Source organism: Zingiber officinale, chromosome 9B (assembly GCF_018446385.1).
Source record: "Zingiber officinale cultivar Zhangliang chromosome 9B, Zo_v1.1, whole genome shotgun sequence".
Lineage (NCBI taxonomy): Eukaryota > Viridiplantae > Streptophyta > Magnoliopsida > Zingiberales > Zingiberaceae > Zingiber > Zingiber officinale.
This window is the reverse complement of record NC_056003.1, coordinates 31,340,067-31,412,155: the sequence shown is the minus strand read 5'-3', so window position 1 is coordinate 31,412,155 and position 72,089 is coordinate 31,340,067. Positions and strand designations below refer to the sequence as shown.

At 37.9% G+C, this 72,089-nt stretch overlaps 1 protein-coding gene across 1 annotated transcript; it reads right to left on the bottom strand.

Moving 5' to 3' along the window:
• Nucleotides 1-46,283: 46,283 nt before the first annotated feature.
• On the bottom strand, nt 46,284-66,614 carry LOC122025583 (calcium-dependent protein kinase 18-like). The gene is made up of 12 exons (XM_042584414.1): nt 65,912-66,614; nt 63,425-63,555; nt 62,850-62,891; nt 62,505-62,616; nt 62,325-62,403; nt 62,053-62,222; nt 61,073-61,199; nt 60,550-60,665; nt 60,363-60,470; nt 49,070-49,132; nt 47,768-47,941; nt 46,284-46,814 (listed from the first exon to the last, which is right to left on the bottom strand). The coding sequence occupies exons 1-12, from the start codon at nt 66,236-66,238 to the stop codon at nt 46,653-46,655; spliced, it is 1,611 nt and encodes a 536-aa protein (XP_042440348.1). The 5' UTR covers nt 66,239-66,614; the 3' UTR covers nt 46,284-46,652.
• Between the last annotated feature and the right edge of the window lie 5,475 nt (nt 66,615-72,089).

The following is a 72,089-nucleotide window of genomic DNA, read 5'->3' as shown; positions in this document are numbered from 1 at the left end:
CTACAAGTTGGAATGTCCAAACCAGAAGCAAAGAAGAAGGAAGGCTTTGAAAGCAACATGGTCTGAATCCTCAGAAGACTCCGACGAAGAACATGAGTAAGCGAGCTTCCTAGCTCTAAAAGTACAAGCTTATGTTGTTGAAACCGAGTCTAAGTCCAGAACTAGAGCTGAATCAGAATTTGAATCTGACTCAGAAGATGATTCCACTGTAAGTTCATCAATAATTAGATTATAGAATTTAATTTCTTACTTGTCTAGAAAACTGGCAAAATCCAACATCCGGGTTAAGTCACTCCAAAAAGAGGTAATAGCCCTTAAGAAAGTAACTAACCCAAGCTCCTTGACTGAATCTGTTCAAGCTGGAACTTCAACTCAAGTTCAACAACTTGAGGAAGAAAAATTCAACTTCAAAAGTCAAGTCAAGGAACTTAGGAACTCGTTGGAAATGCTTCACTTTGGGTTCCAAGAATCCTGATTGATCCTTGAAAAACAAAGAGTCATATACAATCTATCCGAATTTGGATATAAGGCAAAAGACAAATTCAAATCATACTTATCCTTAGTGAATCGACCAAATAGAAAACTAGCCCAACCATGGATCCCTAAGTCTAACTTGATTAATCAAGTTAAACTTAATCAATATTAGATTCTCAAGGATCAAATTCATTACCTTGATAGACCTTATTGAGGCTGTGATCCAGGGGGAGCTAATAAAAAGACTATTTTTATTATTAAATAGACTTATTTGATGTTTACTTTACCTCTCTCCTTATACATGCTTAGATTAGGGTAGATAAGAACTTAGGCTTTATCGACACTTGACTAATTAGACCTAGGATTTTTAGAAATAAAATTAAATATTCAATTTCTTTAAAAGGCTTTATCTAGAAGTAGTTGTTTCTCCATTACCCAAGAAGGCCTAGTGCCTCGCCACAGCCTGGAAGCCAATTATTGAAATAGATGTTTAGTTGACTAATTGTTAAACCTTAGTCTAATTCAAATGTAAATCAATCCTTATATTTTAATCTAAATTAAAGATAAAATTAACCATCTCATAAAATAGATAAGGTTCCCTAATTGACAATCTAGAAAAATGGTGAGATAGATTTAGGTTTAAAATTAGTTAATTAAAGCTTAAACCTAACTTAATCTTTAAATCAAAACAAATATAATTCAAATTAATCAAACTTAACCTAAATATAATCAAACTTAACAAAACTTAAACCAAATCAAATTAGACTTAATTTAATCTTCAAAAATTAACATTCAAATCATAATTAATTTTCACATTTAAATTAATTTCAAAATCTTACTTATTTTAAAATGTTAATTAACTTTCAAATCATAATTAATTTTAAAATTTTAATAAATTTCAAAATCTAATTTATTTTCAAAATGCTAATTCAATTTTTAAATTTTAATTAATTTTAAAATCTTACTTATTTTCAAATGTTAATTAATTTTTAAATTTTAATATAATTTAAACTTAGATTTTTTAAAATTTAAACTTCAATATTCAAAAATTCAAACTTAAATTTTTTCTAAAATTTAGAGATAATATTCACAAAATTAAGATTAACTCCAACTCACACAAACTCATAAGTTTAACATGTTTGATAACTTAGAAAGGGTAAGATAGAATATCAAAAAAATATATAATAAATTTTATATTTTTTTAACCTATGTTTCTCATGCTTGGACTCTAGGACCCCTCAAACTTAAATAATTTACTTAAAAAAAATTTAAGCCATTAATCAATGGGGAGTGAAAGGAGTTAAGCTAAAAATTTTTTTAAAAGTTAAATATTTTTTCAAAGTTAAAGTTATTTTTTAAAATCTTAAAGTTAAAGTATTTTTTTAAATCTCAAAGTTAAAATATTTTTTAAAAAGAGAGTAAGTGTTTTTTAGAAAGTAAGTTTGTCACGCCCCAGAGGAGTCCCTGCCAGATGAAAATTCGACAGCATCTCCCCTGTACCTATGACAATCTGAATTTTGAAATACATAGCCCTCAGAGCCTCTCAATTCTCGACCAATACGGTCGAAACATATATGATAAAATAAGTAAACATTCCACGCAGTTTAATATAAAACCTACTTCACTACAGAGAGGTAAACACAACCCACAACCGAAAACCATCGCAGCGGAAAAGCATGGGCAGCATACCAAAAACTTGATATAAAATACATGAGTGCAAGAACTACACATTACAAGTCTGTAGATTACATAACAAGGAACCAAAGTCCAAAAATAGAAAATCATCTCGACACGGAGTGGGGACTAGCAACTGGAACCTCCTGATGGCTTCAACTTGAAATAGGAATAAATCAACGGAGTGAGTTTAAGAACTCAGCAGGTATCGATCAGATATGCATAATAAGATATAACTATCAGTAATAATCATGCAGTACAGTCTCCTAAACAATAACAGGTAATGCAAAATTGAACAATAGAAGAAACTGTACTCACCAGGACCTCCTATCTGAACATAAGGGTGTGAACCATACCAACAGGTGTAGGGTCATCAGACCAAATACATAATGTCTCATGTATGCATGTCATCATATGCAACCACCAAAATGCAGCATCCAAAATACAACAATCACAAGTAATAAATGTAATCCATGCATATGATGCAAATGACATGGTCACCCCTGACGCCAGTCAGCCACCTCACACGCGATGGTGAGGTCGAGTGGGTAGGGCTATGATAATTATGCACTCTATCATCACTACTCCTGAGTTACTGAGTGGATAGGATGTTGTCGGAATACACATATCCTCCTACCCCAACTAAATGGGGGAGCCGAAGCTCTCATCTCCCTGTGTCATAGCCAAGAGGAGGGATCCATGCCCGCTACCATGCTACGTCACCACTACCCATGAGCGGCCGAGCGGAGCCCTGACAGAGAAACTGCATACACCCTGCCTGATATACCACTAACCCATGAGTGGTTGTGTACGCAGATCATGTAACTGACGATATACTCAACTACAAAGGAGTCGATAATCACTCAGCATGTAATCATGCAAGATATTGCATGACACTAAAGCATGTAACACCTAGCAATATGCGCCTCCATATAATATGTACCAAAAAGAATAATGAAAATCATATCAATAAACTAGGTATCATAATGTCTAGGTACACATGCTAGGTATAACTAGTAGCTAGTCCTAAACCCAGTAATGCATTGTATGTCACTACTTCTATGAACATAAGTACACAGGGCAAGAATCAAGATGATATAGGCCTAAACACATATTAGTTAAAATAAAAGCATACCTCAAGTATCAAGTAGTGACATACCAAGACAGATATAAACATAACAATTACTACTAGCTATAACATACTATGCATATCATAATGACCATATCAAAAGAAGATAAGTCAAAGGTACTTGCCTTTATTTGTAGATCATGTCAGAATAAACCCCACATAAAAACGCTCATCTCGAATCAACATCTTGCAAATCACATGATATACGGTTTAGCTAATCACATATACAACAACTAGCTAAATCTAAAACTCAATCCTAATTCGATTAGGTAACCATGTTTAATTTCCACCTAATGATCCAAAACCAATTAGATGATAAATCCATCCTTAATCCACCGATAAATTCTTTAATTCTCACCAATCAATTATGGAAACCCCAATCAGTTAATAATTCCCCTTTTCACCATCATTTAATCCATGTATCAACTACAAAGCATCATAAACCCCATATATATAGTTCATCCACATGATTTGTTTATGTTTAATCAACCTCAACCAAATCATATCTATAATTAACCACATATGAAATAACGCATTCATTTACTTCACTACCTAAACTCCTCACAAATCAAACATACTGATCATAATCCCAATCAAGTGCTAACCAACCTAGAATTAGCATAATTCAAAGCACATCTTACCAAAGTTCAGAGTCCCAACCACTCGGTGAAGAACACGGATCAAGATGTGAGGAAGTGGAGCTCCCCCTTTCTCGATGGTCGATCATTGCTCTAACATCTACAAACGACGGAGAGCCAGCAGTAGAGGCACATCAGATGAAGCAATGACCGAAGAGGGCCATAATAACTGGAAGGTCGCACATCAAGCCTTCTGCTTGATTCAACGCCGAGAGAGGAAAGGGATCGGCTGGGTTGTGAGGTGTTGGCAGTGGCAGCGACGTCAAGCAATAAGATCGGGAGAGAAGCAAGGTAACGCACGAGGGAGAGCTTAGGACGAACCCACAGCGAGAAGGCCACAAGTCATCGACCTCACAGCAGTTGATGTGATGATGACGGGGGTGGACACGAATTAGCTCCGGCGACAATGGCATCAAGGCAATGGTTGGCGATGACGAATCAGAGCTAGGGCATAGAATATGTGAGATCAGGAGAAGGCTCGGGTTCTCCCCCTTTCAGTTGAGGATCTACTCGCTCAAGAGGTAGTGATCTGGGGAGAAGGATAGCTGAAAGGGCGCAGGCGATCAACAGAGAAGAAGGAAGGCTCGATGGTTGCACAGCGTCGACGAAATCAGGTTATCCATGGTGAAAACGCAAGGAAATAGGGAGAAATCGGGGAAGGAGAAGAAGGGAAGAATCAATTTTATATACTTAGGTTTTTATTAATCAACCCCTAGGTACACTCCTCAATCAACTCCCACTAAATGGTTATTCCAAATAGGCTTTTCCCAAGCCTATAAATTGATCCCCTCAAATTACGGCATACGAGCTCCAAAAAATTCTCAGAAAATTCTTAAAAATTTCTAAAAATTTTATTAAGGTTATTCGTCTATTAAACCTTATTATACTATTATTATTTTGTTATGGTATCTTACAAAGTTAAATTTTTTTTAAAGTATTTTTTTCAAAGTTAAGTTTTTTTAAAAGTTAAAGTATTTTTCAAAAAGAGAGTAAGTACTTTTCATAAAGTAAATTAAATTTTTTAAATAAAGTAGTTCTTTAAAGTTAAGCTTTTAAAAAAAAATCTTTTAAAGCTATGAATTTAGTTAAGTATTTTTACAAGGAAATTTCTTTTCAAAACTAAGTAAGAAATCTTTTTCAAAGCTAAATATTTAGCAAAGAAACTCTTTTTAAAGCTAAACTTTTTGAAAAGAAACTCCTTTAAAAGCTAAGTTTTTATTAAAAAAACTCTTTTTAAAGCTAAGTTTTTTAAAAAGAAAGTTAGAGTGATGATTTTAGTGGGAGCTTAAAGTTAAATTTTTGGAAAGAGATTAACAGTTAGTTTTTTTTATTACTATCATTACAAGTTAATTTTCTCTCTACTTAGTATTACTTTTGATTTATGTCAAAGGAGAGAGAAAGGTTAAAAGTTAAGTCAAACATAACTTAATAATTTTTTATAATTAAGGACTAAATTAAGGGAGAGTATCTTTAATTTATTAAATCACCAAATTGGTTTATTTATGCTTAATTTCTGTACTTATGTTACTTTTTTTGTTATATTTGACTTAACTTTGAATTGTATTATCATAATCAAAAAAAGAGAGATTGTTGGTACAGAAAGTACCGGATGATCGAACCTAAGTTTTAATTATGGCAAAGGGTTTAAAGTTAAGGTTTTTTGTTGTATAATAAGTTAAACTGAGTGTGCAGGAAAGTTTTAAGTGATCTTAGGCAAAGAAAAGTCCTTGTTAAAACTAGGCAGGTGGAAAGTACTAGCTATTAGATCGCTTGGTGGCCGGCTTGAGAGAGTGAATAGCCCTACAAAGAAAAACAACCTTCCTTGAACTTTTATAACTTAATTAACATTAACACTTACATAAAATATAAAAGATTGATTAAAAAGGAAGAGGCACGATGAATTAATTGGTTACAATCGAGGAAGTTGTTAATCCAAGGAAGTGGAAAGTGCACTAATGTCTCCTTCTGGCAGAGAAGCCTCTTACAGCAATTGAAGTACTCAAAATACAAAGTTAGACAAAAGAAATCATTTACATGTGTTCTCTCTCTCTTTTTCTTATTCTATTTAGCCTCTGGGAGCAAGGCTGCTTTTATAGCCCTGCTCGGGGTGCCTGGAATGGGTGAAAAGTTTATCCCCGATGCAGCGGGACGCGCCACGTCGCAAATAGCTAAGTTTTGGTTCCGGGCGTCCGGAAGGGTTCCGAGCGCCCAGACCACCCGAAGTCCGGGTCTTCCACTCCAATCCCGCTTGCATTGGCCAGGTTCTTCTGCTCCGGCTCCGCTCGCTTGGGTGATCTCGGTCATCCAAAATAGGGCACACCCGAACCCAACTTCCGGCCATCGAGCAATCTTTCGCTCCAACTTCTCGTCCCTCGGAAATGTCGTGCACCTCCTTCTCGTCCGCCCGCATACTCTTCCACAGCACCTCATCCCTCGAAGGCACCAAGCCCGTCGGTTCTCTCCCATGCCGTCCTTCTCGCTAGCTGCGTCTTTCGCTTGACTTTCTGTGCTCCTAAGTTCCTACACATTTAGACACAGGGTTAAAAACTAACAGGACCTAATCTAACTTGATTGATCACATCAAAACTACCTTGGGGTACTAACACTAGCTGTAGTTAAGCTTTAAATCCGGGGGACTAGGAAAAGTCTTGGCGGGTCGAGGACGTTGGATGAAATCCTAGAGTTGAGGATGCTAGGTGAAAATCCTGCAGGTCACTGACACTAGGTGGAAGGTTGAATGGGTTGGGAATCCGACATCCAACATGAAGTCCTGATGACTCGGATGCTAAGCAAAAGTCCAGACGGTCTAGACGACCGATCTCGCAAAAGGTAATATCTCTTGAGAGGAGTAGATGAGGATGTGTTCCCCAAAGAGGGAACTATAGGCATTGGTCCAACTTAGAGTTTCGGTGAAACTCAAAGTCAAGATCGGACAGTTCGGAGACTGTCAAAACTTATGCTTTACATATTATTTGCCTGGACTAACTTTATTTTGTAGGAAGAAGAGGTTGGCAAAAAAGTTGGCTCGAGCCCTCGGAAAGGATCCGGGCACCCGGACTCTGAGTGCCTGGTGTTGGTTCGGGCTTGTGAACAGGCTTCATCGTAGAGGAAGCCTTAAGTGGGTACCTAGATAGGTACCCTGGTGGTCCGGGCACCCGGAGGTGCTCCGAGCGCCCGGACATCTAGGTACCCTGGTGGTCCGGGCACCCGGAGGTGCTCCGAGCGCCCGGACAGCCAAAATTTGATTGACATACTCAGCTGGAGCGTGATGACTGGTCGACCCACGTTAGCGGTCCAAGTGCCCAGAGGGGGTCCGGACATCCGAACGTGGATAAACTTCAGGGATGAAGTTTCGACGAGAGCTCACCACGTCAGCACAGTCTAGGCACCTGAGAGGCGATCCAGGTGCCTGGACAAGACTATAAAAGGAGGCTTCAACTAGCAGCTTCAAAAAATCAACCCAAACAATTTCTGCTTTTGTGAACTACTCTGAAAAGACCTCTACGATGCCCCAAAGCTGCTCCGACGATGACTACACTACAAATATGATCTTTCAAGTCGTCGGTATCATTTTATTATTGTTAAAGTTACTTATTCAAATTGTAATCACTTGTAACTTTCTAGATTTATTAGTGATTGCCCACTGAAAACACTCTCACATGTAGGCCTTGGAGTAGAAGTCACAACAGGCTCCGAATCAAGTAAATCTTAGTCATGTTAGCATTGTCTTTTCCTTTCTTTCTTTATTCCACTGTTGCTTGTCTCTCCAAAGTTTTAAACTAACGTGAAAGTCATGAGCGCTATTTCTACCCTAGCGCAACAATCCTATACAAAATTACAAATATAACCTCCCCCTAGACTTAAGCTCTCATCTCTCATTTATAAGTATCTCGTGGTAATTTTAATGTGGTCAACCAAGTTAAGTCAGGTCTTGTTGTATTTAATCCTTGTATCTAAGTATGCAAGAGCTTAAGAACACAAAAAGTCGAGCAGAATACACAATTAGCGAGAAGGGTGGCACAGGAAAGGAGCGGACGGGCTAGGTGCATTTGAGTGACGAGATACTGCAGAAGAGTACACCGATGAATGAAAATGACATGAGCGACGTTAGAGGGATGAGAAGCCAAGAAGGAAGCCTGCTCGAGGAAAAAGTCGGAGTTGGGTTCGGGTGAGCTCAACTCCAGTTGGCTGAAGAATCACCCAAGTGAAGAGATCAGCTACTAAGGAGATGATATGCCACTTGGAAGGTGTCTTCCATAGCTGGAAGGAACCTTCGATGAACAGTACGAACGCGTCTTCCATCCTTTAAAGGTGCCTTCCGATAGTCGTTAGTGGAGATAAAGTTTTTATCTTCTCACGGATAAAACTTAACCGATTGAAAGTGCCTTGAACCCTCTTGAAGGTGCCTTTCACCTTCGGATAAGATTTTTCAAGAGCTATAAAAAGACCTCTGGAGCTAGAAAATAGACAACAACTATAACTACAACTCTTGTACTCTTTTCTAGTCTATTTCTTGAGCTGTCAATATCTATAAGAGGATTCTCGGCCTGCAACAAAGGAGATCTACTAGTACTTTTCACTGCCTTGGATTAACAACCATCTAGGTTGTAACCAAGTTAATTTCTGTCCTTCTTACATTTTTCTTTTAAGTTGTTTAGTTTATTTTTATTATTATTATTGTGCTACTAATCAAGTCCAAAGGACAAGAAGGGGTTAGATTTTATTTTATAGCTCCACTACGCCAACAAGTAGTATCAGAGCCAGAATATCTTAGAAGGACTAATCGCCGACTAAAGCACCAAGACAATGGTCGGATCGAGCATTATGGAAGTTCGAGGGAGAATTTGCGTTATGGAAGAAACGCATGGAGATATTTTTTAAAACTGATTTTGAAATTCTTTTGATAATTAAATATGATTTTATAGCCCCCAAAGACCAACAAGGATAAAAAAAAAATAAGAGTATATGTGGACCAAGAAGGAGAAAGCAGACTTTGTAGCAAATGGACGAACCGAATTCCATCGACTGAGCGTACTGCCTCTGCAAGAAGTCAGCAGAATCAATGCCTATGAATCAACAAAGGAACTTTGGTAGAAGTTCCTGGAGCTACACGAAGGTACGACCGAAGCCAAACTCACACAACGGGATCTGCTCCAGAGCTAACTGATCAACCTCCAGCTGAAAGAAGGAGAATTAGTAGCGCAACTGTACGCTAACCTGAAGGATCTGATCACCCGACTCACGAATCTCAGAAAAAATATAACAAACTAAGATTTTCTAAGGTATGCATTAAATATTTTTCTAAGGACACCCAAATGGTCCTCAATTGTCGACTCCTATTATATTTCTAAAGATCTAGAGGTAAGCACATTAAAAAAATTATTTTTCACTTTGAAACTTCACGAATCTAGATGTGCAGAATCAAAGGAGCCCATACAGAACATCATCCTGAAGGTAAGAACGGACGATCTAAACTCTGAAGCGTCAATTGATAAAGATGAAGTGGTCCTGATGCTAAGAAATTTAGTAAATTTATTAAATCTAATAAATTTACTAAGTCACATGTGAAAAAACACTTTTGGAGCAAAAAAAAGATTCGGTGCTATAATTGCCAAGTAGAAGGGCACATCAAGGACGACTACCCCAAACTGAAGAAGAAGGAGAAGGACAAGGGCAAAAGACCAACAAGATCAAAATATAAGAATCTAAAGGTCACATGGGATGAATCATTGTCCTCCGAATTCGAAGTTGAAGGATATGTCGGATTAGCCCTATTGGCAGGCCATCAAAGAGAAGAGGAAAGCAGCTCAGAAATGAGCATCGATGAAGGGGAGGATCCTCAGAAGAAAGCTGCGATGAAGGGGGAGCATCACAACACGAGATAAGTGAGGTACACGCACTATCTCCCAAGCAGTCTTTCAATTTTATTAAAATGATTTCAAAGAATATAGTACAACTAGAAAAAGAAAATACTAAAATAAAAATGACCTTAGTCAATTCATGCCCCTTAGAAATGTATGCTAATTTAAAAGTACAAAATGAAAAATTGAGAATAGAAATCGAAAAGTTGTAAAATGCCCATGCATGTTCAAATGATTTTTAAAAATTAAAATTTAGAAATTATGGTAGAATCAATTGATACATTAGAAATTACTAGGGGCAAATTAGAAAATTTCCTAAAAATTATGTACCTTCCAAATTTTTAGTAAATCCAGTAGGTATGAACTTATATTGGGCTCCAAAATCTTTATTAGATTAAACTCAAATTTTTTTTCTATGTAATCTGATAATTTAATCTACAAACATAAATTTTTCCAAATTTTGTTTACTGTTAAGTTATTTTTGATAAAAATCATACTTTAAAATTTAAATTTATTTTGCAGACTTAAATTTTAAAAATCTTATGTTTTTATAATAAAACATAATATTCTCTTGCCTTACAAATATTTTTAAATTTTTTTCGGATAATGTCTGATTTATTACAAATTATTTTTCAAAAAGATAATTGGTTAATATTAAAAATTTAAGAAAAATAGAAATTTTGAAAATTTTATTTTTCTACCGTTAAACAATCTATCACATATATCTAGGAAAAATAATAGAATTTTTAGAGTTGAAAAAATATTTTTAAAGATTTATTTTTAAAAATTAGTTTCTATAAGAAATAATTTACTTCTTTTCAAATATAAAGTATTTCTTCATGAAAGTTTTCATACTGCTCTAACTTATTCTACTGAGATTCGACAAATATTTTCAAGATTTTTTGAAATAGAAAATAATTCTTATATTATTTGTGTTAAAATAGAAGCTTAATTATTAAAAATAGAATATATTTGAAAATTATTTCTGAAAAATATTAGTCTACTAGTAATGTTTGAATATTTGATTTAACACTTTATTGTCTTTTTTCTCTATTTTTTTTTTGATCAAAAGGGGAGAAATAGGAACACGTTCAAAAGGAGTTTGGGAAGTTAGGATTTTATTTTTTTTTTTGGATTAAGAATTTTTACTTATATTGCAAGAAATTTATTATCTACTTTTATGTTATTGCATTTTTAATCCTAATTTGAACTTGAATTGATGCACATCAAAAATGGAGAGATTGTAAGTACCCCATAGTAGTTTTGATGTGGTCAACTAAGTTAAGTTAGGTCCTGTTATGTTTAATCCTTGTGTCTAACTGTGCAGGAGCTTTGGAGCACAAGAAGTCGAGCGAAAGGCACAGCTAGCGAGAAAGTTGGCATGGGAAAGGAGTCGATGGGCTTGATGCATCCGAGAAACGAGATGTTGCGGAAGAGTACACCGGTAGATAAGAAGGACGTGCATGACGTTCAAGAAAATAGAAGCTGAGGAGGAAGCTTGCTCGAAGAGAAGGTCAGAGTTGGGTTCGACTGACCTCAACTCCAGTTATCCAGAGAATCACCCAAGCGAAGAGATCAACTACAAAGGAGATGATCTCTTCGATTGGGTGAAGGAGATGATCTACCACTTGGAAGGCGCCTTCGATAAACAGTATGAAAGCACTTTTCGATAGCTGTTAGAGGAGATAAAATTTTATCGTCGCATGGATAAAACTTAACCAATTGAAAGCGTCTTCCACCTTCAGATAAGATTTTCCAGGAGCTATAAAAAGGCTCCTGGAGTTAGGAAACAAACAACAACTGTAACTACAACTCTTGTACTCTTTTTTAGACAATTCCTTGAACTGTCAATGTCTGTAAGAGGCTTTTCCGCCTGCAACAAAGGAAATCTACTATTACTTTTCACTGCCTTGGATTAACAATCATGTAGGTTATAACCAAGTTAATTTCTGGTCTTCTTACATTTTTCTTTTAAGTTGTTTAGTTCAGTTTTATTATTATTATGCTACTAATCAAATCCAAAGGACGAGAATGGATTAGATTTTATTTTGTAGTCAATTCAACCCCCCTCCCCCCCTCTCTTGTCGATCCCACTGCGCCAACATCATTCACCCCTTTTGATCCTATCAAAATAAAATTGGGATAAAAACATGAGAAACAAAGAAACAAAAATTTGAAAGTTTTCTGAGTAAGGGAGCTTGTACCAATGAGAAGAAATTTTTCCAAAAAGTATTCTTTCGAAAATCTGAATTTCTGAGATTAAAAACCATATTTATCCAAATTAATTTAAAAATTAGTTTAAAGCTTCAAAAAAAAATTCCTTAACTTTCAACAAAAGGATATGGATTAGAAATCCAAGTATTTTAATAGAGCTAATTTATTTTATACAAAGACATAGTTTTTTTAAAAAAATAAATGAAAAAATAGATTCTGATCCAAGAAAAATCTTTCAAATTTTTTAAGTATCAAAGACCGAATGAATAACAACACAAAAACTAATTTTTTTAAAAAAAAATCAAATTTCATGAATTTTTATACTTTAAAATTAGTTATTGGGTAAATAATCTATAGAAGTTTTATAAAAGATTGGAAAATTTCAAAAAAAAAATATTTGCTAGATAGAGAACCAATTTTTCTATTACCAAAAAAAATTGAATAAGAAATTTTAAAGGAAAACTTGCATGAAAAATATTTTAAGCAGATAACATTTATTTTTGAAAATGAGTATTTAAAAATAGTTTTTTTATTCTAAAAATCTGATTAATTTTTCTAATGGTTTAAAATGTAACGGTAGTTATATGAAAAATCATGTTTTTAAAAACCCATATTTTTATTGAAGAAAAATCACAACTAATTTTATATGAATAGATTATTTATTGTTACAATACAAAGAAAAATTTCAACAAAAAATATGGATAGTAAGTACACAAAATTAATTTTGTAAATAAAATTAAAATACATGCATAATCATTTATTTAAATTAAGCATGATTTTATGATCCAAAAGAAATTTTTATCTACTAGATTAATAAGGAATTTCTTTGAAATATATTTTCATGATAACTTTTTAATTTGACCCTTATGGAATTTAAAATACTAATTTAGGCCTCTATAATTTTTTAAAATATTTAGATTAAAACAAGAAGAATTATTTTTTCAATTTCTCAATTTGATCCATCAAAGTTTCATTTTCAATTTTTAATTTTTCATACATTTCTAATGAACATGAATATGTTAAATTTATTTTAAATTCTAAAATATCTTTTTTTCAAATTATTATTTTTTGTCTTAACTTTATATAAAGATCTAGACATTAATTTTATGTTTGTATATAACTCGTTTGGAGGTAATAGACATATCTCACTTACCATATCTGATTTAAAGTTGGTTTCATCCTCCTCACTACTACTTTCTTTCATTGTGGCTCCCCCTTCATTTATACTCTCCTCTTGATGACTTACCATTAGTGCTAGTCCAGCATATTCCTTCAATTCATATTTTGATGACATCTCATCCCAAGTCGCCTTCAATGTCTTGTACTTCATTGTGCTTAGCCCTTTCTTATTGTCCTTCTTTTTTAACTTTGGACAGTCATCCTTGATGTACCCCTCTTCATTATAATTATAGCATTTTACCTTCCTTTTTCTTCTTTTCTTGGCCTGCATGCACTTCATTAAATTTATTAGATCTAAAAAAATTCTTAAATTTTCTTATTATAAATGTTGTTTCGTCATCGTCGAGGGAAGTGTCAGCGCCTGATTCATCCCTCTTGACTTTTAGGGCAATGTTGTTGAACTTTTCTGTTTCTTTAGTATCCACACATCGAGACTCATGAAGTTCAAAAGTAGAAAATAAATTTTTAAGTGTACTTATATCGATGTCCTTAGAGATGTAGTATACATCTACTAAGGTGATCACTCTGAAGTTCTCAGTAAAGTGTTCATTGCATACCGGACAGAATCTCGGTTCGTTATCGATTTTTGAGATTGTTGAGTTGGGTGATTAGTTCTTTGATCCTCACAAGGAGTTGGGTTGTCTTTTATCTCTTGTTCATCCAAAGGTTCATTAGTTGACTTCAGAGGATGTCCCATCTCGTTAATTTGGATTCTGAAGTACCCTCATGAAGGTCCAAGAATTCTTCCCAGAGCTCTTTGGCGGAGTCGTATCTTCCTATCCGGCTGACCTCTTGGGCAGAAGAATGCTAAGCAAATGGAATTTTACTTTTCCATTAGCCACGAAGTCGGTTTGTTCCTTCTTCATCCACATGTACTCTTCTTTATCGTATGTTCTAATCTATAGGTGCTACAAAATCATACTTATTAACAAAATCTCAAAGTCAGTTTTTTAAAAATACCTCCATACGCTTTTTCCATATTGTGAAATCTCTCTCAAATTTCGGAGAGTAAATGTTGGATCCGACCATTTCTTGTGCTTCGGATGGTGGTTAGTCCTTCTGAAGCGTCCTGGCTCTTATACCACTTGTTGGTCCTATGCAGTCAGCGAGAGGGGGTGAATTGCCATGAAAATAAAAAACAAAACCCCTTCTTGACCTCTCAAACTAAATTAAGAAACACATGTTTAAAAGAAACTAATTAAAAGAAAGAACGAAGAGGCACATGAATTACTTAATTTACAATTAGAAGATTGCTAGTCCAAGTCATTGAAAAGCTCACTAAAAGATCTCCTTGTGATGGAGTAACCTCTTACAGCAATTTAAGTGTAGAAATACAGAGTAGAATAGAAAATAAATTGGTTTACAAGTATTGTAATGAACTACTGAGACCGGGGCTCTATTTATAGTCTGTTGGTCGAATCTAATCGTTTGTTGACGCTGCAACTCCGGGTACCCGAAAGGGGTCCGAGCGCCTGGACGTGGATAAAACTTTATCCACGTCGACAATGATTCGCAATAGATAAACTTATCCTGGTCCGAGCACCCAGACTTGGCTGACGTGCACCATCCAATGGCTTGTCGAGGAGGTGCCCTAGGGTGCCCAAGGGGGCAAGTGCCCGAACAGTCCGGGCATCCAGACAGTCAACATCGAGTTGACTGTCCATTTTCTTCTTCGTTCCGGCTTCGTTCGCTTGGGTGATTTCAACCATCTATAATTGGGCTCACCTGAACCCATCTTCCGGCCTTCTCCTTGAACAATCTTCCGCTTCAGTTTCTCATTCCTCGAAAATGTTGCGTGTCACGCCCCCAAAAGAAGTCCTTACCAAAAAATTTCGACAACATCTCCCCTGTATGGTGACAATCGGAGGCATACATACATACAATATACATCAGCCACATACGGCTGGAATATATCTACACAACCACGCAGTTATATAAGCAGCCCACTCGGCTGGAACAGAAATAAACACAACCACGCAGTTATATAAATATATGAATCAGCCCACACAGCTGTACTATATCAACACAGCGGAAATTACAAACAACGATCACAAAACATAAAGTAACTAACGGCGAGCCGGCTCGGCTTGACACAATAATATCAAACCAAATACAAGAGAATACAAATACATAAACAAGTACAAAACCCAAAATATAAATAACGTAAGAAATACCGAAATCGTAAGGTCGTCCTCGAATGTGACGTGGAACTGGCGGACAGGATCTCCAGGCGACTCCATAAATCCTTTACCTGCTACCTGGTGAAATTACCAACATACGAGGTGGTGAGTATAAAGACTCAGCGGGTAATAGACTGATAGTGCATGAGTAAAGTAAAGAACTAGAGATGCAAAGGTATACAGTCTCGTATGGAAATAGCAGATACTACAGTGATATCATAATAAGTGTCCATACCTGAAACCATATCCTAGGCTAGTAGTAAAAGGTAAAGTGTAGCAAAGTCCTGCTACAGTACTGCTCATAACTACATGGTATCGTGTGAGGTATATACATGTCAACAGTAAGTAAGTCAGTGTCTAAACACATATCACAGGTATAAAACTCAACCTATGTAAGCATAACAGCATAAGCTAGTAACAACAGCATAAATAAGCAACAACAGCATAAGTAAACAACCAGCAGATATAATAACAACAGCGTATGTACGGATGGTCACCCCGCCCACCTCTCAGCACCATGACCCCTGTATGGACGAGAGGCCGGATCGATGACAACTGTACCACCCAAAGGCCGCCACTACTCTCGAGTGACCGGATGGACAGGTGCATAGTAGCTAAATAGCTACGTCTGCGACGGGGGTCCCTGCTGCCGCGACTCCAGCAATCACTACCCATGAGTGTGAGAGTGGGGGCATGACAGGACATGCGGCACGCTCCAAGCTACCACTACCCATGAGTGACCGAGCGTGCGGCCCAGGCCAACGACCGCCTCAACCACAAGGGAGACAGGATCGACGGCAATGCATGCAATGACATGATGCGAACAATGCAACAGTCATCATATATATATAAACAGAAACAGGTATGCTACATGAAGCCAGCATGCTAAGTAAGGTGTGTAAATAAACACAGAAACAGGTATGCTACATGAAGCCAGCATGCTCAGTAAGGTGTGTAAATAAACAGCAACCAAAGCATGTAAACATGGTATCAGGTGTCTATATATCCAATACCTAATATCTAATGTCTAGCATCTGGTATCTGATACCTAGTAATATAGTATCTGCTAAATATCATCGATAGCAACGAGAGACTGTATAGATACAGAAACGAGTAGCTCAAAGATTGTGTGGAAGTATCAAACGCAGGAAAAATAAGAGTGGAGTCAAGATAGATACAGCAACTATCTGAACATAAAGCTCATGCACTAGGATCAAAATACTAAAGAGATAAAGCAAGAAGTACCCGCCTTATGTGTCGATCGTGCCAAACGATCTCACGTCGAGACGCTCATCTCGGATCAAAATCCTGCAAATCACACGATGTACAATTTAGCTAATCACATATGTAATATCTAGCTAAACCCCAAAACCCAAACTAACTAGTGGATACCCTAATAGAAATGATTAACCTCAATTATCTTCTTTATAGATCAAATAAGATCCAACCCAATGTCAACCATAGTTTAATCCATTCAATTGAATCTCTATTATCAATAGATTATTAAAATCCCAAATCTGATACTCATCAAACAAATCCATATCTCCTTCACAAGATTAGATTTATACATAAATCATCCTTATTCCAAAACCAAGCCTCAACAGATTCCCAATCCATCACCGCCAAGAATCAAATCTCCCTTAATCATATAATATGTACAACTCATCCATACTATAATCAAATCCCAACATTCCACAATTCATCATACAAATCAATTTTATATTGATTAAGCCTCAATTATTACAATCATCCTTTAGATAACTAAATTCCAAACATAAATACTCATATCAACTAATCAAGTCCATAATCCAATACTTATATTCAACTAAACAATGAATCCATAATTTCACTATTTTATCCCTTAACCAAATGAACCAATTATCATCAAATCCTAATTAACCAAAACAATACTAATAGAATGACTTCAACTCAATAAACATCCAATTCTAACCACAACTTACCTAATTCAATGCGCTCTGTTGTAGAATTTGCAGCTGGGAACATTGCTGCTGGAAACTTGTGGCTTGAGTTATGGATCACCCACACACAGATACAATTAGAGCTGGGTAAAGATACTCCAAAATGACATCAAGATAGCTGCTGGAACCAGAGATAGAGCTACAAAACGGTTCTACAATCCATGTATAGATCAAATGAGTGTCTTAACCAATGATCAAAAGAAAATGGAAACAGAGGTGCTCACCGTACCTTAACCTACCTTGATGACAGAACCAATCTCAAGCTGCGAAGGAAAATCGGACGAAATCAGCCTGACTCTAGGGCTCGGGTAGATGATCAAGTGGCAGCGATGATCACGAGGGGAAGAGGGAGATAGAGAAGTGTATCATCGGCGGCACTTGGGTGGAGTGCGAGTGGCTCTTAGCGCCGGCAGATCGAGAAATTAAGCCGCAATGATCTAGGCTCACACGAAGGGGCGACAACGCTAGGGTGATCGGCGGTAAAGGCGACACGGCTCTCGGTGTGCATCTACACCGGCGACGGGCTGCTGATGGTCGGCGTCTTCGACGATGCTAGGTCCCGTAAGGTTGTGCGCACGTGAAAGTACGACACCTCTCTGCTCTTGGCCGAAGGCAACCCGTGCAAGGGAGGGCAACTCCGGGAGCTCGGCGACAAATCCAGCTCCGGCGATCGAAGGTGAGGAGAAGATGGCATCTGTGGATGTTCGAGCGAGAGGGGAAGAAAGGGATTCGGTGCCGCAAGAGGGAGAGGAGATCGGGATATAGGAGGCTTCGGCGTGGAGAGTTTTTAGGGCTCGGGTAAGGGCCAAATTGAATAGGAAAGAGTTTATAAATTTAAACTTAGGTTTAGATAAATCAAAACATAAATTTATTCCTCAATCAACTCCCATCTTAGGGTATTCCATATAGGCTTTCTCTAAACATAATAATTGATCCCCTTAAAATACGTCATACAGGCTCCGAATAATTTCCAGAAAATTTCTAAAAATTCCTAAAAATCCCATAAACTTATCTGTCAAATAATAATATTATTTAATTATTATTTGGGTACCGTATTTAACATTCTCCCCCACTAATAAAAATTTGGTCCCTAAATTTACTGCTCAACTCAGGGATCCACATCTAAGTGTAACAATCCAACAACATACTCATATGTCACTCCATCTAAGTATCATAACAAATCTCCAACTGTCAAAGATGACTCTGTGGGTTATGAGCTCATCCTGCTTCCGCTACTCTCACACCGCTGTCTAGCCAACTGTAAGTAAATCAATCATCTCCAAAATCCACAACACCTAGTATCAGCAAATCCTCTAACATCCACATTAAGCTCTCAATTTGTTCATCTGTCTAAAGATGTAAAGCGGTTCTAAAACAGAACTTTTTACTCATGGTCTGCTGTCACTATCATGATACAAATCATGAATCTCCATCCAATTCAATTCTCAGAGATATACCCTGAGGTTCGGTAACCTCTCTACCATATAATCCTACTACTCGATCTAAAGAATTCATCCTACAAATCAATAACTAGAGAGCAAATTCATCAACCAATCACTGATTTCCCCAACGCATCGTATCCTCTCTGTGTCCTGGTAATCCTACAATAAAGTTCATTATAACATGCGCTCAATTCCATTCCAGTATCCGAATCTACTGAAATAATCTTACTAACCTCTGATGTTCACCACTTGCTGACATACTAGACATCAAGCTACAAAATCCGTGATGTCTTTTTCATATCATTCAACCAATAGAAACGCTCTAAGTCCCTATACATCGGGTGTCACCCGGATGTATAACAAATCCATATCGAGGTGTTTTCCTACAAGAACTCCTCCCGGATAAGAAGTGACTCAGGATCACACCTAACCTCCTACAGATATAAAGTATCTCATAAGTGTTAAGCAACTAGCTCCACACTTTTCCACGTCAGTGGGAGTCATCTATCCAAACGTACCCTCAAGGTCATCCTACCAGGTACATACAGTTCATGGTCAAAGTCTCCATAGGATAGGATACCTCGTTCATCTACAGACTAGTCAAGCCAGCAATAGTATGCAGCTAACTCAGTTAATTCTCCGTCTGTACAAGTCGTGAACTCAAATCTGACTTTTAGGTTATCTAACCGAATACAACTAACCCAAAGGTCAGAATCTTCATGAAATAGAGTAGGTCGGTCCCCTACTGACTGAACTACTGACCAGACTAAGAACATAAAAATGGTTCAGTCCTCTACTGATCAAGTCCACAACGGTAAATCGAACCTCTATAGGCTAAAGCAACTAGGATAAGTCGATCCTCTACTAACCAAAGCAACAAGAGTAAATCGGTTCTCTACGAACCAAGGCAATACGAGTAAATTGGTTCTCCACGAACCGAAACAATATGATATTTAGCAGATACTAACCACTACTAAACTAGTGATATCAGAAATTACTAATACTAGTGGTATGGTAAAAGAAATCCTATGAGACTGTATTCCTTGATCTCTAGTAAGGTCAACTGTGATCAGTGACTGACCAAACACATGTGATGTATGCTACAAACAACTGGACATGTACTAAAAAAAGCATACCAATATATAACATAACTAACATAACAACTATGCATGCACTAACAGAAATGTAAGATAACAATATGCAAACATACCTCCTATAGCTTGGAGAATCCTGTCACTGCCTGGTCCCAAAACCCGAAAAGTCACATCGAGAAACCAAATCATGAAAAACCGAACGAAAATAGGCCTCTAAAACCTCGCTCTGATACCAATAAATTGTCACGCCCCCAAAAGGAGTCCTTACCTAAAAATTTCGGCAACATCTCCCCTGTATGGGTGACAATCTGAGGCATACATACATACAATATACATCAGCCACATACGACTGGAATATATCTACACAACCACGCAGTTATATAAGCAGCCCACTCGGCTGGAACAGAACTAAACACAACCACGCAGTTATATAAATATATGAATCAGCCCACACAGCTGTACTAAATCAACACAGCGGAAATTACAAACAACGATCACAAAACATAAAGTAACTAACGGCGAGCCGGCTCGGCTTGACACAATAATATCAAACCAAATACAAGAGAATACAAATACATAAACAAGTACAAAACCCAAAATATAAATAACGTAAGAAATACCGAAATCGTAAGGTCGTCCTCGAATGTGACGTGGAACTAGCGGACAGGATCTCCAGGCGACTCCATAAATCCTTTACCTGCTACCGGTGAAATTACCAACATACGGTGGTGAGTTTAAAGACTCAGTGTAATGTAGATCGAGTGCGAGTAAAGTAAAGAACTAGACGAAAGGTATCAGCCTCGTATGGAAATAAGCATACTACGGTGATATCATAATAAGTGTCCATACCGAAACCATATCCTAGGCTAGTAGTAAAGGTAAAGTGTAGCAAAGTCCTGCTACAGATCTCATAACTACATGGTATCGTGTGAGGTATATACATGTCAATAATAAGTCAGTATATAAACACATATCACGGTATAAACTCAACCTATAAGCATAACAAAGATAAGCTATCAAAGATAAATACAACAAAGATAAGTAAACAACAGATATAATAACAACAACAGATATACGGATGGTCACCCCGCCCACCTCTCAAAGACCACCCCTGTATGGACGAGAGGTCGGATCGATGACAACAGTACCACCCAAAGGCCGCCACTACTCTCGGGTGACCGGATAGTGCATAGTAGCTAAATAGCTACGTCATGACGGGGTCCTGCGACTCAAAGAATCACTACCCGAGTGGGGCATGACAGACACGCGGCACGCCCAAGCTACCACTACCCATGAGCGTGCGAGAAGCCAACGACCGCCTCAACCACAAGGGAGACAGGATCGTCAGCAATGCATGCAATGAGATCAATATCATATATATAAAAAATGTACACCCAGCATGCTAAGTAAGGTGTGTAAATAAACACGGAAACAGTAAAGCCAGCATACTCAATAAGGTGTGTAAATAAACAAGAACCAAAGCATGTAAACATGGTATCGTGTCTATATATCCAATACCTAATATCTAATGTCTAGCATCGGTATCCGATACCTAGTAATATAGTATCTGCTAAATATCATCGATAGCAACAAATACAGAAACGAGTAGCTCAAAGATTGTGTGGAAGTATCAAACGCAGGAAAAATAAGAGTGGAGTCAAGATAGATACAGCAACTATCTGAACATAAAGCTCATGCACTATGATCAAAATACTAAAGAGATAAAGCAAGAAGTACCCGCCTTATGTGTCGATCGTGCCAAACGATCTCACGTCGAGACGCTCATCTCGGATCAAAATCCTGCAAATCACACGATGTACAATTTAGCTAATCACATATGTAATATCTAGCTAAACCCCAAAACCCAAACTAACTAGTGGATACCCTAATAGAAATGATTAACCTCAATTATCTTCTTTATAGATCAAATAAGATCCAACCCAATGTCAACCATAGTTTAATCCATTCAATTGAATCTCTATTATCAATAGATTATTAAAATCCCAAATCTGATACTCATCAAACAAATCCATATCTCCTTCACAAGATTTGATTTATACATAAATCATCCTTATTCCAAAACCAAGCCTCAACAGATTCCCAATCCATCACCGCCAAGAATCAAATCTCCCTTAATCATATAATATGTACAACTCATCCATACTATAATCAAATCCCAACATTCCACAATTCATCATACAAATCAATTTTATATTGATTAAGCCTCAATTATTACAATCATCCTTTAGATAACTAAATTCCAAACATAAATACTCATATCAACTAATCAAGTCCATAATCCAATACTTATATTCAACTAAACAATGAATCCATAATTTCACTATTTTATCCCTTAACCAAATGAACCAATTATCATCAAATCCTAATTAACCAAAACAATACTAATAGAATGACTTCAACTCAATAAACATCCAATTCTAACCACAACTTACCTAATTCAATGCGCTCTGTTGTAGAATTTGCAGCTGGGAACATTGCTGCTGGAAACTTGTGGCTTGAGTTATGGATCACCCACACACAGATACAATTAGAGCTGGGTAAAGATACTCCAAAATGACATCAAGATAGCTGCTGGAACCAGAGATAGAGCTACAAAACGGTTCTACAATCCATGTATAGATCAAATGAGTGTCTTAACCAATAATCAAAAGAAAATGGAAACAGAGGTGCTCACCGTACCTTAACCTACCTTGATGACAGAACCAATCTCAAGCTGTGAAGGAAAATCGGACGAAATCAGCATGACTCTAGGGCTCGGGTAGATGATCAAGTGGCAGCGATGATCACGAGGGGAAGAGGGAGATAGAGAAGTGTATCATCGGCGGCACTTGGGTGGAGTGCGAGTGGCTCTTAGCGCCGGCAGATCGAGAAATTAAGCCGCAATGATCTAGGCTCACACGAAGGGGCGACAACGCTAGGGTGATCGGCGGTAAAGGCGACACGGCGCTCGGTGTGCATCTACACCGGCGACGGGCTGCTGATGGTCGGCGTCTTCGACGATGCTAGGTCCCGTAAGGTTGTGCGCACGTGAAAGTACGACACCTCTCTGCTCTTGGCCGAAGGCAACCCGTGCAAGGGAGGGCAACTCCGGGAGCTCGGCGGCAAATCCAGCTCCGGCGATCGAAGGTGAGGAGAAGATGGCATCTGTGGATGTTCGAGCGAGAGGGGAAGAAAGGGATTCGGTGCCGCAAGAGGGAGAGGAGATCGGGATATAGGAGGCTTCGGCGTGGAGAGTTTTTAGGGCTCGGGTAAGGGCCAAATTGAATAGGAAAGAGTTTATAAATTTAAACTTAGGTTTAGATAAATCAAAACATAAATTTATTCCTCAATCAACTCCCATCTTAGGGTATTCCAAATAGGCTTTCTCTAAACATAATAATTGATCCCCTTAAAATACGTCATACAGGCTCCGAATAATTTCCAGAAAATTTCTAAAAATTCCTAAAAATCCCATAAACTTATCTGTCAAATAATAATATTATTTAATTATTATTTGGGTACCGTATTTAACATTCTCCCCCACTAATAAAAATTTGGTCCCTAAATTTACTGCTCAACTCAGGGATCCACATCTAAGTGTAACAATCCAACAACATACTCATATGTCACTCCATCTAAGTATCATAACAAATCTCCAACTGTCAAAGATGACTCTGTGGTTTATGAGCTCATCCTGCTTCCGCTACTCTCACACTGCTGTCTAGCCAACTGTAAGTAAATCAATCATCGCCAAAATCCACAACACCTAGTATCAGCAAATCCTCTAACATCCACATTAAGCTCTCAATTTGTTCATCTGTCTAAAGATGTAAAGCGGTTCTAAAACAGAACTTTTTACTCATGGTCTGCTGTCACTATCATGATACAAATCATGAATCTCCATCCAATTCAATTCTCAGAGATATACCCTGAGGTTCGGTAACCTCTCTACCATATAATCCTACTACTCGATCTAAAGAATTCATCCTACAAATCAATAACTAGAGAGCAAATTCATCAACCAATCACTGATTTCCCCAACGCATCGTATCCTCTCTGTGTCCTGGTAATCCTACAATAAAGTCCATTATAACATGCGCTCAACTCCATTCCAGTATCCGAATCTACTGAAATAATCTTACTAACCTCTGATGTTCACCACTTGCTGACATACTAGACATCAAGCTACAAAATCCGTGATGTCTTTTTCATGTCATTCAACCAATAGAAACGCTCTAAGTCCCTATACATCGGGTGTCACCCGGATGTATAACAAATCCATATCGAGGTGTTTTCCTACAAGAACTCCTCCCGGATAAGAAGTGACTCAGGATCACACCTAACCTCCTACAGATATAAAGTATCTCATAAGTGTTAAGCAACTAGCTCCACACTTTTCCACGTCAGTGGGAGTCATCTATCCAAACGTACCCTCAAGGTCATCCTACCAGGTACATACAGTTCATGGTCAAAGTCTCCATAGGATAGGATACCTCGTTCATCTACAGACTAGTCAAGCCAGCAATAGTATGCAGCTAACTCAGTTAATTCTCCGTCTGTACAAGTCGTGAACTCAAATCTGACTTTTAGGTTATCTAACCGAATACAACTAACCCAAAGGTCAGAATCTTCATGAAATAGAGTAGGTCGGTCCCCTACTGACTGAACTACTGACCAGACTAAGAACATAAAAATGGTTCAGTCCTCTACTGATCAAGTCCACAACGGTAAATCGAACCTCTATAGGCTAAAGCAACTAGGATAAGTCGATCCTCTACTAACCAAAGCAACAAGAGTAAATCGGTTCTCTACGAACCAAGGCAATACGAGTAAATTGGTTCTCCACGAACCGAAACAATATGATATTTAGCAGATACTAACCACTACTAAACTAGTGATATCAGAAATTACTAATACTAGTGGTATGGTAAAAGAAATCCTATGAGACTGTATTCCTTGATCTCTAGTAAGGTCAACTGTGATCAGTGATTGACCCAACACATTTGATGTCTGCTACAAACAACTGGACAGGTACTAAAAAAAGCATACTAATGCATAACATAACTAACATAACAACTATGCATGAACTAACAGAAATGTAAGATAACAATATGCAAACATACCTCCTATAGCTTGGAGAATCCTGTCGCTGCCTGGTCCCAAAACCCGAAAAGTCACATCGAGAAACCAAATCATGAAAAACCAAACGAAAATAGGTCTCGTAAAACCTGTAGCTCTGATACCAATAAATTGTCACGCCCCCAGAGGAGTCCTTACCGAAAAATTTAAAGATCTCCCCGACGGGTGACAACTGAGGCATACATACATACAATATACATCACCACATACGGATTATATTTAGCAACCACTCGGCTGAACAGAATAAACACAACCACGCAGCTTATATAAATATAAGCAAACCAAAACAATTTACATCAACAATGGAAATTACAAACAACCATAAGTTAACTGCGAGCCGGCTCATTGACACAATAATATCAAACCAAATACAAGAGAATACAAATACATAAACAAGTACAAAACCCAAAATATAAATAACGAAGAAATACCGAATCGTAAGGTCGCCCTCGAACGCGACGTGGAACTGGCAGACAGGATCTCCAGGCGACTCCATTAACAAACTTCCCTGCCATGTGTCGGGTACTATTGACCCACTTGGGTCGTGCATGGCTTCTACTATCTGATAGGACTATTCCAGTTGAGTAAACATCCTACACACGTAGTTAACATATTAAATCACAAAAATACTTAACATAAACCTTTGACAATATCAAAACTCAGGTTCGATTCTGGTGCACTCTACACCAACAATCTCCCTCATTAAGATATATGATAACCAAGGTTAACAGATAAGTTTATAGCATAACAAAGATAAGTAAACAACCAATAACATAATAACAACAGATGACGGATGGTCACCCCGCCCACCTCTCAAAGACCACGACCTGTATGGACGAGAGGTCGGATCGATGACAACTAGATTACCCAAAGGCCGCCACTACTCTCGAGTGACCGGATGGCATAGTAGCTAAATAGCCACGTCGCGACGGGGTCCCCGCGACTCCAAAGAATCACTACCCACGAGTGAGAGCTGGGGCACGACAGACACGCAGACGCCCAAGCTACCACTACCCACGAGCGACCGAGCTGCCATGCCCAGCCAACGACCTCAACCACAAGGGAGACAGATCGACTAAGAACGCATGATACGACGAACAACGCAATACCATCATATATATATAAACAGTATGCTATGAACCAGACGCTAACTAAGGTGTGTAAATAAACACGTAAATGTACGCTATACGGCCAAGACGCCAGAAGGTGTAAATAAACAAGAACCAAAGTACGTAAACACGGTATCGTGTCTATATATCCAATACCTAATATCTAATGTCTAAGATCCGTATCCGATACCTAGTAATATAAGATCTCGCAAATATCATCGATAGAACGAGAGACCCAGATAGATACGTAAACGAGTAGCTCAAAGATCGTGGAAGTATCAAACGCAGGAAAATAAGATGAGTCAAGAATTAGCAGAACTATCCCAACATAAAGCTCATGACCAGGATCAAAATACTAAAGAGATAAAGCAAGAAGTACCCGCCTTATGTGTCGATCGTGCCAAACGATCTCACGTCGAGACGCTCATCTCGGATCAAAATCCTGCAAATCACACGATGTACAATTTAGCTAATCACATATGTAATATCTAGCTAAACCCCAAAACCCAAACTAACTAGTGGATACCCTAATAGAAATGATTAACCTCAATTATCTTCTTTATAGATCAAATAAGATCCAACCCAATGTCAACCATAGTTTAATCCATTCAATTGAATCTCTATTATCAATAGATTATTAAAATCCCAAATCTGATACTCATCAAACAAATCCATATCTCCTTCACAAGATTAGATTTATACATAAATCATCCTTATTCCAAAACCAAGCCTCAACAGATTCCCAATCCATCACCGCCAAGAATCAAATCTCCCTTAATCATATAATATGTATAACTCATCCATACTATAATCAAATCCCAACATTCCACAATTCATCATACAAATCAATTTTATATTGATTAAGCCTCAATTATTACAATCATCCTTTAGATAACTAAATTCCAAACATAAATACTCATATCAACTAATCAAGTCCATAATCCAATACTTATATTCAACTAAACAATGAATCCATAATTTCACTATTTTATCCCTTAACCAAATGAACCAATTATCATCAAATCCTAATTAACCAAAACAATACTAATAGAATGACTTCAACTCAATAAACATCCAATTCTAACCACAACTTACCTAATTCAACGCGCTCTGTTGTAGATTTGCACCGGGAACATTCTGCTGGAAACTTGTGGCTTGAGCTATGGATCACCCACACACAGATACAATTAGAGCTGGGTAAAGATACTCCAAAATGACATCAAGATAGCTGCTGGAACCGGAGATAGAGCTACAAAACGGTTCTACAATCCATGTATAGATCAAATGAGTGTCTTAACCAATGATCAAAAGAAAATGGAAACAGAGGTGCTCACCGTACCTTAACCTACCTTGATGACAGAACCAATCTCAAGCTGCGAAGGAAAATCGGACGAAATCAGCCTGACTCTAGGGCTCGGGTAGATGATCAAGTGGCAGCGATGATCACGAGGGGAAGAGGGAGATAGAGAAGTGTATCATCGGCGGCACTTGGGTGGAGTGCGAGTGGCTCTTAGCGCCGGCAGATCGAGAAATTAAGCCGCAATGATCTAGGCTCACACGAAGGGGCGACAACGCTAGGGTGATCGGCGGTAAAGGCGACACGGCTCTCGGTGTGCATCTACACCGGCGACGGGCTGCTGATGGTCGGCGTCTTCGACGATGCTAGGTCCCGTAAGGTTGTGCGCACGTGAAAGTACGACACCTCTCTGCTCTTGGCCGAAGGCAACCCGTGCAAGGGAGGGCAACTCCGGGAGCTCGGCGACAAATCCAGCTCCGGCGATCGAAGGTGAGGAGAAGATGGCATCTGTGGATGTTCGAGCGAGAGGGGAAGAAAGGGATTCGGTGCCGCAAGAGGGAGAGGAGATCGGGATATAGGAGGCTTCGGCGTGGAGAGTTTTTAGGGCTCGGGTAAGGGCCAAATTGAATAGGAAAGAGTTTATAAATTTAAACTTAGGTTTAGATAAATCAAAACATAAATTTATTCCTCAATCAACTCCCATCTTAGGGTATTCCAAATAGGCTTTCTCTAAACATAATAATTGATCCCCTTAAAATACGTCATACAGGCTCCGAATAATTTCCATAAAATTTCTAAAATTCCTAAAATCCCATAAACTTATCTCTCAAATAATAATATTATTTAATTATTATTTGGGCACCGATTTAACATTCTCCCCACTAATAAAAATTTGGTCCCTAAATTTACCGCTCAACTCAGGGATCCACATCTAAGTGTAACAATCCAACAACATACTCATATGTCACTCCATCTAAGTATCATAACAAATCTCCAACTATCAAAGATGACTCTGTGGTTTATGAGCTCATCCTGCTTCCATTACTCTCACACTGCTTTCTAGCCAACCGTAAGTAAATCAATCATCTCCAAAATCCACAACACCTAGTATCAGCAAATCCTCTAACATCCACATTAAGCTCTCAATTTGTTCATCTGTCTAAAGATGTAAAGCGGTTCTAAAACGGAACTTTTTACTCATGGTCTGCTGTCACTATCATGATACAAATCATGAATCTCCATCCAATTCAATTCTCAGAGATATACCCCGAGGTTCGGTAACCTCTCTACCATATAATCCTACTACTCGATCTAAAGAATTCATCCTACAAATCAATAACTAGAGAGCAAATTCATCAACCAATCACCGATTTCCCAACCATCGTATCCTCTCCGTGTCCGGTAATCCTACAATAAAGTCCATTATAACATGCGCTCAACTCCATTCCAGTATCCGAATCTACTGAAATAATCTTACTAACCTCTGATGTTCATCACTTGCTGACATACTAGACATCAAGCTACAAAATCCGTGATGTCTTTTTCATGTCATTCAACCAATAGAAACGCTCTAAGTCCCTATACATCGGGTGTCACCCGGATGTATAACAAATCCATATCGAGGTGTTTTCCTACAAGAACTCCTCCCGGATAAGAAGTGACTCAGGATCACACCTAACCTCCTACAGATATAAAGTATCTCATAAGTGTTAAGCAACTAGCTCCACACTTTTCCACGTCAGTGGGAGTCATCTATCCAAACGTACCCTCAAGGTCATCCTACCAGGTACATACAGTTCATGGTCAAAGTCTCCATAGGATAGGATACCTCGTTCATCTACAGACTAGTCAAGCCAGCAATAGTATGCAGCTAACTCAGTTAATTCTCCGTCTGTACAAGTCGTGAACTCAAATCTGACTTTTAGGTTATCTAACCGAATACAACTAACCCAAAGGTCAGAATCTTCATGAAATAGAGTAGGTCGGTCCCCTACTGACTGAACTACTGACCAGACTAAGAACATAAAAATGGTTCAGTCCTCTACTGATCAAGTCCACAACGGTAAATCGAACCTCTATAGGCTAAAGCAACTAGGATAAGTCGATCCTCTACTAACCAAAGCAACAAGAGTAAATCGGTTCTCTACGAACCAAGGCAATACGAGTAAATTGGTTCTCCACGAACCGAAACAATATGATATTTAGCAGATACTAACCACTACTAAACTAGTGATATCAGAAATTACTAATACTAGTGGTATGGTAAAAGAAATCCTATGAGACTGTATTCCTTGATCTCTAGTAAGGTCAACTGTGATCAGTGACTGACCAAACACATGTGATGTATGCTACAAACAACTGGACATGTACTAAAAAAAGCATACCAATACATAACATAACTAACATAACAACTATGCATGCACTAACAGAAATGTAAGATAACAATATGCAAACATACCTCCTATAGCTTGGAGAATCCTGTCACTGCCTGGTCCCAAAACCCGAAAAGTCACATCGAGAAACCAAATCATGAAAAACCGAACGAAAATAGGCCTCTAAAACCTCGCTCTGATACCAATAAATTGTCACGCCCCCAAAAGGAGTCCTTACCTAAAAATTTCGGCAACATCTCCCCTGTATGGGTGACAATCTGAGGCATACATACATACAATATACATCAGCCACATACGGCTGGAATATATCTACACAACCACGCAGTTATATAAGCAGCTCACTCGGCTGGAACAGAAATAAACACAACCACGCAGTTATATAAATATATGAATCAGCCCACACAGCTGTACTAAATCAACACAGCGGAAATTACAAACAACGATCACAAAACATAAAGTAACTAACGGCGAGCCGGCTCGGCTTGACACAATAATATCAAACCAAATACAAGAGAATACAAATACATAAACAAGTACAAAACCCAAAATATAAATAACGTAAGAAATACCGAAATCGTAAGGTCGTCCTCGAATGTGACGTGGAACTGGCGGACAGGATCTCCAGGCGACTCCATAAATCCTTTACCTGCTACCTGGTGAAATTACCAACATACGAGGTGGTGAGTTTAAAGACTCAGCGGGTAATAGACTGATAGTGCATGAGTAAAGAACTAGAGATGCAAAGGTATACAGCCTCGTATGGAAATAGCAGATACTACGGGATATCATAATAAGTGTCCATACCGAAACCATATCCTAAGCTAGTAGTAAAAGGTAAAGTGTAGCAAAGTCCTCCACAAGATCGCTTATAACTATACGGTATCGTGCGAGGTATATACATGTCGAAGTAAGTCGTTCTAAACACATATCATGTATAAAACTCAACCTATGTAAGCATAACAAGATAAATAACAATAAGATAAATAAGCAACAACAAGATAAGTAAACAACCAACAGATATAATAACAACAGCTATGACGGATGGTCACCCCGCCCACCTCTCAGCACCACGACCCCTGTATGGTCGAGAGGCCGGATCGATGATAACTGTACCACCCAAAGGCCGCCACTACTCTCGAGTGACCGGATGGACAGGTGCATAGTAGCTAAATAGCTACGTCTGCGACGGGGGTCCCTGCTGCCCGCGACTCCAGCTATCACTACCCATGAGTGTGCGAGTGGGGGACACGACAGGACAAGCGGCACGCTCAAGCTACCACTACCCACGAGTGACCGAGCGTGCGGCCCAGCCAACGACCGCCTCAACCACAAGGGAGACAGGATCGACGGCAATGCATGCAATGACATGATGCAAAAATCATCATATATATATAAACTGAAACATGTATGCTACATGAAGCCAGCATGCTAAGTAAGGTGTGTAAATAAACACAGAAACAGGTATGCTACATGAAGCCAGCATGCTCAGTAAGGTGTGTAAATAAACAGCAACCAAAGCATGTAAACATGGTATCAGGTGTCTATATATCCAATACCTAATATCTAATGTCTAGCATCTGGTATCTGATACCTAGTAATATAGTATCTGCTAAATATCATCGATAGCAACGAGAGACTGTATAGATACAGAAACGAGTAGCTCAAAGATTGTGTGGAAGTATCAAACGCAGGAAAAATAAGAGTGGAGTCAAGATAGATACAGCAACTATCTGAACATAAAGCTCATGCACTAGGATCAAAATACTAAAGAGATAAAGCAAGAAGTACCCGCCTTATGTGTCGATCGTGCCAAACGATCTCACGTCGAGACGCTCATCTCGGATCAAAATCCTGCAAATCACACGATGTACAATTTAGCTAATCACATATGTAATATCTAGCTAAACCCCAAAACCCAAACTAACTAGTGGATACCCTAATAGAAATGATTAACCTCAATTATCTTCTTTATAGATCAAATAAGATCCAACCCAATGTCAACCATAGTTTAATCCATTCAATTGAATCTCTATTATCAATAGATTATTAAAATCCCAAATCTGATACTCATCAAACAAATCCATATCTCCTTCACAAGATTAGATTTATACATAAATCATCCTTATTCCAAAACCAAGCCTCAACAGATTCCCAATCCATCACCGCCAAGAATCAAATCTCCCTTAATCATATAATATGTACAACTCATCCATACTATAATCAAATCCCAACATTCCACAATTCATCATACAAATCAATTTTATATTGATTAAGCCTCAATTATTACAATCATCCTTTAGATAACTAAATTCCAAACATAAATACTCATATCAACTAATCAAGTCCATAATCCAATACTTATATTCAACTAAACAATGAATCCATAATTTCACTATTTTATCCCTTAACCAAATGAACCAATTATCATCAAATCCTAATTAACCAAAACAATACTAATAGAATGACTTCAACTCAATAAACATCCAATTCTAACCACAACTTACCTAATTCAATGCGCTCTGTTGTAGAATTTGCAGCTGGGAACATTGCTGCTGGAAACTTGTGGCTTGAGTTATGGATCACCCACACACAGATACAATTAGAGCTGGGTAAAGATACTCCAAAATGACATCAAGATAGCTGCTGGAACCAGAGATAGAGCTACAAAACGGTTCTACAATCCATGTATAGATCAAATGAGTGTCTTAACCAATGATCAAAAGAAAATGGAAACAGAGGTGCTCACCGTACCTTAACCTACCTTGATGACAGAACCAATCTCAAGCTGCGAAGGAAAATCGGACGAAATCAGCCTGACTCTAGGGCTCGGGTAGATGATCAAGTGGCAGCGATGATCACGAGGGGAAGAGGGAGATAGAGAAGTGTATCATCGGCGGCACTTGGGTGGAGTGCGAGTGGCTCTTAGCGCCGGCAGATCGAGAAATTAAGCCGCAATGATCTAGGCTCACACGAAGGGGCGACAACGCTAGGGTGATCGGCGGTAAAGGCGACACGGCGCTCGGTGTGCATCTACACCGGCGACGGGCTGCTGATGGTCGGCGTCTTCGACGATGCTAGGTCCCGTAAGGTTGTGCGCACGTGAAAGTACGACACCTCTCTGCTCTTGGCCGAAGGCAACCCGTGCAAGGGAGGGCAACTCCGGGAGCTCGGCGGCAAATCCAGCTCCGGCGATCGAAGGTGAGGAGAAGATGGCATCTGTGGATGTTCGAGCGAGAGGGGAAGAAAGGGATTCGGTGCCGCAAGAGGGAGAGGAGATCGGGATATAGGAGGCTTCGGCGTGGAGAGTTTTTAGGGCTCGGGTAAGGGCCAAATTGAATAGGAAAGAGTTTATAAATTTAAACTTAGGTTTAGATAAATCAAAACATAAATTTATTTCTCAATCAACTCCCATCTTAGGGTATTCCAAATAGGCTTTCTCTAAACATAATAATTGATCCCCTTAAAATACGTCATACAGGCTCCGAATAATTTCCAGAAAATTTCTAAAAATTTCTAAAAATCCCATAAACCTATCTGTCAAATAATAATATTATTTAATTATTATTTGGGTACCGTATTTAACATTGCGTGCTTTCTTCTCATTCGCCAACGTACTCTTCCGCAGCACCTCATCCCTCGGACGCACCGAGCCTATCGACTATTCCCGTGTCATCCTTCTCACTAGCTACATCTTTCACCCGACTTCTTGTACTCCTAAGTTCCTGCACACTTAGACACAAGTCATCAAATATATACAAGACCTAACTTAACTAGGTTGACTAAATCAAAACTACCTTGGGGTACTTACATTTGTAAGGTGGGTGATCACTATCTGTTGGTGGATTAGTCCCAAGAAACTCCGACTAGTACAATCCCCCTTGTTGATGGAGAAATCTCACCACAAACTCGATCAAGACATTGGATTTGCTATGAAAGTTTTGAGACTCTAATTAGGCTTTAACCAAGTCTAATTTTGTCACCAAGGCCAACCACCCCAAGCTCCATTATATAGAGCTTTGGAAAATCAGCGAGCTAATTTTACTGTTATCAGTCGACTAGTGTTAGCCAACGGCACTCCACAAAATCAGTGATTCTACTAACAGCTCTGTACCAATAGACCGCTATAGTGTACTATGTTGGTGCAGCGGGGTCGGCAAGAGGGGGTGAATTGCCTACAAGAAAAAAAATAATCCCTTCTCATTCTTTTGATTTGATTAATAGCATAATAAAAATAACTGTTGGTGCGGTTAGCACTAACGATTTAACGCAGGTTTTGATGAATGACAAATCAGGTTAAGTTAGTTTGTCGTTGTCTGACACTTTGATCAAGTGTGCAGGAGAAGTCCAGACAGGTCGACGGGCTGACCGGATGTCTGGCACGAAGTCCAAGCAGTCTACTTGATCGACGGGCGAGAGGGGGTGAGTAGACTGCCTAGCTCAATTTGAGCGTAATGAAGTTTGGGATCTAGTACCACCACCTAAAGATAAGAAAATAATCGAAACAAAATGGGTATTCAAAAACAAGTTAAGTGAAACTGGGGAAATTACTAGGAATAAAGCAAGGATAGTTGCCAAAGGGTTCAGTCAAGTTGAAGGACTTGATTACGATGAAACCTATGCTCCAGTAGCCAGATTAGAATCCATTAGAATGTTACTAAGTTATGCAGCCCATAAGGGATTCAAACTATATCAAATGGTTGTTAAGTCAGCTTTTCTCAATGGATTAATAAAAGAAGAAGTTTATGTAGGTCAGCCTCCTGGATTTGAAAACCTAGAACACCCTAATTATGTCTTTAAGTTAAAGAAAGCATTATATGGGCTTAAACAAGCACCCAGGGCATGGTATGAAAGGCTAACATCTTACTTAACATCCAGAGGATTCAACTAAGGTCAAATTGACCCAACCTTGTTTGTTAAATTACTAAATAACGACATATTTATAGCACAAATATATGTAGATGATATAATCTTTGGTTCAACGAACTCAGATTTTTTAAAAGAATTTATTAACCTAATGAAACAAGAATTTGAAATGAGTTTAGTAGGAAAATTGACCTATTTCCTAGGATTACAAATCAAACAAACAAATGAAGGAAATTACATTTATCAACACAAATACACTAAAGAATTACTTAAAAAATTCGGAATGGAAAATACAAAAGAAATAAAAACACCCATGGCAGTAAACACAATCTTAGACAATGACCCAAATGGAAAACCAGTAGATCTAAAGTATTATAGAAGTGCAATAGGCAGTCTACTCTACTTAACTGCAAGCCGACCTGATATCTTATTTGCAGTTAGTATGTGTGCAAGATACCAAACCTGTGCTAAAGAATCCCATTTGACTCAAGTCAAAAGGATTTTTAGATATCTTAAGGGAACAACAAACGTAGGAATTTGGTATCCTAGGACCAGTGACTTTGAATTAATAGGATATTCTGATTCAGATTATGCTGGATGCAAATTATACCGCAAAAGCACAAGTGGTGGATGTCAACAACTACTAGGCCCATCACTTGTTAGCTGGTTTAGTAGAAAGCAACATTGTGTTGCACTATCTACAACTGAGTCAGAATACATAGCCATAGGAGAATGTGTAGCCCAATTATTATGGATGATGCACACCTTAAAAGATTTCAACTTAAAAATCACAAATGTAAAAGTTTTAATTGACAATATTAGTTCAATAAATTTAACAAAAAATCCAGTGCATCATTCAAGAACCAAACACATTGAAATCAGGCACCACTTTATCAGGGATCATGTTACTAAGGGTGACATTGAGCTCAAATACGTTGAGTCTAAGTCAAACTTAGCCGACATATTCACTAAACCACTCCCTGAAAATGAATTTAGCCATTTACGTAGAAAACTAGGAATGTGTCTAATAGACTAGGAGTTTCAAATTTCAAAAATGTTTTCAAAAATGGTTATTCTCAAATTATAGGTGAAAACATATTTTATTTTCAAAACTTTCCTATTTTTAGATTTTTAAATGAATTTTTAGCCTTAGACTAGTTCAAAATCCTTAGAAAGCATGTACCCATGGGACTAGTTTTGAGCATCTGACCAAAACCCTAGGCTTACCTTGCTTGTGTTTGACGAACATAGAAAGGGGTGAGATGCATAGGTCACTTGCCTAAGACTTAAGATGCTTATTTCAGTGCATCGATATAAGTCTGGGCGTTAAATACAAAATATACATTAATCAAGTTAAGGTTGAACTTAACTTGACTAACCAAGTGAAAGCTGCTATCTTATGATAAGTCAGTCAGTAACAAACTGGTTAGACATTTGATTTAATGTCAGATTCAGGGGGAGATATAAAACTACTTCAGTTTTTCAAATTGAATTTTAAACTTATTTTTTCATCAAAAGTTTAAACTCAACTTATTTTTGAAAATTTCTGAAAAAGAATTTTACAAAATTATTTTGAAAACTCCTTTGTTTTAAAAATTATTCTACTTTGAATATTTTTAGCAAATACTTTTTATGTTCGTATTGAAAAATGTTTTCTTAAAAAAATTTTAAAACCTATTTTTGAAAACTAACTCTTATAAAACTAAGTTGTTTCTAAGAATTGGGTTTTACTTTTTATTGAAAATTGATTTTGAAAATTAGATTTAACTTAGTTTTGAAAATTGAATTTAAAAATCTAGTTCTTAAAATTTGATTTTACTTAATTTTGACAATTTGATTTAAATTAGTTGTAAAAATTGCTTTGATATTGAAAATTGTGAAAATTAGATTTTTTTTAAACTTAAGTTTACAAAATCATTTTTCCTTAGTTTTGAAAATTGAATCTTTTTCAAAGTTTTAAAACTGATTGTTTCCTTAAATCTAAAACTTAGTTTTAGAATTTTGAATTTGTAAACTTATGTTTGAAAAGTATTTCAAAGTTGAAACTTGTTTTGAAAATTTAAACTTGATATTGAAATTTAGAACTTATACAATTATGTTTGAAAATCAGACTATCTAAACTTAGCTATTTTTCTAAACAGCTAATGCTTTAAACAAGTTTTCAAAAGTTTAACTCCCCCAGATTAACTTGACATTATTTCTTACTTTGTCTGAAGTCTATGTTGATGCTTACTTAATCCATACTTATTTTTTGATGAATGCCAAAGGGGGAGGGTTAGGTGGTTAAGTTAGCTAAACCAATTTGACCAACTTGAAAATACAAACTAATTTTAAAACCACATAAATGCATGTTGTTTCTTGCATATGTTTTCACTAACTTAACCAGGTTGTCATTCCATCAAAAAGGGGGAGATTGTTGGTGCGGTTAGCACTAACGATTTAACCCAGGTTTTGATGAATGACAAATCAGGTTAAGTTAGTTTGTCGTTGTCTGACACTTTGATCAAGTGTGCAGGAGAAGTCCAGACAGGTCGACGGGCTGACCGGATGTCTGGCACAAAGCCCAGCTAGGTCGACGGGCTGACCGGATAGCTGGCACGAAGTCCAAGCGGGTCGACGGGATGACCGGACGCTTAGGCACGAAGTCTAACTAGGTCGACGGGCTGATCGGACGTCTGGCAGGTAAGTGAGGTAAGTCACTGGAAGGGAGTGACTGTGAGGATGCGTTCCCGGGGAGGGAACATTAGGCGTCGATCCGGCTTAGATCCATTTCGGATATCTAAGTTGAGATCGTGACTAGATTCCAGTCTCGGAAAGACGGAATCTAAGTCATACTTCTTATACTGAACTCATAAACTGTGCTAACACTTTATTTTGCAGGATCTATTTGTCTCGGACTAACCTTGTTTTGCAGGAAAGTCCGGGCGCCCGGAGGTCCGGGCGCCCGGGAGGCACCCGGGCGCCCTGGAGGCAAAAATTATCCTGATCGTGCGTCGCCACTTGGAGCTCGCTAGTTGGACTTGTCACGTCTCACCAGGGCGCCCGGAAGGGATCCAGGGCGCCCCGAGCTTCATATAAAAGATGGGGCGGAGGCAGAGCTGAAGACACAACTATCAACTGAGAATCTACTGCTTGCTATGCTGCTCTACGCTCCTGCGACGCCGCGAGGCTATTCCGACAAAGCGCTTTCTTAAGTCTAATTCTTCTTCTCTTGTCGGTATTTTAATTCTGTCAATTCTTGTACTTAATTATTTTGTAATTATCATTCGAATTGATAGTGATTGCCCAACGAAAGTACTCACGGAGTACGGGCCTTCGAGTAGGAGTCGTCACAGGCTCCGAACGAAGTAAAAAACACCGTGTTCATTTGTCTTAGTTTTTTATTATTCCGCTGCGCTTAACTCTTTCTAACGTTGTTTTTCGAATCGATATCCCCCCCTCTATCGACGTTTCACGATCCAACAATAACAATAATAAAAGACATAACAACTTAAAAGGAGTAGGTAAAAGACTAAAGTTTAACTTGGTTACAACCTAGGTGGTTGTTAATCCAAGGAGTTGAAAAGTACTAGAAGATCTCCTTCGTTGAAGGTGGAGAAGCCTTTTACACACATTGACAGCTCAGAAATGATTAGAAAAGTTAATACATAAGTTGTTGAATATTTTTTAGGTTCAAGGGTTTTTTTATAGCCCTTGAAAAATGTTATCCGCAGTTTGAATGCGCCTTCAAGGTGGTCTAAGGCATCTTCCATCGGATAAATTCTATCTCCCGAGGATAAAACTTTATCCTCAAGTAACGGCTAGGTAAGGCACCTTTAAAGGCTGGAAAGCGCATTCGAACTATTCATTGAAGGCACCTTCCAAGTGGCAGATCAACTCCTTAGTAGTTGATCTCTTCACTTGGTTGATTCTCTGGCTAACCAGAGTTGAGCTCATCCGAATTCAACTCTGACCTTCTCCTCAAGCAGGCTTCCTCCCTGGCTTCTCATCCCTAGAACGTCGTGTATGTCCTTCTAGTCCACCGGTGTACTCTTCCGTGGTATCTCGTCCTTCAGATGCACCAAGCCCGTTGACTCCTTTCTGTTAGGATGTATACTAAAAGCCTAGCTTTTGGTATAAACATTTATTTAGAAATAAGAATCACATTAGTCAAATGTCTACATTTATGATAAATGTAGTTGTTCAATTAATTTATATTGTAGATAACATGGTGTGTGGTGTCACACACAGAAGATCTTGTTATCAGTACCTTATAAATTATAAACAGTAGCTCACGACCAAGATGGAAAGGAACAAACCATTGGAAGGTCGTAGTGTAATTAGGTATTAGTTTATCTTAACTATATAATTACACTAGTACACTTAGAGTGTATTGAGTAGGACCATTAGAGGTCGTTTCTTTTATACTGACTTTATAAAAGAACAAATACCTCAATTATTATGGAAGTGTATGCTCTTAATCCTAATATAATAACAAGCACATATATTTGATATTTATTTCTTTAATTTATCAATTGGTGAGATTTAGTTCGATAAATCAATAAACCCGATAAGTTGGGAAATGATATCACTTATAGTGTGTGTTGTTGATTATAGAAGGAAACTGTGTCCTAGTAATCTAGGTTGAGAATGTCCCCAAGAGGAGCTCATAAGGATTGTCATGTTAAACCTTGCAGGTGGACTTAGTCCGACATGATGATGAGGTTGAGTGGTACTACTCTTGGACTAAGATATTAATTAAATGAGTTGTCAGTAACTCACTTAATTAGTGGGCATTCGACATCTTAAACACAGGGAGACTAACACACTCATAATAAGAAGGAGCCCAAAATGTAATTTGGGATTGGTGCGGTAGTTTAATAATAGTTCTCTAGTGGAATGAATTATTATTGATAAAATTAAGTTGTGTGTTTGGGGCGAACACGGGATGCTTAATTTTATCGGGAGACCAAAACCAATTCCTCCTCTCGGTCCCTATCGTAGCCTCTTAATTATAGAGTACTATACTCACCTATACCCACCTTTTTACCCATCCCATAGGGGCCGGCCAAGCTAGCTTGGAGACCAAGCTAGGGCCGGCCAAAGTTTGGTTCATGGGTGAATTCATGTGGTCAAGCTTGGTGTGGCCGGCCCAAATTAAAATAAAAGGATTTTTATTTTTTAAAATTTTTATTATGTTGATAACATGATTTAAAAGAGAGTTTAAAATTTTAAATCTTTCCTTTTATAAGATTCTACAAAAGATTAAGAGAAGAGCTAAATCTCATTCCTTATTTGTAGATTAAAAGGTTGATTTTAATTTTGGTAAAAACTTTCTTTTTAATTATGTTCATGATTTAAAAGAAAGTTTAAAAATTAAAAATTCTCTTTTATTAGTTTCTACAAAAGATTAAGAAAAGATTTAATATCTTTCCTTATTTGTAGATTGAAAGGAGATTTTAATTTTCAGAGATAACTTTCCTTTTTGGAAATTATCCACATGTTTAAAAGAAAGATTTTAATTTATAAAATTTCTTTTTATTAACCAATCATGAAGGGATTAAAATTATTGGAGAAATTTTTATAAATTTCTAGAAACAAATTAGGAAGTTTTAATTTTTATTTTAATTAAAACTCTCCTTGTTTTGGGGAAAGAGGTGGCCGGCCAAATAAATTGGAGAAAAGAAAATTATTTTTAATTAAATAAATTTTCCTTTTCATGGCAAAAGAATTAAGGAATTTTTTATTTAAATTTCCTTATTTGCCAAGACCAAGGATTATAAAAGAGGGGGTAGAGGAGGCTTCATGTGGAACAACTCTATTATTTTTCTCCCTCTTTTCTTCCTTGGTGTGGCCGGCCCTTCCCTTTCTCTTCTCTCCATCTTTGTGGCCGAAACCTTCTTTTCTCTTGGAGATCAAGTGGTGGCCGGATCTTAGCTTGGAGAAGAAGGAGAGAAAGCTTGCATCCCTTGGAGCTTGGTTGGTGGAAAAGTATCTTCTTCCTTTGAAAGTCTTGCTTGGCCGAAACTTGAAGGAAAGAAGAAGAAGGTGGTTTGGTGGTTCTCGTCTCGGAAGATCGTTGCCCACACAACGTCCGGGATTAGAAGAGGAATACGGTAGAAGATCAAGAGGTCTTTCTAAAAGGTATAACTAGTATTTTTCCTTTCCGCATCATACTAGTTATTTTTGGAAATAATACCAAATACAAAAGGCATGCGATTCTAGTATTTCGAATTTATTTTCGATGTTGTGTTCTTTGTTTTTTTTTTCTTTTCCTTGTGATTTGATTGTTCCTTTCGGTTAACCTAAAGTTATTTTAGGAAATTAAATATTAGCTTTCCTTAAAAGGTTTTGTCTAGTCGGTGGTGGTTGCTCCCATATCCAAGAAGGTCATGTGCCTTGCCACGTCAGTACTGGGAACCAATTATGGAAATTAATATTTAATGGAATTAATAACTTAGGTGATTTGGATCGAACGTGTTAAGTTCCGCAGGAGATCCAAGTCAAAACCTAAAAGAACAAATAGATTAAACTTTGGATCAAACGTGTTAAGTTCCGTAGGCGATCCAAGTTTAATTTAAAAGAACACATGGTAGTTAGGAAAAGGTTTAGACCTTTGTACAAAATTTTTTTACAGTGGAACCATTAGGTTTTCCGAGTAGCAACCAACACTTTCCCGTGTCATCCTTCTCGCTAGCTGCGTCTTCCGCTCAACTTCTTGTGTTCCTAAATTCCTACACACTTAGATACAAGAATCGAATATAATAGGATCTAACTTAACTTGGTTGACCACATCAAAACTATCATGGGGTACTTACATACTAAACAACTGGCTATAGTATCAGTCGACTGGTTACAGTATCAGTCAACTAACTACAGTACCAGTAGACTAGTTTTCACAGCCTTCGAGCATAGAAATATTTTGTGTATTGCCCCATTCGACTGGTTCAAATGTCAGTCGACTAATAAAACCTTAAACCTAGGGTTTTACCTCGAGTATAATCTCTCATGAACTCATTCTCGGTCACACAACCTCAATTTTGCCTTTTAGCCATCTTCCATTAGTCTTGCGTCCCTCGGATGCTTCCTCATCCTTCACATCTTGTCTTCAAGATGCTTCATTTGGCCTTGTCCTTATTGTCGGGTCTTCTCATGACCTTGCCTTCTAGCCTCCTCCATCAGCCTTACATGCTTTAGATGCTTTCCCATCCTTCACGACTTACCTTCAAGAGCTTCCTTCTACCTCGGTCTTCATCCTTGCCAAGTCATACTTGGACTTATGTTGCCAAGACAACATACTTGGACTTACACCGCCAAGACTCACCTTTGGACTTTACCTTTGCCAAGATTCCACTTGAACTTTCCTTATTGTACTTGCATCCTACATACTCACAAGCGCATATCAAATACAACAATAAACTTAACTTAAACCTTTGTCAAACATTAAAACCTAGAGTCACACTGATTGCTCCAACAAATATATCTAAGGAATTTCCCACTTTTGACCCTGAACAAACACTTGTGCGGATTTAATTTGTGACCATACTGTCTAAGAGTGCACAAATTTCCTCAATATCCGATACGAAGGTCTCGGTTTGCCTTAATTTAATCAGGATGGCATCCACATATACCTCCATAGTCCTCCCAATTTGATGCTTAAATACACAGTTTATAAGTCGTTGATAGGTTATGCATGTATTTTTCAACCCAAAAGGCATAATCGTATAATAAAATATTCCATTAGGGGTGATGAAACTGACCTTCTCTTGATTCTCAGGAGCTAAGGAGATTTGGTGGTACCCTTGGTAGGCATCTAGCGTGCATATGAGTTCACATCCTAAGGTTGTGTCTACTAATTGGTTAATTTATAGAAGCGGGTAGCAATCCTAAGGGAATGCTTTACTGATATTGTGAAAATTGATGCATACTCGTCATTTATTTTCAGATTTAGAACACCATATTAGATAGTCAAGTTAGGAATTGTACCTCTTGTATGTATTCATCTCCCAGTAGCTTATCCATCTCAGTCTGGATTACTTGGCCCTACTCAAGTGAAAACTTTCACTTCCACTGCAATATTGGCCGAGCATCCGACACAGCATCCAATCAGTTACATCCTTAGGCGACCATACAAAGACATCATGGTTACGAAAGAGACAAGCAATTAGTTCCTTCTTAAGCTGGGACTCGAGATCAGTGGCCACCCGGATAACTCCCACGGACTGAGTGGGATGAATTTCTATTTCCTGATGACCCTCCTCAAGTCGAGTTATGGGTGACTTCTTGGTTACTTGAAAGAAGGAGCCATGTATGCGTTGAGCTTTTCGGGAATCCACCAGGATTATATCCACATAACACTTCCGTGTGGCTAGTTGGCTTCCTCCTACTCATCAATCTGGTTGTCTACCGGGAGCTTGATCTTCTAATGAAAAGTGAAGACCACCGCCTGAAAAGCATTTAACGCCGATTTACCCAATATAGCATTATATGTTGACTCAGTATTCACCACTAGGAAGGACATGCACCTGGTCCACCTTGGTTCTTCTCTTAACGAAAGGGAAAGATAAATTTGCCACATGGGCTGAACTTTATGCCCCATGAACCTGAATAGGGAAGTATTCACGGGATGCAGTTTCTCTCCATCTAACTGTAATTGATCAAAGACATTTTTGAAAATGATATTGACAAAACTACCTGTGCCAATGAATACTCTTTTGATTATGTAGTTGGCTATCAAAGCCTTAATTACGAGGGTGTCCTCGTGAGGAACCTCAACTCCTTCTAGATCATTGGGACCAAAGTTGATTACAGGGCCTTGGCTTGCACCCCGCCCAGTACTCACTTCATAATTCTCAAGTTGACAACCGTGAGCCTTCTAGTCCAGCATGGAATCACCATCTATAGGCCCTCCAAAAATCATGCTAATCATTCCCCTATGATCAATTTTATCGTTGCCTTTGTCGTCATTCTTGTTGGGCTCTGACAATTTCTTATGGAGTCGAGCACTATCTTGTCGGTGCCCAGGGGAATGAGATCGTTGCCTTATATCTTGTGTCGTCTATGTTTGAACTCCTTCATTTTGCAAAAGAGGATAAGGTTCTACAAATCTTATAATCGACTAAGTGCGCGGCTAGCTTTCCTTTGGTCAGCCACCAGTTGTAGTTTCCGGGCATACTATTGATATTCTCAGGTGGAATGAGTGTCTGACCAATGAAATCGTAATAAGGCTCTCCTATGAATTCCCAACTGGGCCCTCTAGTCGGGGTTAGTTTCTACTATTTACATAGTCTTTTCTTTACGGTTTACATACTCCTGGTTCCGTAAAGATGGAGAAGGCGCCCTTCGGTCCACCTGTACCGGTGAGGTTGGACCTGACATGTCTTTTTTCCTAGCAAGTTGGGTTTCTTCCATTTGAACATATTTGATAGCTCTTGCTTGCAACCCATCTAAGTCAACCGGGAGTTTTTTCACCAGGGATCTAAAGAAATCCCTGACGATCAACCCCTATGAGAATGCGCTAACTTGAACCTCTGGGGTAACCAAAGGTGTATTTTATTTTAGCTAATCTTTGCCAATAATCTTTTAAGGATTCTTTAGATTTTTACCGAAGGATAAATAGATCATGAGAAGTCTTCTGATACCTCTGGCTTGTAGCAAAGCGTCTCAAGAACACTGCCTTGAACTCCTCGAAGGTCCGCATAGAGGATGCGGGAAGACGAATGAACCATCTTTGTGCCAAGCCCGATAGAATTGTCAAGAAAACTCAGTATTTGACCTCATCCATGTATTGATACAATAAGGTCGCATTCTCGTGGCCCCATTATACTCCCCAATCTGTAGGGCCCCAAAATGACTTGGCAGTTCATCTTTAAGGACTTCTGAGGAAAAAGGAGGACCCCTGGAATCTGGGGCTTTACTCGGCAAGCATATTTTTTCCTTTAAGGAGCTTCGAAGGGGAGTTTCCTCAGAAGACCCCAAGGATTCCTCCCTCCTGGTCGAGATCTCGGTCAGAGCTTAGAATGTGTCTTTAGGTGTTTCCCCAGCCGGTTTGATCTTTGTTGTTGCATGGGTGTCGCCTCAAGAGGTTAAGACAGTTGTTCATTGGGGGGTGGAGGGCATGGGGGCATTGGTAGTTGAGTTTGCCCCCATAGTATCGCCTGGACTGTGGCCGCTACGAGCTGGTGATAATATTTGACTTTTCACTAGCCTCGGCATTGAATCTTCCGGTGTCATCCATCTCAATACGCCTCAATGTAGTTCTTAACTTAGATTCCCCATAGAAGGTGTCAATTTGATCCTGCCTGAGATCGCAGATGGTCAACTTGCCAGTGAGGTGTTGTTGATGTTGACTTGCAAAGAGTATAGGAATAGTCATCTCGTGGCCTAGGAGGAAAGAATGGGTTAGGGAGATGGTCGGAAAGGTTCCCGGCGTTGTTACTCCGACGCCCAAGTCAGTTTTTGAAGATGAAGAGGAAGAAATATTCTAAAATTAGGGTTTTGAGAAAAAGTATGTGTATACCTTTTCCTTGTAGTACCTCCTTTTTATAGGAATAGATCCTTCTTATCACGTCTCCATATTTTCCTCGGACGTTACCATGTTCTCCATAATAAAGGGTCATTACTGCCCATTAACTCCGAAACAACTGCCCACGTTCTCTTGCCGTCCTAACAATAATGTGAGTGGGGTCAACAATTCCTCTTTCATAACAACTCTCCCAAGTAGTCAATGGGAGTTGGGAGTTGGGAGTTGGGAGTTGGGAGTCACGCGATAGCCGGAAGTTGTAGCCCAAAGTTATAGTCGGGAGTTGGGAGTCACGAGTTGCAACCGGGAGTTGCGGGTGAGAGTTGGGAGTCATGAGTTGCAGCTAGGAGTTGTAGCCGGGAGTTGGGAATCATGAGTTGCAGCCAGGAGTTGTAGCCAAGAGTCAGAATTTTTCCTTATTGCCTTGATCACCCCCTTAATATATTTATTGACTTTACTGGTCACGTGGCATATGAAGAATACCTCTTATCAGATAGTAATAGTTATGTTGCCAATGTAGACAAGGTGGTTAAGAGTAAATGTTTTATTACGAAAGTTCTCGAATGTTGATAGTAATTATGTCACCAATGTAGACAAGGAGGCGCCATGGCTGTTGGAATTGGAGGTAGGGCTCTTCACTTCGATCGAGTGGAGATTCGAGTGGTGTGTCTAACGAATGAAGTAGGATTTTAAGCAAAGGAAGGCCAATGGGTTCAGGCGTTGGAGGGGACTTAGTGATAGATGACCTTCACAAACTTGTCGCACGATAATCTTGTTCTACTTCGTTTCACTAGACTTATACAAGATCTAACGGAGAGGTGTATCTCAATGGTTGGACGACGATGGAGAGTTTAGGAGGAGAGAAGGGGTCGATCAAAATGTTTAAGTGTTGGAGGTCCACCTCTGGTGGTTTAGGATGAGTTCGAGGAAGGTTGTGGACTATTCAGAGAGCTTGTTCAGTGCCAAGCCAGGCACCGATTGTAGTTGCGCATTTGCCGCCATTATTGTTGATGACCATTGTCTATGTATAGGATGTTTTGTCATTGGATATTTATGGGTACATGAAACAAAGATCCAAATAGAAGTTAAAATGAAACAAAAAAACTATTAAGAAAACTAACTAGAACAGGTATAAGTATGTTCTATTCATGCTGAACTTGAACAAGCATATACACAATAACACAATAAGTTTGGTGAACGACATGAAATCATTGAGTAACCTAATGTACAAACCGTGTGATGAAATTCTTTTACATCCAAATTGTAGACCTTTCACATAGTTCTTACCGATGTTCTTCTCGCCATCTCTAGCTCTTATAGCTGATTGCAACACTGACACGGGTAAAGGCGAGAATAAGCATTGCCCACATCACTCCCGACAAAGCCCGAGAAACATTGGGAGAGGGATATAGAGCATAGTAACCAAAGCAAGGCAAAGACAATATAACGTTTACATCTGCCAACCTTCCCTTATTGACAAATCAAATTAGAAAATTTGGGGATTCTTTACACCAGATGGACTAGGAACATTGGAACTCATGCTTGCGGTTCTTAAGAGCTTACGGAATTCCGACAAGCTGATCTTGCCATCTTTGTCTATATCAGCTTCTTCTAGTAATGGTTCAATTGAGCCCTTCAACCCGGTATGCTGCGATCAAAATTGATTCTTAAGCGTGAGTTTTATTACAAGAAAACAAAAAAAAATCGAAAACGGTTTGAAACCCACTCGAACAAACACAAAATCTTTTCACAATAAAAAGATGTAGACATTCTACCACATTACACAATTTTTCATCGCAAAACGCTCTACAAGATGCATGGGGACAAAGCTCGGAGTGTAGTTATTCCATGTTCAACATCCTAACCTAAAATGGCTAATCCAAATCTCCTCGTATCCGTTGTACCAAAATACCCATTTTTTATCATCAAGTTTTTCACATAAATGTTTTTCTTTGGCGGTAACATCTAGGTTAAATTGGCATCATCTTGATCATTTTTCTGCATGAAATTTTGACACAAAATAGGGTACTTTGGTACATGTTGGAGAAGGCCTAGATTCATATTTTCAAATATAGCAATTCGAACATGGAATTCATAACTAGAAAGGGTCTCGTTCGAGTCTTGGTCCTCATACATTTGTTAGAATGTACTACTAAATCCTAATCATGCTCTCTAAGAGTAATCTGACATTATTATTATTTTTAATAAACCAGATGTCCAAGCTTCGCTCAACTAATCCTCGAGGTAGAGCACAGCTTTTGCACTTAGAGGCAACCTTCAAAATATTCATCGTTATTGGGATTCGAGCTATGGTCCTCCTATTCGTTCCCCCAAGTGCTTTACCACTGCACCACGCCCATGGGAGCATAGTTTGTGACTTCACATAGTTTGGTACCACAACATCACATAGTTTGTGACTTCGAAAAAATTCACTAAGGATCCTACCTTTCACTCAACTTCCGATCCCCCAAACTCTGGGACTGATTGATGAATTTTATTTGACGAATGAACTAACAAATAAGCAGGTTGGCAAACGATTTGCATATGTTGTTGTGGCAACTGCGAACTTATGTAAGAGACTATAATGCTAAACGGGTTTACCATTCTAAGTTCCTCTGGTGTAATATATCCATCTCCATCCATATCAAATTTATCGAAAGCCGCTTTACATCGGACGCGCCACTTCTCAGAATCGTGCTCCTCCATCTGATGCACATGCAAAGTTGCTGCAACAAATTCTGTGAAATCAACAAGTCCGTCGGTATTGCTATCAATCTGCAGAATAACATAGATTATCAGTTCGAATGAACTACACAACGAAAAAACTAAAGCGCTAGCTGCACAAATAGCAAATGAAATATGGAAGCAGATATCTACCAAATGGATGATAAATAGAGATCAGTTGACATTTATAGCATGTCGATCGTGAATTGAAGCTACACAATGAGTAAACTATAGCACTGGCCTCCAAAATAGCAAAAAAAAAAAAATAGGGAAGTAGAGAATTAGAAATGGATGATGAATAGAGATCAGTTAAGATTTAGTGTGTTAACCACACATTGAAGCTATACAATGAGGAAGCTAAAACATTAACCACCCAAATAGCAAATAAAATATGGAAACAGATAGATTAAGAAATAGATAATCAGTTAAGTTTTAGTGTTAATCAAATATTGAAGTGATACAAAAAGTAAACTAAAGAACTAGCCACCCAAATAGCAAACACAGATTTAAGAAAAGGATAATAAATAGAAATTCTTTTAATTTGGGTTTAGTCGAAGTGACTCTTTGTTTTTATGACATATATGATAACTTCTTGACAATAGAAGTCATGGATTTCAAGAATTTTGGGTTAGGGCAGTAGGCCCCAACAAGTCTATATTGGGTTTAGTTTCACCCTTCTGTTCATAATCATGGGAAAGGAAATATGTTAGTGATTCAATTTTTACATAAAAAATGCTTGTTCTTCCACAAGAACGAGAAAACAATATTATAAAAAAAGTGTTGAGAAATAAAAATTTTGAAAATAGAAAACTGTTTCCAGTTTCCATAAACACAGTCATCAAATTTAATGATGCAGTAATATAGAATTTCAGAAGAAATATTTTAAGAAAAGTAACCTGATCAAAGTTTTCGTTGTGACTAGGAAAACAAGTTATGACAATATCATACGCAAACATAGTCAAGCATAGTTAACAATGAGCCCAAGAAGATCAATATTGCTCGTCCATATTATTCCACAGAGAACTGGATAAAAGAACTACATGTGTTCTACCAGCAATTTGTAGAGGAGTAGACGGTAGCTGAATCATATCGGCATTAGATATAAAATTCTACACAGAGAGCAGAACAGCAGCTGAATCAGCAGCCACAACTATAATGTTATTGAGCTATGAGACTTACAGCCTGAAGAATCTCTAGTACACGCGGCCCCCTTAATCGCCAAGGCACATCCTTTGCAAGAGCCTGACCAAAGAACCATAAACCGCAGGGTTATAGAGCATATATTTTCAAATTGATTTTAATTTATGCAATGACCATGCACCCATATGTTGTCTAACACTGTAGACATTGAACACTGGAGCAAAGATACACAGTGCAAAAATCAAGACAAATGTTAGAGGAACTAAATTCTACTTGAAGCCAGATCAATCTCTATAGACAAAATCAGAACAAGAAAGTAGTGGTGAATTCAAGTTCCAGTAGTGTAGTGACTAGGAATTTCAGCTTCTAAATCGATACACAGTGCAAAAATCAAGACAAATGTTAGAGGAACAAAATTCTACTTGAAGCCAGATCAATCTCTATAGACAAAATCAGAACAAGAAAGTAGTGGTGAATTCAAGTTCCAGTAGTGTAGTGACTAGGAATTTCAGCTTCTAAATCTTCCTTGCTAAGCATGTAGTATTATAGGAATCACATCAACGCTACTCACTCAGTTTGTCAAAATTTTGTGAAAATTGCAAAAGTCACAGGAGACAAAGTCTGAAACTGAACAAAACAAAACAAAGAGTGAGAAGAATATCCTTGAGATTCAACAGCTTGTATATGCAACACATGAATTAGCATAGGTTCCAACAAGACCATCAGAAATCTGTAAACACGGTTTCCTTGTTATCTGTCACAATAAATCTATAGCCTTAAGAGTGCATTTAAAGGATCGTTTTGATATTTTTTTTTCCTCAACAAGACTAAATCCCTGATCTCAAACACCAAAAGCAGTCTGAAATTGTATACTGAAATGGTCACTATGTTCCACCGGTAAGAACATGGGCCATACAGTATTGTAGTATTGTAGTGTCATGTTATACTCAGTGTATAAAGAGTTAATTAGTTAATTATTTTATTCCAATGGTTTGCCATATTACGGTATGATAGAAATAAGTTAATCCTATATGTGATTGAATATGTGAGAAGAGCTACTTGGCCCTCATATGCCATCATTAGGAATAATTTTAGGCTATGAGTAGGTGATGAACACATCAAAGTCTAAGCTTTAAATGAGGGAGATTGTAACACCATAGTTTTGTCTCACATGACATTGTGGCTAAGAAAAGATCTTTATAGGTTTAAATGACTGAATTACTATTTACTTGAGCATAAGCATTTTACACTATTAGTTAGGCCCAACAAGTTAATAGATTAAGGCCTAACAAGTTAATAGATTAATTCATTTATTTAGACTGACAGTGACAAATCTATGTACGATGATTGTTACATGTGTGCATCAAGAATAGGCAATTTCATTATATAGTCAACACAAACTAAATGAAGTTTTATATCATTCTGCAACAAAACTGGTTAGCAATGATCCACAATATTAACAAATAATTGTTTTATTCTTGCATATCAGGATGCAAAGATTATACATTTTTTTTAAAAAACTAATACATAAGCAAACACACACACAAATCTTGTAACATAATATGTCATAGAGAATATTGTTGGTGCGGGAAGGATCCGACGATCGAACCGTTGTTTTGATAATGGCAAAGGAATTCAAAGTTAAGGTTATGTTGTTATCTAACAAGGTTCATGGAGCTTCCAGGAAAATCCTAAGTGGTACTTAGGCAAAAGTCCTAGCTGCGGTTAGGCAGGTGGAAAATCCAAGGAGGTGGTAACCCTAGGTCATAGGGGGTGGTAACCCTATGTGGAAAGTCTTGGCGGGTCGAGGGCTTCAGGCAAAAGTCCTAAGGGATGGTAACCCTAGGTGGAAAGTCCTGGTGTCGCGAACCAGGTGGAATACTGGACGAGCTGAGAAGCGGGAGTCCAGCAGAAAGTCCGGAAGCATCGAACGCCAAGCAAAAGTCCAGTCGATCTGGAGGATCGTACTGACAACAGGTAAATCTCCTGAGTGGAGTAGGTGAGGGCGCGTTCCCCGCAGAGGGAACAGTAGGCATCGGATCGACCTAGGATTACCAGTCGGAAATCCGAAGTCATACCCGGACAGTCAGAAGACTGTCAGAATATTCTATTATCATGATTAATATCTGTGCTAACTTGGTTTTGCAGGATGTGTTTGTATTTGTAGACTAACATATTTTGCAAGGTCAAAAACTAGAGTTTAACCTCGGATGAACAGTGTCCGAGGCGCCTCCATGGAGCTTGGAGGCGCCTCGGGTGCAAGCCGAAGCCAGCTGTCCAGAGGAGCTGGAGGCGCCTTAATTGGGACTGAAGGCGCCTCGGACCAAGGATGGAAGGTGCCTTGAGGAGGCTTGAAGGCGCCTTGAACCAGATAAGGTTCGACCTGGTCTGTGCTGATCCACCCGTGCGACTCGGTAGGCTGGAGGCTTGGACAGGCTTGGAGGCGCCTCCAACACAGTATAAAAGAGGGGTTCGAGGCAGCATTCACAACAACTCAATCCAAACAATCCTTCTGCGACAAGCTACTAACAACACGATCCCGAAGTGCTGCGACAACCTTCCGACGACCCGGAGCTTCGTTTTCTTCATCTATTGTTGTCGGTATACGTTTTGATTAGTGCATTTAATTGTAACACTTATTGTACTCTTATCGATTCTATAGTTGTTGCCCACCGAAAGCGGTCAACGACCGCTAGCCTTGGAGTAAGAGTCGTCACAGGCTCCGAACCAAGTAAACGAGAGTCGTCACAGGCTCCGAACCAAGTAAACGACCTGTGTTCGCGTTATGATTGTTCTCCTTTTATTTCCGCTGCTTTATTACTCTTATTACTCGTCGAGTTTTACGAACTCGATTCCGAGACGCGAAATAGCTACGAGCGCTATTCACCCCCCCCCCCCCCTCTAGCGCTTTCGATCCAACAATTGATATCAGAGCAAGGTCGCGTTGATTTGGTGCAACCACCAATCACGCAATTTTTTCGTGGTGTTTTCGATTTTACGGAGTCAATTAGAATCTAGCTTAATAGCTACATTCTAATTCATTTTACGAATCGGTTTTTGCTCGAAGTTGGTGCAACACCACTCGAGCTCGTAATCTTAACTTTATTTCTCGCACTGCTAATCCAAGACCTAGCTTTGGGACATCTCTTCTATTTTTTTTTTTTTGTTTTGCATACTATCGATGGCCCAACAAAAGGATTTCAGCACCGTTCGTCCCCCGCTCTTCACCGGAGAAGATTTCGGATACTGGAAGGGACGAATGAAAACTTTCCTCATAATCCAGTTCAAGACGTGGATGATCGTCAAGACTGGATTGCAACTACCAACCGACGAAAACGGCAAGCCTACACCCTGCGAAAAATAGGAACCCACCCTAATCAAGAAGGTGGAAGTCGTTGCCAGAGCGACCTGCACCCTCCAATGTGGCCTGACCAAAGAGGAGCTCAACAGAGTTGGTCAGTTTTCAACTACAAAGGAGCTATGGGAGAAACTGATAGAACTGCACGAGGGCACCTCAGACACCAAAATAAGTAAACGTGATTTATTGTTTAATAAACTATATAATCTAAAGATGCAGGAAGGTGAGACGGCGAGTACACTCCACGCACATATTCAAGACATCCTCAACTCCCTCCACGGAATCGAGCAAAAAGTCGAAAATAGAGATATTATCAGGTATGCTCTTAATGCTTTTCCAAGGAGTACATTGTGGGCATCAATGGTAGATGCCTACAAAGTCTCCAAAGATTTATCTTGTATAAAATTAGATGAATTATTTTCTGAGTTTGAACTACATGAGCAGACTAATGCACAGCCAATCAAGAAAGGTGTAGCTTTGCTTGCAGGTACCAGCAGAACTCGCGAACCTAGATCACGATGAAGAACTGAACCCGAGTCGGAAGAAGAACCCGACTCAGACAATGAGGACGATGAACTGACAACCGAGCTTGTAAACCTCGTGAAGAAGCTCTACAAGAAGAAGAAGGCCTTCAACAAAAGAGACCTAAAAAAGGCAGTACAATCTAAGGAGGTTCAACCCAATTCAAAAGTTAAGTTCGAGGTGATCTGCTACGGGTGCAACCAGAAGGGGCACATCAAGACCAACTGCCCTAATCAGAAGGACGCAAAGAAGTGAAGGAAGAAGGCCCTCAAAGCGACATGGGGCGAATCGTCCTCAGAAGATACCGACGACGAACTCGATCAGACGAGTCTCCTCGCACTGATGGCCCGGGACCAGATCGATGTGTCCGAGAGCGAAAGCGAGTCGGAAGCAGAATTGGAAAGAAGCCATGGATCCGTATCCGTTTCCGAAGGGCCAGACCCCGCTGTAAGTATTCCTCGCCTAAATAATTTAGTTAATTATTTATTACGCAAATTAGCAAAATCGAATATTAGAGTCAAGTCACTTCTAAAGGAAGTAGCAGTCCTTCAAGAAGTGACTAACTCCAAAACCTTGCCTAACCCAGTTAAGACTGAAAGTTCAACTCAAGTCCAAAAATTTGAGGAAGAAAATTCTAGTCTGAAAACTCAGGTCAAGGATTTAGAGAAAATGTTAGAACGGTTTTCTTTGGGCTCCAAGAAACTTGACCTAATTCTTGGGACACAAAGAGTCGTTTATAATAAAACTGGGCTAGGATATAAAACCAAAAGGAAATATAAATCTTATTTATCCTTAGTAAACAGACCAAATAGTAAATCAGTCCAAGCATGGGTACCCAAGTCCAACCTGATCAATCAAGCTGGACTTGGTCAATATTAGATCCCCAAGGATCAAATACATTACCTCGATAGACCGTATCGAGGCTATATTAATAAAAAGAATATAATTCAAATTAAATCAAATTAAATTTAAAATTAAAATTAAAATTCAATTAAATAAAATTCAAATTGAAAATTCAGATTAATTCAAAATTTAAATCAAATTTATAAATTAAATTCTTACAAAATCTTAAAAATCCAAGGGCAGGCTCCAGAATAGTTGGCACCTCCAAAACTTAATCTACCCGACAAGGGTAACCAAGAGTAGACTACCCAGCAGGGTAATTAAGGGTAGAATAAAAAGGCTAGGTTTAACTTGACTCACGGTACTGGTGAAGTATTGGATGATAGTACATTGGGGAAGCTTAGTCATCGCATGTCTAGGAAGATATGGCTTCGACCTGGTGCATTTGGCTAAGTGGAACTGACCGAAGCTACCCTTTATAGATCCTAATCAGTTAGACCAAAGTTTTGTACTAAGTTCAATGGGTAGGACTATTTGGAAAACCTCGAAGGCATGGTTACTTTAATGATGTCCTTGTGACTCACCATAGCCCAGAAGTTTATCTAAAGAATACCTATTTGTTGAACCCAAAGCTAAACCTGAATCTAACACAAAATTAAACCAAACCCTAAAATTGAACCTAATTCATCTCACAATATTATAGGATTCCCTGATTGAAAATCTAGATCGGGTGAGATGACTAAGGATAAAATAAAATTAAAATTAAATTAAATTATAATTAAAATTAAATTAATTTAAATTAAAATTAAATTGAAATTAAAATTTAATTTAATTTAATCAACTTAAAGCTTTCAAATTAATCAACTTAATTAGTTTTTAAAATTAATTAACTTAAAATTTTAAGATTAACTTAATATTTTTCAAAATTAATTACCTTAATTATTTTTTCAAATTTAACTTAACGTTTTCAAAATTGAATTAACATTTTTTTTTAACTTAACTTAATATTTTTTGCAACTTAATTAACTTAAACCTTTTAAACTTAATTTACTTAACTTAAGGTTTTTCAAATTTAAATTTAATTAACTTAACTCAATATTTTTTCAACTTAATTAACTTAATACCTTCTAAACTTAATTTACTTAACTTAAGATTTTTCAAATTTAAATTTAATTAACTTAAACATTTTTTTCAAAATTAAATTAACTTAACACTTTTTAAACTTAATATTTTTTTAAAATTTAATTAACTTAAACATTTTTTTTTCAAAATTAATTAACTTAAATATTTTTCAAAATTAATTAACTTAAATATTTTTCAAATTTAATTAACTCAAACATTTTTCAAAATTAATTAACTTAAATACTTTTCAAATTTAAACTAACTTAATTTACTTAACCTTAATATCTTTCAAACATAATTAACTTATTTAAACTTAATATTTTCAAAAATTAATTTAAACTTAATACTTTCAAAATTCAATATTCTTTCAAAATTTAATTAACTTAAACACTTTTCAAAATTTAATTAACTTAAACATTTTTTTAACTTAAATATTTTTCAAATTTAATTAACTTAAATAGTTTTCAAATTTAATTAAATATTTTTCAAAAATTAACTTTTTTCAAATTTAATTAACTTAAATATTTTTCAAAATTTCATTAATCAATCTTTTTCAAAATCTTAATTAAAGTTAATACTTTTCAAAAATTAATAACTTTTTCAAAATTTAATTAATCTTTTTCAAAAGTTTAATTAACTTAAATAATTTCTTCAAAATTAAAATTTAAAAGCATAAATCAAATTAATAATTTTTACAAAATCAAATTAACTTAAAAAACCTGTTCACAATTAAATTAATCTAAAGATTTTAACTTTTTCAAAATTAAATTAAAAAAAAAACCGTAGAGACTCTCGGAGGCGCCTCCTATACAAGGGAGGCGCCCTAGAAAACGGCGGGAAAAGTCCCGCCGACTTCAGTTAAGGCGCCTCGGACCGTCTACAAGGCGCCTCTAATGGAACATTCAAGGCGCCTTAAAAAGCGTTCAAGGCGCCTTAAATATCTAAATTCACCACGAACAGAACCTTTCTCTGTTCGGTTCTGCTCGTTTCCTCACGCGCTGCCGAGGCGATTTCTCCCCTCTAAGGCGCCTTCAACCCCTTCAAACTCCTTTCAACATCCTACAATGCCTCCTAGGTATATCTTCAATCATCCTATTGTCCTTATATGTTATTTTTATGCATTTTTTGTTATATGTTGCATAAATCAGAAAACGCCGACATGCTGATCCTACACCGGCTAGGACTCCTTCTACGGATCCTAGATTCCCCTCTGAGCGGCATAGGGTAGACTTTGCTAGGTTTACATTTGAATCCATTAAACCTAGGTATGTAGGTAGGTCATTTTTTGCCCAGTTCTGTCACCCCGCGGTCCAGATGATAGAATACTATCAGTTAGGGAAATTGGTTTACTGCAACAATACAGTAAACCAGGATTTATGTGCACAGTTCTATCACAACCTCGAGAAGGTTGATGATAGTACGTATTCCACCAGAGTCGGTGGAACAGACATCCAATTTACCCCCTCCCTGATTCGTACAAGTTTAGAGCTTAGGGAGTCTACATGTACATTCCTATGCTACCCAGGTAGAAATCTACCATTCGGTGATCCCTACTCTCATATCACATTAGACACCATCTATTTGCACTTTTTCGGGGAGGAGAGACCATTTGGCCTGACTGAGTTCAAGTCAACTCTTCTTAGGGTTCAGGACTACGTTATGTACAGAGTCCTGACAGCATGCATTTTGCCGATCACATCTCGTGACGTCACGAAGATGCAATCCTCTCACTCATTCTTTTTGTACGCCCTGAGTCAGCGTTTAGATACAGATATTGCACTGCATATGTTCCATAACATCATACATGCATCTAGTACAGTCACATCAGGAGACGTGCACATGCCTTACTGCCATATCTTGACTCAGATCTTTTCCTCCCTTAGGATAGACACGGCCGTAGGGACACTTATCCCCCTTACACTATACGACGAGTTAGGACAGCGTAGTCTTCGGTTAGCCAGTATAGAGGTCACCGCTGAGGGGATTCTAGCCTGGAAGGGCCGGCCACAGCCAGTCGCTGCTCCTGTTGCTCCAGAGGCCAAGGATGCACCGGGCGACGGAAAGGAGTGGCCCGACTTCTTAGCCGAGGAGTTTTTCACAGATCCATTACCTTCCACCTCTGCCGGGCCCTCCACATCAGTCGGACCTTCGACTTCGGCACCACTTTCCGTCGAGGACAGACTCGCTCGGCTCGAGATTCAATCCATTAAGACGCAACGGGCTGTTCTAGATAGCCATCGCTTCCTCCGGTCCCTACAATCCGAGATAGCTGCAGGATTCGCTTCTCTCCGGAGTGAGATACGTCGCCAGGGACAGCCTGCATCCGAGTAGCCCCTTGCACCACCTCCAGCTGACGACCCCCCAACTGATGATCCTGCACTTTGACACTATCATTTTATGTACCTTGGATATTACACAGATACTTCCATTTTCTAGTCTGGTTGTACTAGTGTTTAGTAGAACTCAGTCACTCTACTTATTTCTGCTTATCAGTTTTATTTGCTTAATTCTGCACAAATAGGAATGTGTTAGGTAGAATAGATCTTGATTCCTACAATAGAACTTTAAAATTCTTGTTGATCTTCAAATATGCTTAATTTTAAATTATATTTTAAAAACTAGGAAAAATAATATTTTCAAAATCCCAGTTTTCTTAGTTTTTTAAATTTGGACTTAGCCTAGGATTCTCCTCCTAGAAATCATGTTCCCTTAGTTTCATTCAGAGCATCTCACAAGCACACTAGGCATAACTTGTTTGTGTTTGCAAAACTTAGAACGGTATGAGATGCATAGGGTTTAGCCTAGACTCTAGAATGCTTATTTCTGTGCATCATAGTGAGTCTGGGCGTTAAAAACCAACTTTACATTAATCAAGTTAAATCATCCAGCCCTAGTCAAATCTAATTAGATCTATTGACTTAACTTGACTAACCAAGTGAAAGTTGTTGTCCTCTAGGGGCCAAGAACTTAAGTGCTTAATTTTAAATTTATTACTCATGCTTAGACATTAGGGCTCTGATACCTTACTAAAAGAACTCAATTAATTTGCAATCTCTTTAACTCAGCTCATGCTTGAACATTAAGGTTTTAAGCCTATTAATCCTCCCTTACCTTTAAGTATTTTGGAATTCTTTATTCGGTTAAATATTTTGTTAAATGGCCCTAGCCTTTCTTAATTATTGTTCAAAAAGCTTTCTCGAAATTAAGAAAATATTCGCCAACAAAGCTTTTTCGAATTTTTTTAAAGTCTTTCAAATCTCTTCAAAATTTACTAAGTATCTCTTACCAGCTTTTGTAAATCTAGCTAAGCATTTTTCTAACAGACTTTCAAAATTTAACTTAGTATTTTTCCAACAAATTTTCAAAATTTAACTAAGTATTTTTCTTAGTTTTCCAAAATTTAGCTAAGACTTTAAAAGTATTTCAACTTACCGAAAGTATACTTTAATATGTTTTTCATATTTTACAACATATTTTTCAAAGAGTTCAACTAAGTTTCAAAAATTGGCTAACATTATCTTTCAAAGTCAACGTTTTAGTAGCCTTTTAAACTCAGTTGAAAGAAAAATATCTATTTAGATCCTTATTTCACTTAGCTAAGAATTCTACAATTAATTTCAAAAAGCTAAGTGTTATCAAAGTATCTTTATCCCTCTTTAAAGCCGAATGTTTATTTAATTCTCTATTTTTCTAACTATAAAATTTATTTGAAAAGTTAGAATTATTCAAACTTGTTTTTTTTTATAAATGACAAAGGGGGAGAGTAGGAAAATTCAAAAGTAAAATTTAAATAGAGAGCCTTTATTAAGGGGGAGTCTTACAAAGTTTAAGTTAGTTTTAGCTTAACTATGCTTGCATTTAAATATTTTTAACTTGCTTAAACTTTGAAAAATATTTATGCATCTATTTTACTTAACTTTGAATTTCAGTTGTCATAATCAAAAAGGGGGAGATTGTTGGTGCGGGAAGCATCCGACGATCAAACCGTTGTTTTGATAATGGCAAAGGAATTCAAAGTTAAGGTTATGTTGTTATCTAACAAGGTTCATGGAGCTTCCAGGAAAGTCCTAAGTGGTACTTAGGCAAAAGTCCTAGTTGCAGTTAGGCAGGTGGAAAACCCTAGGGGGTGGTAACCCTAGGTCATAGGGGGTGGTAACCCTATGCGGAAAGTCTTGGCGGGTCGAGGGCTTTAGGCAAAAGTCCTAGGGGGTGGTAACCCTAGGTGGAAAGTCCTGGTGTCGCAAACCATGTGGAAGACTGGACGAGCCGGGAAGCGGGAGTCCAGCAGAAAGTCCGGAAGCATCGAGGGCCGAGCAAAAATCTAGTCGATCTGGAGGATCGTACTGACAACAGGTAAATCTCCTGAGTGGAGTAGGTGAGGACGCGTTCCTCGCAGAGGGAACAGTAGGCGTCGGGTCGACCTAGGATTACCGGTCGGAAATCCGAAGTCAGACCCGGACAGTCAGAAGACTGTCAGAATATTCTATTATCATGATTAATATATGTGCTAACCTGGTTTGCAGGATGTGTTTGTATTTGTAGACTAACATGTTTTGCAGGGCCAAAAACTAGAATTTAGCTTCGAATGAACAGTGTCCGAGGCGCCTCCATGGAACTTGGAGGCGCCTCGGGTGCAAGCCGAAGCCGGCTGTCCAGAGGAGCTGGAGGCGCCTTAATTGGGACTGAAAGCGCCTCGGACCAAGGCTGGAAGGCGCCTTGAACCAGATAAGGTTCGACCTGGTCTGTGCTGATCCACCCGTACGACTCGGCAGGCTGGAGGCGCCTTGGACAGGCTTGGAGGCGCCTCCAGCACAGTATAAAAGAGGGGTTTGAGGCAGCACTCACAACAACTCAATCCAAACAATCCTTATGCGACAAGCTGCTAACAACACGATCCCGAAGTGTTGCGACAACCTTCCGACGACCCGGAGCTTCGTTTTCTTCATCTCTTGTTGTCGGTATACGTTTTGATTAGTGCATTTAATTGTAACACTTATTGTACTCTTATCGATTCTATAGTTGTTGCCCACCGAAAGCCGTCAACGACCGCAGGCCTTGGAGTAGGAGTCGTCACAGGCTCCGAACCAAGTAAACGACCTGTGTTCGCGTTGTGATTGTTCTCCTTTTATTTCCGCTGCTTTATTACTCTTATTACTCGTCGAGTTTTACGAAGTCGATTCCGAGACGCGAAATAGTCACGAGCGCTATTCCCCCCCCCCCCCCCCCCCCCTCCCTCCTCCTCCTAGCGCTTTCGATCCAACAAATATCAGTATTACTGGAAAAGGTAAGGCGAACTATTAAATGGAAAATAAACATGCGTACGTTCCAGAAGTTCGATTATGGAATAAAATCCATATAACTAATCATTTGTTGTATTTGTTCAAGAAGTTATATTAGGCAATTTTCAAGAACATTAGGACCTATGCCATAATGATTTTAAAAACTAAAGTTTCCAAAAGCACCCAAAAAAGGTCTACCAAGACTAACCTGTCTCATTTCATCAAGGCTTATTGAACCACTTTTATCAATATCAATTAGTTGAAACTGGTCCCGGAGATCGGCTAACTCATGTTCATCAAGAGTACTAGCTATTGCCTGCATGGAGAGAATTAGGGGCTTAGAAAACTTTGTTATGAAAAATAAATGATAAGAAACTCTGGGCATAAATATTTACCCTCAATGCAAACTGCTTTAGACGACTATACTTCACAAATCGGCGCATATTTGATAAAACAGAAATATCCAGTGGGATTTCTGATGCACTGCCCCCTTCTCTCACCCATGGGTGGGCTGCAAGTAGAAAAATTGATAATCAGGGAACTTGATACAACAATGGAAGCTAATGACAATAGCATCACAGCATTTCAGATACAAGAAAAAGTTGAAACTTAAACAGTGAAGAGGTTAGAATTTAAGAACTATGCAGAACGATTCGACATAATGTCAAACTTGAACCATGTGCATAATTTCAGAAAAGATGGGAGATAGTACTGAAGAACTACAACAAAAAACTCAGGTGGAAGGCATACACAAAGCTTGGGCAGCAGTAAGTCGCACGCGTGGATCTTTTACTAGTAATTTAAGAACTATGCAGAACGATTAAACATCATGTCAAACTTGAACCGTGTACATAATTTCAGAAAAGATGGGAGATAGTACTGAAGAACTACAACAAAAAATTCAGATGGAAGGCATACACAAAGCTTGGGCAGCAGTAAGTCGCACGCGTGGATCTTTTACTAGTAACTTCTTGACAAAGTCCTTTGCGCTGTTGCTTACCTGTGGCCATGGCTTTCGACGAAAATCAGGCTTGTTCTTTAACACCTGCAAGCCAGCAACAAGGATACTTAAACATTCTACAAAAAAGGAAAAAGAGAGAGACAGAATATAGTTTGTACAGAAGAGAAAAACAGAAACATATGGAGCAACATTAAGTAATACAAACTTGTTAAACATATGGAGCAAAACTCTTTTGTGTTTCAACATCTACATTTTCAGATTCCAAGAAATAAAAGTAACAACAATAACAACAACCAAGCCTTATCCAAGAAATCAAAGTAACTTGTTAAATTTAGTCAACATTAACGTTCCTAGATTAAACAATAAAAGTTGCCCTATGTTGGCAATTAGCGACACAAAAGAAATAATGTTATATTTTCTTCAGTGCAGATAATTACGAGGCTGCAAAGATAACATTGCAAAAATATATTGTATGTCAAACCAGAAATATATATATTATATGCACATACTAATAATCAAAAGATAACTTTTCAGGTGGAGAATTTTAGCCCAAGCAATCATGATAAAAATATGAATATTAGAGAAACAAATCCTTGGTGAGAATAAAGATCTACATTGGATAAAAAAAAACCATTATTCAGAAAGTTCATAGTTGTATAAAAACAATTTGTATTAACATAGTAGTATAGCAAAGAAGACTTCTAGAAGAATGCAAAAAATTCTGATAAACCAATCCGTTTGGAAGTTGAATCAGAAAGGATAAAACACAAATGTCTCAATGACAAAAGTAGTGTGTTCCATCTTTTAGAATAGCAACAAGAGGTTTTTTTTCATAAAGCAAGGAGCACTTAAGCAGTAGTATTTTGTTTTCTTTTTTTTACTTTCAAATAAACAAATAATTAGAAGAATTATTGATCTAATGAGTTTGAAGATTCACCTCTCTAAATATTCCATCCTCAGTTCTGTCCCAAAAGGGGCGTCTTCCACAAAGAAGAATATAAGTGATCACCCCTATGCTCCAAACATCAGATTCAGGGCCAGATTTTCGTTTCAACACCTCTGGAGCAACATAATATGCACTTCCAACAATATCATGGAATTTCTTCCCTAGATAGTGCAAGTATAAGTTCCTAGAGAACTCTTCAAATACAATACATATATATCATGAAAAAAATGCAAATTCAGAGATAAGCACATGATAAGGCAAACCTGGCTTTATAAAATCAGACAAGCCAAAATCTGTCGCCTTCAAAGACGAATCATCTTTAGTTGATTTAAAAAGAAAATTCTGCAAAAATTCATGTCAACCTTTCAGAATCAAAATCAAAGGAGCTCCAACAGGATCTCAAGCTATAGGCAGAATAGTTCAATATGCCAGTCAGATTTTACCTCAGGCTTCATGTCCCGATGTACCAAACCATGCAAATGACACTCAGCTGCTACTTTGAGCATCTGTCTCACAACTATTGCTGCATCTTTCTCAGTATAACGGCTATCCTTTCTGGGAAAATACTATCAATTTAGAAAAAAAATATAACAATTGTACTCTTCTTAGATTCTATAGAACTGTGATTTCTGTGTAGCACTTGAACTACAGAACAGAAAAATAGATACCAAAGTCCACAACATAGTAAAAGTTTAGAAAACACATGTAAATTTAGCAAAGTAGTTTTTCAATTGAGCCAAGAAGATACAATCAAAGAGTCAATATCTCATAACAGTAGAGGAACTTACTTGGACAATATCCGATCCAGTAATTCACCTCCCTCACATAACCTGATAAACAAGTGAAAAAAAAACAAACATGACACCAGCATCAAAGAAGAAATCAGATGGATATTATCATTTGTATTATTGTATCCAGATTTACAGAAACATATTCTATGATGGAACTATCTATCAAGAAAGGCTATTGATTGAAGATGTTACCGGTAATATTTGCATTCAATATTACCACATTAAAGAACATAAGGAGAATAATCATTATGCAAAAAAAAATAAAATATGCTTAGATAAAGGGAGGTTAAAAAACTAAGCCTAACATCGGAACCATCAGTTTGTAATGTATCATTAACCTCCAAAGCAGGTGCATATGTTGATTCCTTTTAATTAACATGCAAAAGATATCATTCTATTTTTATTGACTGGCTAAATTTTTATTCTAAAAATGGCAAAAAGTGAATTTCCTATCTTTTATCTACAATTCATAGTTGAGGGATTTCAAAAACCCAAAAGAACCTATTTTAACATGAAAATCTTGTATATAATGATTTCACATACTACTAAAAGAAAGGATTGAAGAAACTTACTCCATTACTATATACACATAAGAGTCATCTTCAACTGCTTCATGGAAATGGACAACATTCTCATGGCCTTTAAGGGCTGACAGTATCCTTACTTCCCGCTTCACATCCTCGACAGCAATTGGAAGGACCATCTGGTAAGAAAGAAAGTTAATTTCCCACAATAATCCATCTCAGTGAGTAAGTGCAATCCCAATCTGGTGTTCCAATTTATGCTTACATAGTTACATATAATGCCTGCGAATATTCTTCTCTTAAATTATATAGGTTTACATAAATAACTACTCATGATGGCATTCCTTTAGCCTTCCTGAGTGTACTCTTCAGTGTTACCAAGTGTAAGGATAATCATTCAATTGGGACTGCATTGTATGGTCTTTCCTTTTGTTCTTGACGGCTGCTTAACCTCATTACTTAAATATTCACAAAGAGAAATTTCTGCATGCTCCTTAGATGAATCTCCATTTACATTATCTCCACTAGTGTTCCGGATATGCTTTTTCACAATTTTTATAAATGCAAATTGATTTGCTTTTCCACTTACTGATGAACTTTTCTTGTGTATGCACATAATCAAAAAAAGACTAAAGTTCGTACTCCTCATTTGCTTGGTTTCCTTGTGAGTATAGGAATCATTTTTCCAAGTCCATTTTATATTTGCTATCTTGTGCATTACTTGACATAAATCTTTCAAAGCACTGTCAACCTTTGATTTAGTAGAAGTGGAATCATCCAATGATCCTTCCTTTACTACCTAACCTATGATCTGATGATTCTCCTTCTCAATTCCTTTTTGATCAATTCAGATGTTAACTGGACGTTGATAATGCTACTTCCTATAAATTCACCAAGTCTTCTTCACATTCTGGCAAATTTAAATGCACCACCTCTATGTCACTGAACCAGCTACCTCAGACTCTCAGTTCTAACTCAGAGACAATTTTAGAAAGTCCGCAGAACTCTGTTGATCTATCTCCTCAAAGATTGAAGTTTGTTGCATCTAGAAAGAGGATAAGAATATCAAGACTCACTCTTATGAATCTGTTCAGCACTATAAAGATAGCCTCATAGTTACAGCTGCTAATCAAGAATATCGATGAAAATTCTAGGACCTCTTATTGCTTGGATTACTTATTTTTGAAGGTTATTGGCAATTGCAGGTTGTTGGACAATGGAAGCCATTTAAGATGATTGACAAAAATCCATTTTGCATATTGAGCTGACACAGCAGAAGAAGCATATAAGCTTCCTGTAAAGGAAAATGCTTGTCCTCTGGGAGAATCCGCTTCTTGCATCAAACAACATGATCTAAGAGACAATCTATAAAGGTATTTGTTGTTAAGATAATGATGGGCAACTATCAGTCAAGACCCACATGGACTTCAACTATCATACTTGTGAACAACTATCAGTCAAGACCCACTTGGACTTCAACTATCATACTTGTGAGTCAGTTTTATCTGTTACAAAGACTAACAAGTGATTCAGTCTTGCTGTACATAGGGAGATCACAAAGTTATCATGGGGAAATGATATTCAGATGTCAGCATACCAAAGAACTTTGTTGTACATAGGGAGATCACATAGTTATCATGGGGAAGTGATATTCAGCATGCCAAAGAACTAAAAATTTAGTAAAATAATTTATATCAAAGGTATTGAACTTCTCAGACATTTTTCAAAGAATGAAGGTTCGTTCATTTAAGAATGAGTATTTTTTTTATCTCGAGCAAGATACAATCAAAAATCAATTAGAACCAATCCTATGTGTTGTAGATATCTGTCTTGATGACATTTCATCATCCAATAGTTTCCGCATTCTGGAAAATATGCAGTCATCATCTATCACTTTATTGCCTTTATTTGGTTTCTCTTCTTGTTAATAGATCCTCTGTAAACAAAGACGACTGTGTATACAATTCATCGAATGAAGATAAGTTGGACCATCATATATAGCTCAATGATTGTCAACAAGGAGAGACTGCACTTGCTTGCTGTTGATGAGAATAGGTTGGAAGCATCAATCATTAAAAGATACACAAACTTAACAAAGGAAGTTAGCTACCGCTTAGATTATCCAACTTTCCACCCAATTCTAATGGCAATCCCACCGTTTCAAGAATAAAAATTCTGCTAGTGATCCACCTTATCCAGACAAGACCAAAAAGTTATTCGGAATCTGAAAAGAAAATTGCTCCAAGAAATAGTTCACTTTTTGTTCAGGGAGAGAACAATCTTTAAAATGTATGCCGTTCTTCAGGAACTAACCTGGATATGAATCCCCTTCCGACTCAGTATGAACCTCAATAGGAAACTGAACTGTGCTCAAATTCAGATGTAATAACAAATTCCAAAATCTATTCTTCCAGCCTTTTCACACACTCCTTTAATTGCATGCTCATGCATTTCTCAGCCGACCAAAAAACGGAAAACCTTCAAAACCCTGAAAAACGACTGAAGACAAGCAAGAATACACAGTTGCAGATTTACCTTATTCTTGTCTATCCTCTTCACTGCCACCCGTTCTCCGGTTGTCTTCTCAGTGGCGACGAAGGTGTACCCGAACTGGCCATGCCCGAGCAGCTTCCCAATCGAGTACCGGCTCTCGAAATCTTTCGCGTACCCAAAGTCGGTTCTTTTCCCGCAGGCCACCAGTCCGGCGGGCCGTTTCTTCGCCCCTCTCTCCTTCGGCAGCGGCGGCTGCTCCGACGGCGCCTTATTCCGCGGCCCCTCCACCTGCCGCTTCCTCACCGACCCGCTGCCGCTTCTGCTGGAGCCACCTGTGACCTTGGAATCCGCGGAGAAGCACACGCCCATTCTGCTCCGATCTGGGAGATTCGTCAACCATCAATGGATCCAGCTAATGGGGGCAAAGCCGAGGCCTATAAAAAAGGGGGCCGACGGGGCGATGATTGGAGAAGAGGGAAAGGTGTAGGAAGATGGTGGGAAGGAAGGAGGGGGGGTGGCAGTGGTCAAAGGAGGAGACCGCCTCGGATTGAAGGCAACCCCTCCATTTCTTCCGCCTTTTCACCGTTTCTTTCTCCCTCGAACTGGATCGAATCTAAGATCGTTAAGAACACCATCGGGATCGCAAGAACAATCTTCCATAAGGAAAGTCGCCATAAAAAAATCGCCTTTTTTGGGGGTCCAAAAATGAACTGGATCTTCGATTCTTAGTTCGTTTCTCCCACCAGTCGGTTAAAGTATTCCCCTTTTAGCGCACGGGTGCTCTCCCCTTCACTAACTTCACATTTCCACCTGCACTTTAATTGGGTTAAACGAAGTAGGCCCCAGTTCACTACTTAGCTGGTCTAATATTGGGTACGATATTTACGCGTATCAGTACGAAGCTGTCCCGGAATCCGCCAAGCTTCGATCCTTTTCTGCCTATTTTCACATATCAAATTACGCAGTATTTTTTAGGCCGGCCGGACTAATTTGCAAAGTGGACGGTCTTCTGATTCGTCCATCAAATAAATTCGAAAGCGTATGCAAGGCTGAGTTATGTGTGTCTATTGTTTTTTATATATCAGAGATTCATATCATACCCTCTCACTAATTATTGTAGACAGTCCGGCCTTATATTTATTTCCTATCAAATAAATTCAAGAACTTCTCAATTTCACTAGTAATTTAATCATCCTAAATACACCCTAATTACTAAAAAACATGTATCATATCTCTCTGACCACTCTACCACCGAGTCAAGTTATGTGTCTCTATCATAATAAAAGATGATATCATTTATCCCAAGTAGGTAAAGTCAAGTTATGTATCTCTATTAGAATAAAAGATGATATCATTTATCCCAAGTTGTTAGATATCGTTGATCTCACGGTGAGATACAGATAGGTAAATTATAAAAATATTTTACCCTAACATAATGATCCTTTGCATGGGAGAGATCAGGCATCCAACAAGATATTTTACACTCACTAAAAAAATCTATTGAAGCAAATACTCATATAGGTACTAACTATGTCAACCCGTAGAAACAAGTTATGTGTGTCAATTGAAGCAAAGGTGAAGTCGTCACCTTAGTCTTCCCTATTAGGATTCAATTAAAGTTCTATATTGGAAAGATTTGAAAAAGATCATGGGTTTAAAAGGATATAAGATATTTTCATTGGCATGAGACCTTTTGGGTAGAGTCCAAGAGTAAAGTCATGAGGGTCTAGACCCACATTGTAGATATATGTAAATATCCTTTAGATATAATAAATGGTCTCAGAGTCATGGTCCAGACCAGATGGCATATGGGGTGACCTTGAACGAAATTGTCGGGAGGCCCGGAGCAAGTCAGAGTGACCAAATGTTTACGGGTAAGGTTCGGAGCAGGTCAGGATAATTAAATACTCGCGAGAAAGGTCGGAGCTAGTCAAGGTGGTCAGATGCTCGCGGGGAGGCCCGGAGCATGTCAGGGTGATTGGATGCTCGCGAGGAGGCCCAGATCGAGTCAGGATGACCAAATGTTCACGAGGAGATCCGGAGCAGGTCAAGGTGATCAGATGTTTATGGGGAGGTCTAGAGCAGGTCAGAATGACTGAATAAGGATGCTTGCGAAGAGGCCTAGAGTAAGTCAGGATGACCGGATACTTGTAGGAAGGTCTGAAGCAAGTCAAGAGTGACCGGATGCTCGCAGGGATGCCAGACCATAAAAATAATGATGGTCTTTCATTTAACCCTTTGTTTGGATCGAGTGAGGGAAGGTTCATTAACGGAAGGGGAAAGGAGGGGAAGGAAGGGGAAGTGAGGAGAAGTAAAGTATTTAACTTCTCCTTGTTTAGGAGGGATGGAAGGATCATTAACGTAACATGTGTTACTTTGTTTGGGAGGAAAGGAAGGAGAATGAAGGTTAAATAGATAAAGTTACAAAAATATCCTTATTTTTTAAATTAGAAAATTTTCATAATATTAATATTTATTTTATAAATATAAATTAGATATTTTTAATAATAAAATTAATTTTTTATATTATCATTTAAATTAACTATTTTTTTAATAAAAAATTAATTTTTTTATGCTATTCATAACAAAATAATGAATTACCGATAATCAAGTAATTAAATGAGAAATAATGAAAATAATAATTTTACAAATCTTAAATAAAAAAAATTTGAAAGATGACGCTGATAACGAGAAGTCCTATTCTTTAAAAACTTATTAAATTTTAATGGAAAAAATTAAAAAATAGTAGGTATCCTCTTAAATTTTGACGATAAAAATAATTTCTCCCTTTAATTCAGTTAGAAGACGTGTCGGATCCTCTCGTCTAATAATATGGTAGCAAGCGAGTTGTGAAGAAGGCGAGGAAATTGAACTCGGCGACATAATAAAATTAGAAATTGAAATATTTCTTAAACTATTAAGAACAGGGATAAAATTGGAATAAAAAAAAAATTGTTTTCCCTTCCCCTTCCTTACACCCCAATTCGGGGTGTAAGAAAATCTCTCATTCCATGGGTAACGAAAGTTAAAGCTTACCCTTCCTTACCTTTCCTTCTCTTTTCTCACTCCTTCCCAAACGAGGTTCAAAATTTCTCTTCCCCTTATTTCCCCTTCCTTTCCCTTCCCTCACCACCTCCCAAACAGACCATAAGGGGAGGATTGTTGGGATTTAATCAAAATTCTATATTTGAAAGATTTAGAAAATATCTTGAAAAGATCATGGGTTTAAAAGGGATGTAAGATATCTCTATTGGCATGAAACCTTTTAGGTAGAGCTCAAGAACAAAGTCATGAGAGATTAGACCCAAAGTAGATAATATCATGTTATTATGGAGATGTGTGAATATCTTTTGGACATGACAATCCCTATAGGACGACTCCACACTCTTTGAAAGGAGATAAATCATAGGGATATTTATCCTAACACAACAGCTCTTTGCCCACCGAGATATTTTACATTCGCTAAAAATTAACTCAATTCCTATTAAACAACCACTTATACATATCAATTACGCTAACCCACGGGGCAAGTTATGCGTGTCTATATGGCAAAAGGCGATTCACTTGCTCTCAACGTTTTTGCCAATTCGTCCCTAGCCCAACACGAATGAGGTAAATTATGGGTGGTTACTAGTCATTAGTACAGTGCCCAAAGCATGGGGGAAGACATGCTTGAATATGCTGAGTTTTCATCTCATGATCTAATGTAACAACACCTCATACCTTAATCACCGCACCACCCCCGAGGGGACCAAGTTATGTGTGTCCATGAACCTCTAAATGGAGTTAATAATGTTTAGTTAAACTAGTTAAAATTAGAGTAAATAGTCTTAAACTCCCTGTATACAAATTCAATTTTGTGCTCAAACCCTACGTTAGAAAAAATTTATTCTCACTCCCTACACGCAAACTTTTCTTTGCTTCAACTCCCTTCTAACTCCTAATGCATATCGATTTACCTAATTGTCTTCATTTTTTTAGATAAAAAAGTCCAAAATGAAGTATAATTTCTCTGAATTCAGCATATTTAAACTAGAATATCATTATTTTTACCTAAATTTAACACCATTTAGCTAGAATCGAATATACCAATCAATTGGTTAGGTGGAAAAGGAGTCATGCTCAATTTGATAAAAAAAAATACTAGATTCTAGTTTAAATGAGTTGAATTTAGAAGAATTATATCTCATTTTGGAGTTTTTTAACCTAAAAATAAGGGTGCTTAGGTAAATTGATGTGCATTAGGAAGTTGGAAGAGAGTTGAAGTAAATAAAATATTTAGATACAGGGAGTGGGTCCCCGGGCGTAGCACAGCTGGGGCTGTATGGTTTCGTGGGCGAGAGGTCCAAGGTTTGATCCTCGGGGTGTCATTGCTTGGAGTTAGCGTCCCGGTCATGCGCTTTCAGCTGTATACCGATATTTACCTCTCTTCATATCCATGGGACCAACTCTAGGGGGGTCGTTGATGTTGTGGTTTCATATTTTTTTTACATACAGGGAGTGAGAATAATTTACTATTAGGGATTTTACGATAATTTACTCTTAAAATTATACCATTTAAATATTTACTATTCATATTTAATTGAACGGTAAATTAGAGAAAAATCCCTAATGATAATCATAAATAGGGTTTAGAGTTTATTGAAACTATTTATTGTGAATCATAAATAGGCATCTAACTCTATTCTACATTTATAATTTTTTATTTAAAAAACACATATTTTAAATGATTTAGATTCCCTCACATACCTACTTTTTATTCTATCTTTTTCGATAAAAGAAAAATAAAAAGTAAAAAAACTCGTGACAAATTAGGAAACATCTCAATCAATCAATCAATGCCCGCGAGCTGTGAATGGCAAAGGGCAAGTTGTTTGCGGTTTCCGGCGACCGAGTCAAATCGGACGACAGCACGCGGTTTGACTCGGTCGACGTCGGACTCGTCCAACGAGTCACACTCACGCTTAGCAGTTAAACGGACAGCGATTTGGTGGACTTGTGGGAGGGGTGGTCAAACGTTGGAATCCTGAGACTTCAGGAGTGTAATTGACATTTGCATCTTTAATCTGTTGGGCACACTAAGATGCATGCATCTGACTCGACTTGAGTCGAGTCGGATCGGATTTTTGACCGATTAAATTGAAAATGTCACAAGTCGAGATTTCCATAGCATGAGTGTTGTGCGTCATAGAGTACATGTTTGGGGGGATCATCGTCAATACAATCGGAGTCGGAATCCAACCGAATCTGAATAAGGGTTTAGATTGATAGCAGAATAAATTTTGTTCGGATATAGTTAGATCCTCCTGTGTTCACCGTCAGCAAAAGTTGTGGCCCACAAGCGGGACATGGAAAAATTAGAGAGAGAGAATCCTATCTCCATTAATACATCAATGATTAATTTAATGAGAGCTGTAATTAAATTATTTGGATTAATAATTATATTTTAGATTTGGTGGATTACGCGTGTGATAAGTGAGTTAAGTGCCAACTGAAAGTGGGATTATGAGTGATTCAGTTCATGCAATATCTTTTATATTTTTTAATATACTTTTAAAAATAAATCTAAAAATATATATTTGAGATATTACTTCTAGTAAAAGAAATAAATATTTAATTGAAAAATTAAACAAGTAAAGGCATAGTAAATTAAAGTGGACGATATTAGAAAATATTATAATTCCAAAATTCATAAATATTAAAAAAGTCATTATTTTGCTATAAAATATTTTTTTTACTTTGTAAATTATTTTTAAAATATCTCAATAACAAAAGAATTTAAATGGTATTTTAAATTAGCACTTTTAAAAAATAATATTAAATATTAAAAGGTATCTTAATTTTCCAATTTTAAGACCCAACTTTGTCGTTTGATAAGTCTATCCAAACAGCTAGCTGTTCACGAGTTATTCAACTCTCATTTAGGTTAATGAGTTGAGCTCACCTAATTTTGAGCTCAAGATATTATCGAATGGAGCTCGATCTTAATAGTATTTAGTTTATAGACTCACAAAATATATATATATATATATATATATATATATATATATATATATATATATATATATATATATAAAAAAGTGATATCACACACGATTCCCGTATTTAACTAAGTGATTCGGACACCTAGATATATGTGAAAGTCAGATATCATATCATTACTCTCTATATATAATAATAATAATATTTTAATAATTAAAACTTAAAATCAAAATACATC

Bases quoted from the DNA above. Each gene is read 5' to 3' on its own strand.
- LOC122025583 (XM_042584414.1), bottom strand. From the start codon at position 66,238: ATGGGCGTGTGCTTCTCCGCGGATTCCAAGGTCACAGGTGGCTCCAGC. The intron at 62,892-63,424 runs GTAAGTTTCTTC...CTTGTTTATCAG, and splicing joins TATGTGTATATAGTAATGGA to GTTATGTGAGGGAGGTGAAT. The intron at 62,617-62,849 runs GTAAGTTCCTCT...GTATTTTCCCAG, and splicing joins CTGGATCGGATATTGTCCAA to AAAGGATAGCCGTTATACTG.